This window comes from Haliotis rubra, unplaced genomic scaffold, assembly GCF_003918875.1.
Source record: "Haliotis rubra isolate DU_JTF1 unplaced genomic scaffold, ASM391887v1 Scf125, whole genome shotgun sequence".
In the NCBI taxonomy this organism is placed as follows: Eukaryota; Metazoa; Mollusca; class Gastropoda; order Lepetellida; family Haliotidae; genus Haliotis; species Haliotis rubra.
The window spans coordinates 1,745,693-1,817,781 of record NW_025765170.1 but is presented as its reverse complement, the minus strand read 5'-3'; the positions used below and the strand labels follow the sequence as shown (position 1 = coordinate 1,817,781).

Here is a 72,089-nt window from a genome sequence, read left to right as displayed (position 1 = left end):
CCACGCCCACATCAGCATCAGCATCAACACCCACGCCCACATCAGCATCAGCATCAACACCCACGCCCACACCCACATCAGCATCAGCACCAACACCCACGACCACACCCACGCCCACAGCCACATCAGCATCAGCATCAGCAACCACACCCACACCCACACCCACACCCACACCCACACTCACATCAGCATCAGCATCAGCATCAGCATCAACATCTACGCCCACATGAGCACCAACACCCACATCAGCATCAATATCAACAACCACGCCCACATCAGCATTAACACCCACACCCACATCAACATCAACAAACACGCCCACATCAGCATCAACACCCACACCCACATCAGCATCACCATCAACATCAACACCCACGCCAACATCAGCATCAATACCAACACCCACACCCACACCCACACCCACATCAGCATCAACACCAACACGCACATCGGCATCAGCATCAGCATCAACATCAGCATCAACACCCACACCCACACCCACATCAGCATCAGCATTAGCATCAACACCCACGCCCACATGAGCACCAACATCCACATCAGCATCAGCATCAACACCCACACCCACATCAGCATTAGCATCAACACCCACACCCACATCAGCATCAGCATCAGCATCAACACCCACGCCCACATGAGCACCAACACCCACATCAGCATCAGCATCAACACCCACACCCACATCAGCATTAGCATCAACACCCACACCCACATCAGCATCAACACCCACACCCACATCAGCATCAGCATCAGCATCAACACCCACACCCACATCAGCATCAACACCCACACCCACACCCACATCAGCATTAGCATCAACACCCACACCCACATCAGCATCAACACCCACACCCACACCCACACCCACATCAGCATCAGCATTAGCATCAATATCAACACCCACACCCACATCAGCATCAGCATCAGCATCAGCATCAGCATCAGCATCAGCATCAACATCAACATCAACACCCACACCCACACCCACACCCACACAAGCATCAGCATCAACATCAACACCCACGCCCACATCAGCATCAACACCCACATCCACATCAGCCTCAGCACCAGCATCAGCACCCACACCCACATCAGCATCAGCATCAACACCCACGCCCACATCAGCATCTATACCCACGCCCACATCCACACCCACATCAGCATCAGCATCAGCATCAACACCCACATCAGAATCAGCATCAGCATCAACACCCACACCCACATCAGCATCAACACCCACATCAGCATCAGCATCAGCATCAACACCCACATCAGCATCAGCATCAGCATCAACACCCACACCCACACGCACACCCACACCCAGCATCAGCATCAACACCCACGCCCACATCAACATCAACACCCACATCAGCATCAACATCAGCACCCACATCGGCATCAGCACACACACCCACGCCCACGTCCACGTCCACGCCCACGCCCACGACCACACCAGCATCAGCATCAACACCCACACCCACATCAGCATCAGCATCAGCACCCACACCCACATCAGCATCAGTATCAACACCCACACCCACATTAGCATCTATACCCACGCCCACACGCACACCCACACCCACATCAGCATCATCATCAGCATCAACACCCACATCAGCATCAGCATCAACACCCACACCCACACCCACACCCACACCCACACCCACACCCACATCAGCATTAGCATCAGCATCAACACCCACATGCACACGCACATCCACACCCACATCAGCATCAACATCAACACCCACGCCCACATCAGCATCAACACCCACATCAGCATCAGCATCAGCATCACCACCCACACCCACACCCACATCAGTATCAACACCCACACCCACATTAGCATCAGCATCAACACCCACATCACCATTAGCATCAGCATCAACACCCACACCCACACCCACATCAGCATCAACACCCACATCAGCATCAACATCAACACCCACACCCACATCAGCATCAACACCCACATCAGCATCAACATCAACACCCACGCCAGCATCACATCAGCATCAACACCCACATCAGCATCAGCATCAACACCCACACCCACACCCACATCAGCATCAGCATCAACACCCACACCCACGCCCACATCAGCATCAACACCCACATCAGCATCAACATCAACACCCATACCAACATCAGCATCAGCATCAGCATCAGCATCAGCATCACCACCCACGCCCACATCGGCATCAACACCCACATCAGCATCAGCATCAACACCCATACCAACATCAGCATCAGCATCACATCAACACTCACACACCCACACCCACACCCACATCACATCAACACCCACATCAGCATCAACATCAACACTCCACACCTATTATCAGTATCAATACCATATCAGTATCAACATCAACACGTCCACGCCTACATTATCAGCATCAATACCCACATCAGTATCAATATCAACAATTCACCATTATCAGTATCAACACCTACATCAGCATCAACATCAACACCTACACCCACATCAGTATCAACACCTAACATCAGCATCATCAATATCAACACCTATGCCCACATCAGCATCAACACCTTAGCACATCAGTATCAGTATCAACACTCCACATCAGCATCAGCATCAGTATCAACACCCACGCCCATTATCAGCATCAGCATCTACACAACATCCACACCCACATCAGCATCAACACCCACATCAGCATCAGCATCAACACCCACACCCACATCAGCATCAGCATCTACACCAACGCCCACATCAGCATCAGCATCTACACAACACCCGCGCCCACATCAGCATCAACACCCACATCAACATCAGCATCAGCATCAACACCCACACCCACATCCGCATCAGCATCTACACCCACACCCACATCAGCATCAGCATCTACACAACATACATGCCCACATCGGCATTTATATCCACGCCAACAAACCCACACCAGTATCAGCATCTACACCCACATACACACACACACACACACTCACCAAATGTTGGTGGTTCGTCATCAGCATCAGCATCAACACCCACACCCACACCCACACCCACACCCACACCCACATCAGCATCAACATCAACACCCACACCCACATCAGCATCAGCATCAGCATCAGCATCAACACCCACACGCACACCACCAACACCTACATCAGCATCAACATCAACACCCACACCCACATCAGCATCAGCATCAGCATCAACACCCACATCAGCATCAACACCCACATCAGCATCAACACCCACATCAGCATCAGCATCAACACCCACATCAGCATCAACACCCACATCAGCATCAACACCCACATCAGCATCAGCATCAACACCCACATCAGCATCAGCATCAACACCCACATCAGCATCAGCATCAACACCCACATCAGCATCAGCATCAACACCCACGCCCACATCAGCATCAACACCCACATCAGCATCAACATCAACACCCACACCCACATCAGCATCAACACCCACATCAGCATCAACATCAACACCCACGCCCACATCAGCATCAACACCCACATCACCCATCAGCATCAGCATCAACACCCACATCAGCATCAGCATCAGCATCACTCCACGCCCACATCAGCATCAGCATCTAGCACAACATCCACACCACATCAAGTATCAACATCACATCAGCATCAGCATCAACACCCACACCCACATCAGCATCAGCATCTACACCAACGCCCACATCAGCATCAGCATCTACACAACACCCGCGCCCACATCAGCATCAACACCCACATCAACATCAGCATCAGCATCAACACCCACACCCACATCAGCATCAGCATCTACACCCACACCCACATCAGCACATCAGCATCTACACAACATACATGCACCACATCGGCATCCACATCCACATCAACACCAGCACCAGTATCAGCATCTACACCCACATACACACACACACACACACACACTCAGCAAATGTTGGTGGTTCGTCATCAGCATCAGCATCAACATCCACACCCACACCCACACCACACCCACACCCACATCAGCATCAACATCAACATCCACACCCACATCAGCATCAGCATCAGCATCAGCATCAGCATCAGCATCAACACAACACACCCACACCCACACCTACATCAGCATCAACATCAACATCAACACCAACACCCAGCATCAGCATCAGCATCAGCATCAACATCAGCATCAGCATCACCCACATCAGCATCAACATCACACATCAGCATCAGCATCATCACATCAACACCCACATCAGCATCAAGCACCCATCAGCATCAGCATCCACATCAGCATCAGCATCACACCACACAGCCATCAGCATCAGCATCAACATCAACATCAGCATCAGCATCAACATCAGCATCAGCATCAGCATCAACACCCAGCATCAGCATCAACATCATCACATCAGCATCAGCATCAACACCCACATCAGCATCAGCCACATCAGCATCAGCATCAACACCCACGCCCACATCAGCATCAGCATCAACACCCACACCCACATCAGCATCAACACCCACGCCCACATCAGCATCAGCATCAACATCAACACCCACACCCACATCAGCATCAGCATCAACACCCAAGCCCACATCAGCATCAATACCCACATCAGCATCAACACCCACATCAGCATCAGCATCAACATCAACACCCACACCCACACCCACACCCACACCCACATCAGCATCTACACACACACACACACACACTCCACACACACACGCACACATCAGCATCTACACCCACATACACACACACACACACACTCACCAAATGTTGGTGGTTCGTCATCAGCATCAGCATCAACACCCACACCCACACCCACACCCACACCCACATCAGCATCAACATCAACATCAACACCCACACCCACACCCACACCCACATCCACATCAGCATCAACATCAACACCCACACCCACATCAGCATCAACATCAACACCCACACCCACATCAGCATCAACACCCACATCAGCATCAGCATCAACACCCACATCAGCATCAACACCCACATCAGCATCAGCATCAACACCCACATCAGCATCAGCATCAACACCCACGCCCCATCAGCATCCACGCCCACATCAGCATCAACACCCACATCAGCATCAACATCAGCATCAACATCAACACCAACACCCACACCCACACCCACACCCACATCAGCATCAGCATCAACACCCACATCCACACCCACATCAGCATCTACACGCACACACACACATCCACACACACACACAACACACACATCAGCATCAGCATCTACACACACACACACACATACACACCAAATATTGGTGGTTCGTCGTTCGTTAAGTAAGTACAAAAGCACAACGAAACAAGAATTAAAAAGCAGCACAAAACCAAACAAAAACCCACTTTGCTGTGTCAAACAAAGAGCCCGTTCAATCACTCAAACACTCATCATTGTGGTTTCAGTCCTTAATTGCATATAGAATGCGCTTAAACCATTATTGAATTTATGATACTACGTACTCATTTCGCGATTTGTATTTGTACCGTCCTAAACTGTTTTCCTCAAGCTCATCAGGCCATATTTCAGTTCGCCGCAGACAATGCGTTATTTCGGTTCTTGATTCACGGGTATCCTAACTGCAATTAGAGAGACCTTTACAGAGTCAAGCCTATTGAGACAGTTAATAAACTTTGGCAGTGATACAATCATATGATTTATGCCTTCAGTTATTGTTCTGGTAGTAGCTATATTTCATCGGTTATCTGTGTCGATGCTATCATGGAGCCGTCAGAAATGGTTCTTTGTGCATATGTAGCAGAGCACATCCACAGTGATGAATAATTTCTAAAGCACTGATTCACTCCCTACAGCAAGAATCACCTACAGAAATGAATCATGTTCTGAAGCAATACATATATATTTTACAACAATTAATCACTTTTCACGGATATGAATATTTTTTACTGCCCAGAATCATTTTCCACAGCAATGAATCATTTCCGAGGGGAACGAATCACTTTCTGAAGCGATAGATCATTTTCTACAGCAATGATTCGTTTTCTTCAACAAGAATCCTTTTACACAGCAGGAATCCCTTTCTATAGCAATGGAATATTTTCTACAGCCAGGAATCTATTTCTTAAAAAATTTATCACTTTCCGTAACAGCAGAAAGACTAACCTTTTCTACAGCAGTTAATCATTTTTCTACAGTAAGAATCCCCTTCTCCAGCAATGAATCATTTTCAACAGCTTGGAATCTTTTTCTACAACAATGAATCACTTTCCGTAACAGCGAAAAACGACCAAACAACAACATTTTCTACAGCCGAAAATCATTTTCGACAGCAATGAATAATATTTAGGGGAAAAGAACCACTTTCTACTGCGATGGATCTTTCTTACAGCAACGAATCACCTTCCACAGTAGTGAATCATTTTTCACCGAAATACTTCATTTTTCACAGAAATGAGACCCGTGAAGATCCGGGGTAGAATAGGTCTTCAGCAACCCATGTGCTTGCCTTAAAAGGCGACTATGCTTGTCGTAAGAGGCGACTAATGGGATCGGGTGGTCAGGCTCGCTGACTTGGTTGACACATGTCATCGGTTCCGAATTGCGCAGATCGATGCTCATGCTCTTGATCACTGGATTGTCTGGTCCAGACTCGATTATTTACAGACCGCCGCAATGTAGCTGGAATATTGCTGAGTGTGGCGTAAAACTAAGCTCACTCACTCACTCACTCACTCACTCACAGCAATGAATTACTTCCAGCTGGCCCTACTGACAAGTGTCTTCACTGCACGTGTCAAAGTCTATCGACGTAGGAAGCGTTTGTCCTTCTTAATGCCATCAGAAATATATCGATCTCAGATCAGTGTGCTGTCACTCCAAAACATATTTACACTCAGCTACATTTCATAGTGTCCGATAAGTTGATTGTTGGCACAAACTGCCATCCCTCTATGAGCTTCCGGGTTGGAATTGATCCTCAACAACCTGTATTTGTCGAACAGAGACTTGATGGTCAATCGTGTGGTCAGGCTAGTGTCTTGTTTGCAAGCATGTCCACAACATCGTCCTTGGTCTAGTCCCTGAACCATATTAAATATCTTACAACAGGCAACTGTGGCACCACTTGTCATCCCTTTAGGTCGTGACTATGACACTACGACGGACGAGGAACCGACAGGTCTCCCGGAATAGATTTTGAGATGTCCCCCGCCATGACTGGCTGTTCCGTTTCTGCGGTTTCAGCCCGCCGCGAAAGATAACAACTCTTGCGTTTTCAATGATGATAGTTTCTTAAACAACTTTTTTGGTGGAGTCCGGAAAATTTTCAAATATAAGAAAGCTGTTGAGTATTAGTAAATGATAAACATGTGTACTATTTATATTTATGTTGCAATTTTGTACAATGATAAAATTTGCAATTCATCGGTCCGTTTCTGACTCAAACGGACTGTAGGGGATAATGATGGACGTCCGATTTTAGGCGATTTCGGTCCATTTTGTTGAACAGACGACGACGTGGAAGCCACGCCAGTGAAACGCGCCACTTGACATGAACGGATGAAATCTTGTGATTCTGAGAAGGGCTCTGTCCTGCCTGGGAGGTAATTGATGTCATCAGTTTGCTGATGCTTTTCTGGCATATAGGCTGATAGTAGACAGATGACAACCAGCATCTCTTTCAATAGTCCTAAGAGACAAGCCAGGACTCCGCAAACCAGTAACTTTGCCACCTTTTACTTGTTGTCAGTTGAGGAGGCCCTATGGTTCAGAACGAAATCAATTGATTTTCCAAGTTATCGACCTGTAAAAACAGTCTATTACTTAAAGCCGGTACACGTAATGCACGTGATGCTCGCCTTTGATCGTAGCACGTGCATATATAAAATCAATGTATGGTAGGCCTATGTCTATGGTAGAACTAGACATACATATCATATGAACATAAAGGGTTATACGTGGTTAGAAATAATAGGTGTTGCGAAACTTTTATTTATGTGTATACTTTTAGACTCAGGCTCGCTATGCGTGATGTTCTGCAGAAACGATGATACAGACCGCCGTCATTTATTGAACACGAAGATGCACACACGCGCACGCGCACGCGCACACGTACGCACAGACAAACACACAACAAAGAAATAAACCTTTGGGGACCAGAGATGGAATTGGTCTCCAGCGCGTTATTGCTTATCGTCACAGACTACAACACCTGTACTTCCCATTGGGATACCCATGCAGTCACCGAAATTACGAGTGGATACAGAAAGCTTTGTCAAAAGGGTAGTTAGTGATTTAAACTATAATCTAACGACTCGTCACAGAACGAAAACGTTTTGTGGATCGGGCACAAAGGAATAATCCAGTTCTGTATAAACATAATTTTCTGCACACAATGTTCCATTAGAAGATCCTTCGTTTTGCCACCGTCCTTGGACGTTAAAAGAGTGGATTATATTGGGGAAACAAAATTAATCAATTCATGTCATAAAACACTGATGTTGACAATATACAAAACACTACCCAATATTGTTTACCTGTAGACACTGCATATCGTGTTCATTCATTTCTTTAACTCCCATACGTCCAGTTCCGTTTAGCAGTGAGCTCTGCAAATATTGGGTTGGTGAAATCAATCTCGTTGAAATCGGTTTCAGTAAGTGATCGATAAGCTAGGCATGCGTTTTGATGCTGTCTGTATGAAAAGGCAACTGGCAAATTGTGAAAAAGAGATTTTTGGATTATTTATCGATCTCATTGATTATGCTTCCGCATCTTGGTCTACTCGAAACCACGAGGACCAGTTTCCAGAGGAACGGACGTCAAGGATTTCATATGTGTGAAAAGAATGAAATGTGCTTCGCTCTTTGGACTATTCCACAAAAAATATGGCCTTTGAGGTGGAGCCATTGATCTCGCCTAACGAGGCATGTCACTGTTTGGAATGAATAAACTATATCATGACAGACTGTCCTGTGTGTTGTCAGACATCTGACAATTCATACAGATTCTCTTATCTTACATATTGATTCCATCTTCAAATTGCTGTGGACTGTTGGGTTGTACATAATCTTACATGCTACATGGGTGTACATATTCTTACAAACCCTCTGGGAGTACACCTACCTATAGCCAAGGTGTCCTACAGACTGTCAATGTGTATATATTCCTACAGAGGGCCTATCGGCCTATGCCTACAGACTGTTGTATCTGTCAATATTCCTACAGACTGTCTGTAGTCTGAAGTAAACATTCCTACAGACTGTCAAGGTGTACACATTACATCTGTCAGGTTCCATTCCTACAGACTGTCAAGGTGTACACATTCCTACAGACTGTCAAGGTGTACATTCCTACAGACTGTCATTCCTACTAGACTGTCAAGGTGTACACATTCCTACAGACTGTCAAGGTGTAGATTCTACATTCTGTCAATGTCATATTCCTACAGTCTGATCATTCTTTCAAGGTGTACATATTCCTACAGATAATTCTGTCAAGGTGTACATATATCCTACAGTCTGTCAAGGTGTACATATTCCTACAGTCTGTCAAGGTGTACATATTCCTATTCACTACAGTACATATTCTGTCACGGTGTGATCATTCACATATTCCTACAGACTGTCAAGGTAGATACATTCTACAGTTAGTCAAGGTGTACACATTCCTACAGACATTCTTTAAGGTGTACATATTCCTACAGACTGTCACTGTCAAGGTGTACATATTCCTACAGACTGTCACGGTGTAGATCATTCTTTAAGGTGTACATATTCCTACAGTCACTCATTCTTTCAAGGTGTACACATTCCTATTCTTTCAAGTACACATTCCTGTCAATTCTTTAAGGGTGTACATATTCTACATTCTGTCAAGGTGTACATATTCCTACAGACTGTCAAGGTGTACATCATTCCTACAGACTGTCAAGGTGTACATATTCCTACAGACTGTCACGGTGTAGATCATTCTTTAAGGTGTACATATTCCTACAGACTGTCACTAAAGGTGTACATATTCCTACAGACTGTCACGGTGTAGATCATTCTTTAAGGTGTACATATTCCTACAGACTGTCACGGTGTAGATCATTCTTTAAGGTGTACATATTCCTACAGACTGTCACGGTGTGTACAGGTGTACATATTCCTACAGACTGTCACGGTGTAGTACATATTCCTACAGACTGTCACGGTGTAGATCATTCAAGGTGTACATATTCCTACAGACTGTCACGGTGTAGATCATTCTTTAAGGTGTACATATTCCTACAGACTGTCACGGTGTAGATCATTCTTTAAGGTGTACATATTCCTACAGACTGTCACGGTGTAGATCATTCTTTAAGGTGTACATATTCCTACAGACTGTCACGGTGTAGATCATTCTTTAAGGTGTACATATTCCTACAGACTGTCACGTAGTCATTCTTTAAGATCATTCTTTAAGGTGTACATATTCCTACAGACTGTCACGGTGTAGATCATTCTTTAAGGTGTACATATTCCTACAGACTGTCACGGTGTAGATCATTCTTTAAGGTGTACATATTCCTACAGACTGTCACGGTGTAGATCATTCTTTAAGGTGTACATATTCCTACAGACTGTCACGGTGTAGATCATTCTTTAGGGGGGCGGTGGGGTAGCCTAGTGGTTAAAGCGTTGGCTCGTCACGCCGAAGACCCGGGTTCGAATCCCCACATGGGTACAATGTGTGAAGCCCATTTCTGGTGTTCCCCGGCACGATGTTGCTGGAATATTGCTAAAAGCGGCGTAAAACCAAACTCAGTCAGTCATTCTTTAAGGTGTACATATTCCTACAGACTGTCACGGTGTAGATCATTCTTTAAGGTTTACATATTCCTATAGAGCGTTTAGGCGTGCACACTCTTTCAGAGGGTGTATGGATCAACATATTTCTATAGACTATGTCTTCCTACGTATTCCTACAGACGACATCGATCTTACTTTTCCTTCACAACTGATCGATCTCCATATTCCTACAGACTGTTTTATCTTTATATTACTACAGATTATATCGATCATATCCCTGTATAGTGTCTAAGAATACCTACTGCTACAGACCGTTGCATTGGAAGATGTCCAGCAATAATTCCCATAATCCTATACAGTCACTGGCTCATTTATATTCTGACGTATTTCTGAAACTGCCTCACATCTCTTTAAAATAGAACGATAATTCCTATTCCAGCTGACTGAAATTCCGATAGGACATTCGCGCCAACATGATACTGTGATCTACATTGATCTGTGGTGTGTTAACAATGGGCGTTCCAGGTATAACTAAACGTTCAGGTGTGACAATAAATAAGTGATGAGCCTTATCACCGATGACGTTCGCGATGATAACCTAAGATCCATGGGAAATTTCCCAGGGGATTAATATTTTGTTCTTAAACCTCCAGTTAAAGTTCGTGCCGCTGCACACACCCGCTCCATCTGCCATGCTGGCTTCGGGTAACCACCCAGAAGGCTTTCCTTATAGGGTTTTGAATTATCTCACCCCGAAAATACAAACAAGCAAAAACCAACAAAACAATGGAACCAGAATACTTTCATCTTGCAGAAGACGAACCAACAACAAGCAATGTAATCATCCGTGTTTTATTTGATCCGTTTGAAAGTGTTTCAAATGTCTCGATGCTTTCATCTGGTAGCGAGTATCATTAATCTGTTCATCCAGGAAATGTTCTTTCCAGTTGTTTTTTGTCCGAAACCATAGTTTCAGGATGAGAAACCTTGGAGAATGAAATAACAATAATACAAGACCTGTGTTAAAGCTCTGGATACAGTAGGTCGCCTTGACAAAATGTAAATGGGATGTATTGTCGGGATGGGTAAATGTAAAGTATCCTTATTTGATATTCATAGAGGGAAAGGATCGGTATTAATTTCAGAAAATCCAGCACGTTCACCTTACCCATGGTGTAGAGGATGCAGTGTCTTCCAGGGCTGGTGGTTCGAACCCGGTCGCGTCATGAAAAATAGTTTGAACGATGATAAGAACTGTTACATTGCTCTGCTCGATTCATCCAGAGAGATAAAAAAGGCTGGTCGACACGGAGTCAGTATAAGTCTGAGTGGGGTATTCTTGTTTAACTGTTGGTGGTATCTTACTTTGCTAGCACCATAAAACTGCCAGACAGGTACAAGCAGATGCACACACGCACACTCGCACGCGCACGCGAACGCCCGTCGTTATGTAAGAGAAACTATTTTGAAAGACACTCTTGACCGCATTTCCAGTCACCACTTCTATGTCCGGCTAATATTTACTTTTTTCTTAAAACGAAAGGGTACTCCATTCTGAAAAAGAATTCGGCATGTGTTTGAACATTGGATGTCACCAGATTTATTGTCCTCTTTAGACAAATGAAGCAGCATCTCGCCAACTGTCCATTATTAAACATGAAAAATCATCGTCCAGTTGTCCTGTACTGACACATGATGCTTCATGGTGCCAATTGTCCTGTACTGACACATGATGCTTCATGATGCCAATTGTCCTGTAATGACACATGATGCTTCATGGTGCCAATTGTCCTGTACTGACACATGATGCTTCATGATGCCAATTGTCCTGTAATGACACATGATGGATCTTCTTGCCAATTCTCCTGTAATGACACATGATGGATCATCGTGCCAACTCTCCTGTAATGACACATGATGCATCCTCGCGCCAATTGTCCTGTAATGACACATGATGCATCATCGCGCCAATTGTCCTGTAATGACACATGATGCATCCTCGACCCAATTGTCCTGTAATGACACATGATGGATCATCGCGCCAATTGTCCTGTAATGACACATGATGCATCCTCGCGCCAATTATCATGTAATGACACATGATGCATCCTCGTGCCAAGTGTCCTGTAATGACACATGATGCATCCTCGCGCCAACTGTCCTGTAATGACACATGATGCATCCTCGCGCCAATTTGTCCTGTAATGACACATGATGCATCCTCGCGCCAATTGTCCTGTAATGACACATGATGGATCATCGCGCCAATTGTCCTGTACTGACACATGATGCATCCTCGACCCAATTGTCATGTAATGACACATGATAGATCATCGCGCCAATTGTCCTGTAATGACACATGATGGATCATCGCGCCAATTGTCATGTAATGACACATGATGCATCCTCGCGCCAATTGTCATGTAATGACACATGATGCTTCCTCGCGCCAATTGTCATGTAATGACACATGATGGATCATCGCGCCATCTGTCCTGTACTGACACATGATGGATCATCGCGCCAACTGTCCTGTACTGACACATGGTGCGTCATCTTGCCACCTGTCCTGTTTGGACACATGAAATGTCATCCCGCCAATTGCCCTTCTAGACACATGATGCACCATCATGCCAATTGTCCTTATGAAGCACCATTGAGTAAATTGTCCTTTTTAAAACACGAAGCATTATCGCGCCAGTTGTCTGATTAACTCATCTGGCTTCCGAAAACAAGGCCTAGTAGCACCAACTGAAATGCTTTAAAACGAAAGGTATTTTTTCAGCAAATATGTTTGAAAGAAAGATGGTGACCAGAAACCTCACAACGTCGATTGCCACCCGATTGACAAACATGCTCAATAGTGTTCGTATGTTTTTTCTGTCTCCGGCGAAATGAATCTCTGGCCGCATGATTGACAAACATACTCAACACTGTTCATACGTTTCCCAATGACCTCGGTGAGTAGAATCCCTGGTAGCCACGCTCGTATTGTTCATGGAGGGCGTGAATTCCTGATAAGTGTTACAATTCCTTTAATTATACAAGAGGGCAATTTCCGTCATCCGTTACATCGCCTAGATACATCAATATAGATTAAAGTTGATTGTGTTTGGTTGACTGCCGACCCGCGTGTTATCGATGTTGATAATGCTTCTTGGAGCTCCAACTTTTGTCTTTTGAGCATCTTACAAGTTTATAAAAGATGATAATTTCTTCTAAAGAAACAGAAGTTTCTAGAATCGGAAAAGACGACGAATACACGTAATCCGATATCCCATTCATTTAACGAATGTTTTTTAAATATTCACGCTGAATTGTAATACATGCTCCACGGCGTTTGAAAGAATGTTGAAATATTGCCTACTACAACCGAAGTCACCGCCAGCAGATTAAAAGCATATGTTTCTCTCTGGTACGACGTCTCTCGCTATGATGTAACGACACGTCTACAGGAGGTCGCGTCAAGTGAATTTTCAATCAAACAATCATTGTATTCAAAATCAGCAATTCTGATGTCATATTTGTTTCTCACAGACAAAATATAACAAGTTCCGAATGAAGAAATACAGGGGTGCCGTTATATCGCTATAGATAATTCTTATTGTTTCTCTGAATGCCGTTTTGTCTACACCTAAAGGGATATTATAGGAAGAATATAGACTTCTCTGTATGTTGTGATTACTTTCTACAGCTCGACATTTTTGTAATCGTGTTGGTTGGTTTGTTGTTTAACGCTGCACTCAGCAATATTCCAGCTATATGGCGGCGGTCTGTAAATAAATAAGAGAGTCTTACAAGACAATCCAGTGATCAACAGCATGAGCATCAATCAACGCACTTGGGATACGATGACATGTGTCAACCAAGTTAACGAGCCTGGCAAACCGATCCCGTTAGTCGCCTCTTACGACAAGCATGGGTTGCTGAAGACCAATTCTAACCCGGATCTTCACGGGAAACTGAAATGGAGATGTCATTATATCTTAACACAGATCGGTGCCTTCACGGAGTATAAAAAATTATTTATCAAAATTGCTGACCATCCGATTTCAATTTAAAGACATGGAATACTTTGGACTTATTCCCGGATTCACCACAGTTTTAGATCATGGGTAACATTTTAAATGTGTAAATGACAAGCAAGTATATTATATTTTTTATATGGCCACTATCTCAAGTATTAGCTGTTGGTCTGCCTGCCTGGGTTTGACCTCTTACCAGAACAGTCTGTTCATGGTCTAACTGAGGAGATCTCCAGTGGTACTGACACGAAACTTCCTGTGCCTGCTTCGGTATGACCTCTTACCGGATCTTTCTGTCCACGGTGTGATTAGATCCACGGTCTTAATGAGACGATCTTGGTCTTATATTACTTCTGATGTGCCTGCTTCGGTATGACGTCTTACGGGTTCGTTTTGTCCGCAGTCTATCTGAGGAGATCCCCCCGGTCTTACTAAGACGAACCTTTGTATTATACTATATCCGTCTGCTTGCTTCGGTATGACGTCTTACGGGTTCGTTCTGTCCATGGTGTAACTGAGGATATACCCGGTCTTAATGAGACGAACCTTGGTCATATATTACTGCCGGTGAGCCTGCTTCGGCATGACGTCTTACGGGCACGTCTTTTCCACGATCTACCAGAGGATATCCCCCCCAGTCTTACTTAGACGAAAGACGAACCTTGCTCATATATTACTGCCGTTCTGCCTGTTTCGGTATGACGTCATGCCGCTTCGTTCTGTCAGCGGTCTAATTAAGAATATTCTTCCCACTTCTTAATAACACGAACCTTGGTCTTATATTACTGTTGGTGTGCTTGCTTAGGTTTGACCAGTAACCTTAGTGGACATTAGATACCCAGTCTTACTAAGACGAACGAAAGATTCAGCTCTTACTGGATCAATCACCGATAGAGTCATCTCTTACCTGTACATTCTCCGACAGATAATCTCTTACGGGATGAAAAAATGCACTTCTACGACTGTAGAAATCCGATGTAGCTGAGCAACGCCCACGTCAATGTTAAAACTGAGGTGTCAAATTCTGGGAAACATTAACCCATGATTACATATGTTAGAACACGAAAGGTAAATGGTAAACAATGTGTTTACCTACAAAACACTCCTACCCTACAGAATGGTAATCAATTCATATCTATAGATATATATGCTTACATATGGTCCTTCTCGAATGAAAACGCTGAGTAATACGAGATAAATCTTAGAATATACCGTTTGAAGGCGTGCCAATGATAAAAGGGAAGGCTGCTTATACAGACAAGATGGAACACTTCTATGTACATTGTTTTCATAGGGATATCTATTACGAAGCGAGCACCTTGCCGTTTTAATGTGCGAGCGCGACAGCTGAAAACTGTAATCTATTGCTTGTTAATTGCATCGTGATCACATGAATTGCACTAGAGTGCTATCAACACGCCAGCATGAGTGATGTTAGCGATTACAGATCTATATCATCTGTCATTTTACTCCACTCTTGGTTATGTTATACGAATTTGTCTTCTACGAAGGTACCCATATGTTTTGGTGTGCTAAATGAAGTTGATGATTATGCAACAAACCTCCTTGTTTAGACAAAGCCACCAGTGACGATAATAGTGATGGTGGTGGTTCATATTGATCTTTGCTTTGTTTGTCCAAATGCCGGTCGAAAGTTCTATTTTCTCCGAGCACGTTTATGATAATTGTGGGTATACATGATTAGGAATATATTCAGATTCGGATAATTAGAAATAAATGTGTTCCTGAATATAAGGAGGCTTGCATAACTGTAAAAATATTGAAAATGAACATTGAAAATAATTGGAATTCTGTGGAGGGAAGGTTCGTTAAAACTAATGATGGTGTAATTAATTTACTGTTTGTTGTGCTTATGCTATTGTCAAATTGGTTAGATTTGGAGCGGGTGAGAGTTGGGTACTCAATGGGTTGAGAGTGGGGTTTGGAGCGGGTGAGAGTTGGGTACTCAATGGATTGAGTGTGGGGTTTGCAGCGGGTGAGAGTTGGGTTGAGCGTGGGGATTGGAGCGGGTGAGAGTTGGGTACTCATTGGGTTGAGCGTGGGGATTGGAGCGGGTGAGAGTTGGGTACTCATTGGGTTGAGTGTGGGGTTTGGAGCGGGTGAGAGTTGGGTACTCAATGGGTTGAGTGTGGGGTTTGGAGCGGGTGAGAGTTGGGTACTCCAATGGGTTGAGAGTGCAGGGTTTGGAGCAGGTGAGAGTTGGGTACTAAATGGGTTGAGTGTGGGATTTTGGAGCAGGTGAGAGTTGGGTACTCAATGGGTATGGATTTTGGAGCAGGTGAGAGTTGGGTACTCAATGGATTGAGTGTGGGGTTTGCAGCAGGTGAGAGTTGGGTACTCAATGGGTGTCATGGGGTTTGGAGCAGGTGAGAGTTGGAGTACTCAATGGATTTAGTGTGGGAGTTTGGAGCAGGTGAGAGTTGGGTACTCATTGGGTTGAGTGTGGGGATTGGAGCGGGTGAGAGTTGGGTACTCATTGGGTTGAGTGTGGGGTTTGGAGCGGGTGAGATTTGGGTACTCAATGGATTGAGTGTGGGGTTTGGAGCGGGTGAGATTTGGGTACTCAATGGATTGAGTGTGGGGTTTGGAGCGGGTGAGAGTTGGGTACTCAATGGGTTGAGTGCGGGGTTTGGGGCGGGTGAGAGTTGGGTACTAAATGGGTTGAGTGTGGATTTTGGAGCGGGTGAGTGTTGGGGACTCAATGGCTGAGTGTGGATTTTGGAGCGGGTGAGAGTTGAAAATACTCAATGGCTGAGTGTGGATTTTGGAGCGGGTGAGATTTGTGTACTCAATGGGTTGAGTGTGGATTTTGGAGAGGGTGAGAGTTGGGTGCTCAAGTGGTTGAGTGTGGATTTTGGAGCGGGTGAGAGTTGGATACTCAATGGGTGTGGATTTTGCAGCGGGTGAGAGTTGGGTACTCAATGGGTTGAGTGTGGATTTTGGAGCGGGTGAGATTTGTGTACTCAATGGGTTGAGTGTGGATTTTTTTGGAGCGGTGAGAGTTGGGTACTCAATGGGTTGAGTGTGGATTTTGGAGCAGGTGAGAGTTGGGACCCAATCAGTGGGTGTGGATTTTGGAGCGGGTGAGAGTTGGGTACTCAATGGGTTGAGTGTGGATTTTGGAGCGGGTGAGAGTTGGGTACTCAATGGGTTGAGAGTGGGGTTTGGAGCGGGTGAGAGTTGGGTACTCAATGGATTGAGTGTGGGGTTTGCAGCAGGTGAGAGTTGGAGTTGTGAGGGTTTGGAGCAGGTGAGAGTTGGGTACTCATTGGGTTGAGTGTGGGTTTTGGAGCGGGTGAGAGTTAGGGTACTCATTGGGTTGAGAGTGTAGGGTTTGGAGCTCAATGGGTTGAGTGCGGGTTTGGGGCGGGTGAGTTGGGTACTCAATGGGTTGAGTGTGGGGTTTGGAGCGGGTGAGAGTTGGGTACTCAATGGCTGAGTGTGGATTTTGGAGCAGGTGAGAGTTGGGTATTCAATGGCTGAGTGTGGATTTTGGAGCAGGTGAGATTTGTGTACTCAATGGGTTGAGTGTGGATTTTGGAGAGGGTGAGAGTTGGGTGCTCAAGTGGTTGAGTGTGGATTTTGGAGCGGGTGAGAGTTGGATACTCAATGGGTGTGGATTTTGCAGCGGGTGAGAGTTGGGTACTCAATGGGTTGAGTGTGGATTTTGGAGCGGGTGAGATTTGTGTACTCAATGGGTTGAGTGTGGATTTTGGAGCGTGTGAGAGTTGGGTACTCAATGGGTTGAGTGTGGATTTTGGAGCGGGTGAGAGTTGGATACTCAGTGGGTGTGGATTTTGCAGCGGGTGAGAGTTGGGTACTCAATGGGTTGAGTGTGGATTTTGGAGCGGCTGAGAGTTGGGTACTCGATGGGGTGAGTGTGGATTTTGAAGCGGTGAGAGTTGGGTACTAAATGGATTTAGTGTGGATTTTGGAGAGGGCTAAAGTTGGATTCTCCATTGTTTGAGATCGTCAGTTGTTTGAGAGTGGGATTTGAAACGGATGAGATTTGAGTTTGAAAGTGTGGTTTACATTGGGTGACATTCGGGTGCTCAATAGTTTTTAGAGTTGGGTTTGGAGCGTGTGAGAGTTGGGTACTCAGTTGTTTGAGAGTGTGGTTTACATTGGGTGACATTCGGGTGCTCAATAGTTTTTAGAGTTGGGTTTGGAGCGTGTGAGAGTTGGGTACTCAGTTGTTTGAGAGTGGGGTTAATATTGGGTGAGATTTGGGTACTTGATGGTTTGAGTGAGTGAGTGAGTGAGTTTAGTTTTACGCCGCACCCAGCAATATTCAAGCTATATGGCGGCGGCGTGTAAATAATCGATTCTGGACCAGACAATCCAGTGATCAACAGCATGGGCATCGATTTGTGCAATTGGGAACCGATGACATGTGTCAACCAAGCCAACGAGCCTGACCACCCGATCCCGTTGGTCGCCTCTTACGACAAGCATGGGTTGCTGAAGATCAATTATTACCCGGACCTTCACGGGTCTCGATGGTTTGAGAGTGGGATTCGAAACGGATGAGATTTGAGTTCTCAGTGGTTTGTGAGTTGGCTTGGAATCGGAAGAGGTTCCAGTACTCCATAGATATAAAGGGAGACAAGACAGATCATTCTCCTCAAATCATATAGTACCTCCATTATCAACGTATGACAAGATGACAACATTCGAAATCATGAATGTTAACATCAAGCTCTGTATGGTTCATGATTTATGTATTCTTACAACTGTAAATATTTCATCAATAAATCTAAATATGTTCTTAACGACCTCTACCGTTTTGAATTGATAATGACAGCTTAAATGTATAAGATAAGATCATTTATTCTGGTAAGCGATTGGTAAATATGAAACTTTGTTTTGACGGAGCCTGGCAACTAAATAAATAGTCAATGAAATACATCTAGACTGAAAGACAGTTGAACAGTTCAGGTGCAAGAGTTTCTCTCTTTACGTTGTTCAACGAACGGTTTACACTGATAAATCTTGGTTTTGTTCAGTGCTGGAACATTCGGTTAGGTATACTTTTTGTATAAGAAATAAGACAACCCCATTATATTGATGAATATAGCCTTTACAACAGAGTGGCGTGTTACCTCCCATTTCATTTACAAAATTGATCCATTAAAACCCTTGCCTATTTTAGCATCCAGTAGTGTATGTAGATTAAGTATTAAAGATAATCGGTTTTACGAAATCATTTCAATATAACTGTATTAAATATATTTTTTCATCCATATCCTCCACGTATTTTCAGTCGGATTCTAACGTTGTCTGACTAGTTCCTCATAAAACCAGTCCATTCGGCATCGATATTTTCGATCCAAATATTTTGAAAATTTAAATGAACACTGTAAGTAAATTAAAAGTTATCCTATCCCCTTACTTCTGAACCGTACCCACAAAAAGGTGTAACAATAGATTGAAAAAATGAAATAAAGTAATTTCGAGGTTGATCAATGTATCTTGCTCTACCCAGTAGACAAAACACAGTTTTCTAGGCATCAAAGACAATCGACGTAACTGTGCTAATCTAGATTCGATTTTCATGAAACGTTATGCCGAGATGAAAATTAGCTAAAATGAAGAGCAAACGTTACTAAACTAAAATGTTGACACATTTGGGATGAACCCCGTATCGTTTGAAGATAAAAAGGTTGAAAATCAATCGTCCAAACACTAAAATAATTTACTGGGTAAATCACGTGCTTAAGTGCCCAGGTCAGTGTAGTATGAGTTTGGAAAGTGGAAATGGTGTTGCGCGTGCAGCATACCAACCATCAAAGATACGGGTGTCAAAGTAAAGATGATGTGTTCGGTTACATTTGGACGGTGATAAGTGAGTGAGTATGCTTTACGCCGCCTTTAGCAATGATTCAACCGAAATCACGACGGGGGACTCCAGAAATAGGCTTCACGCATTGTACCCATGTGAGAAATCAAACCCGGATCTTCGAGTGACGAGCGAATGCCAAGGTTAACATTTAAACAGAGTGAACAAGCCGTCCTTATGATACGTCATTGAGAATCGCTTGACCTCGTAGCAATGGGTTTTGGCTGCAGCTGAAAGACAGTTACCAGGCTCATGGCCCCTTACAGGGAGACTGGGCAAACGGGGCACCTCCTATGGGTGGCAGACATCCTGCCACCAAAGGATCTCCTTAACCACTAGGCTACTCCACTGCGAAAGGAAATGCCAAGGCTAACATTACAACAGAGTGAACAAGCCGTTCTTATGATACGTCTTTGAGAATAGCTTGACCTCGTAGCAATGGGGTTTGGCTGCAACTGAATGACAGTCACCAGGCTCATGGCCCCTTACAGGGAGACTGGGCAGACGGGGCACCTCCTGTCACCACCCCTAGGAAGACTGCTACTTATATATTCTCCTTCTGAGGAATCGGTTTCCTAAGGTGACGTCATCAGAGCCGGCTGGCATTGGCAACCATTTCAGTCTTTGAACAGCGCCTAGAAGATTGCCTCGGTACATTTATCAGCGCTCACAGTGGACTGAGTGAGTATGGTTTTACGCCGCTTTTAGCAATATTCCAGCAATATCAAGGCGGGAGACATCAGAAATGGGCTTCACACATTGTACCCATGTGGGGAATGGTAGCCGGATTTTCGGCGTATCGAGTGAATGATTTAACCACTAGGCTGCCACAACGCTCTCAGCGCTTCCAGTTCACGATGAGGTGTAATGCTGACATCGTAATATCATCGTCAAAGACATCGACGAGCTTGGTCACTGCGAGACAGGTAGATCAGAAATAGGAATAGAGCCATTTTCAGACGACAGCAGATTTCAGTTTCTCAGAGCAGAGGGGGGAGTCTGTGTCTAACTCCAACGACTGTGCACGATGTTTGGACTTGGCGGTTTTACAGTTTGGATTAGCATTTATAGGCGCGTCTAGACAAATGTGCTGATTTTGACAAGAAATGTCACAGGACAGCATCACACCGAACGCTTTCTTTGTCTATTTGTCATACCATTCCTACAACAGACATCCCAAGACCCTGTTTCAGAAGGAAAAAGCAATACCTTTTGCAGCACGTCTTGTAATAGATTCCATGAAAACCAGTAACGTCTGGTTTTCGCGAGCAGCACCACCAGATTTGTCGTTGAACTTTGGTGGGATTCTTTTGATTTTCGAATTATATCACGACCAGTTTGTCCTTGTAACAGGATCAACAGATAAAATCGAGGTAACTGTGCTAATCTAGATTCTTTTTCCATGAAAAGTTATGCCGAGATGGAAATTAGCTAAACTGACGAGCGAAAAGTTTACTAAAATGAAATTGTGACACATTTTGGTTGAACCTCGTACAGTATGGAGGCAAGAAAGTTGACAATCAATCGCCCAAGCACAACTAAATCAATGTACTTGGTAAAGCACGTGCTTAAGTGCCCACGTCAGTGGAGTATGAGTTTGGAAAGTGGAAATGGTGTTGCACGTGCTGCACGCCAACCATCAAAGATACGGGTGTAATACGGATGTAAAGATGTAGTCATCGTTCATATCTTAGAACGTTGGACAGTGACATATGCGTGGAGTGAGAATGTTTCTACTCCGCCTTTAACAATTGTTCCAGCAAAATCACGACGAGAGACACGTGAAGACAAATGTAGAGATTTTGAAAGGAAATGTCAAAAGACATCACATCGACCAAGGCCCTGTTGTTCCACCATTCTTGAAGCAGACCCCCGGGCCCTGTTTCAGCAGGACATTGTTAGGTCTTTTGCAGCACGTCTTGTTAGAGGTACCATGGAAACCAGAAATGTTAACGTCTGGCTTTCGCTAGCACCATCACCAGACTTGCTCTTGAACTCTAGTGGTGGTAATCTTGATCGTAAAATATGATCACAGTTAGTTCGTCCATGTTGAAGGATCAGTTAGCAAACGATCTCCAAAAAGATATGGTGTCGAGTCTTGTTTCTTGTCATCTTTTCTCATCCCTTGCCCGTCGTCAAGTGAGGGTGTGTATTGATGCCTATAGCAGACATAAACACTATTGACTGGCAGGTATGACATTCTGAAGGGTTAAAGGGAGTTTGAGGTCCATGATTTCCTCCTTGATGGTTGATCGATTACTGAACAACTGACCCTATTCTCGAACCTGCTAACAAAACATTATCTTCTCATTCAGGATATAACTGAATTCATAGTTTTTACAGAACTGAGACAATCGTCCTTGGTATTGGCCCTGTCTTTTCAGTACAAATCCTGTGGGTTTCTTCTGCGCGTCAGTATATCTACTGTCTTAATGTGCCTCCCATCAAACTGAAACTGAGGCTTGAGGTAAGTCTTATAAGTACCGCTGCAAAATATATTTTGCTTTTGAAATGTCAAAGCAAAACATTTAACATAATGTTCATTTAGTGCAGTATCTTTCATACGCATTTTCTGTTCACCGGTTGGGTTATGCTACAATACAGGTGATAAACGCTTTCCATTGCTCTAAGTTGATATTTCATTTGATATGATAACAATTGATTTAATGCCGCTGTGCCGGCTTTTGTTAAAGAAAGAAATTTATCCCTGGGGCCAGTTTTCAAGAATTTGCGACAAAGATCTATTATCCACACTTTATCAAAAGCCTTGTGAAATCTATAAATGAACAATACATTTTTGTTTACTCTTCTTCAGCCGCTTCATCAACATATTGATGGTGATTGTTGTCTTTAGTGGTGTGAAAAACAGACTAAATTCATCTTGCGTGGGGGTACTGGATGTTGGTTGCGAAGCATTCACGGTTTTTTGAGAGAGAGGGTTTTCAGCAGGTGGGAGCCGGGTTGACAGGTTGCAGAATGCTGGTGGGGTTTTGGGTAGGGTAAGGAAGCGGGTTACAATACAACTGCATTCACGGTTTTGTGAGAGTGGGGGGTTCAGCAGGGGGAGCCTGTGAGAGCCGGGTTTGGATAATGCTGGTGGGGTGTTGGGTGCGCGAGGGATTTGCTAAGGAGTTCTTATGGAATAGTTTTGCTAGTGTACCTGATCGTTTTGAGGATGTTAGGGATCGCAATGCTTGTGATTAATCCTCGTTTGGATGGTGTCACATCACAGTTGGCACACCGTTTAGGTGTATTATGAACCATGAGTGAGTCAGTGAATGAACGAGTATGTTTTTACACCGCTGTTAGTAATATTCCAGCAATATGAGGGCGGGGTACACCAGAAATGGGCTTCACACATTGTACCCGTGCTCTCTAGTGTGTGTTTGGAATACGAACAAACGCACACACACACACGTAAACACATACACAAACGTGCGCCAGCATGGACATACACACGCTCACACACAAACATGTGATCTCCCCGCTCTCTCACTCTCACTCTCCTATCTCTGTTTTCTCTCCTCTCTCTCTCTCTCTCTCTCTCTCTCTCTCTCTCTCTCTCTCTCTCTCTCTCTCTCTCTCTCTCTCTCTCTCTCTCTCTCTCTCTCTCTCTCTCTCTCTCTCTCTCAAAATCTCTTCTCTCTCTCTCTCTCTCTCTCTCTCTCTCTCTCTCTCACATCTCTCTTCAGAGCAACCACAAACAATCCAAATGATTTATACACCAATCTCCGTCAGCTTGCTCACATAGTTTTCAGAGCAAACACATCCAGACGTGCGTGCTGCCTAAAGAACATACGCAGCAGCAACAGTGAATGAGCTGTGTCATACTGGCCACGTTCATAGAAGACAGGCCATAGAATATTCTATATCATTACATACACGATTGGTGATTGGACAACTGATGACAAACAGCTTAGTTTGGCTATCGATCCGCCGTTGACAGGCAGCAGGTTACAGATAGATCCCAACAGTTATCATAACCAGAAGCCCCGCACAACACGGATAATATTGAAGCGGTTTACCCAGTAGTGCTAGGTGAGTATACGAGGTTTTCACTTATACGTTGATCTGTCGGTTCGCCATAGGGTAACATTGGCGTAGATGCATAAATAGAAAGAATCTGAACTGCCTTTTATTTACTTTTCAGAATAATTTTAATGTAATAAGAAATTTGGAAAACAATCCTGGGGTTAATTTCACCACCCTTTCTTCGTGTTGTGAATTTAATTATAGTTATTTTAATACCAAGTCAATTGGTTGTTGTATTTTAAACAGCAGTTTCAACCTTTGGTGTCTGTTTCACCAACGTTGGGGATACAATCGAGTGAGCTGTTTCTGTGAAGATTTCAAAGAGCGTCATTCGACTCTTGCGCGAAGGTTGTTTTACCAGAATTTCAACATTTAAGGTTTTAATTAACCTTTCGAAGAGTTTTGTGGTAGACATTTCCAAATGTGTCGAATTAGCGACATAAATTATTGCCTATTTTGACTTGTACCATTTGTTTCAATGTTGTTTTTCAGAATCACTTTGAATTGACGATGTAATGGTACTGTCGACTGTGCTTTGAATACACATTTCTTAGGATTATAGAAACTTGTGGTTAGTCGCTAATATTCTAAAGGTTTGGGTGTCAATAATCATTTCAAACCTGTCCAAGCGATGGATAACGTTAACACGTAGTGCCACTTCTATTTCACATGAACAAGGTTTTGCGCAAACAAAGTTTACAGGTTCGTGAAATTGCATAAATTTAAACGACCTGGCTAACCTTAACATAAACGTACGGTTGCCAGCTTAATAAATTAGTGTACATGTGTCATAATACACGAATGCAGTGAAGGGATGCTCACAATATCAATCACTGGTTTGTTTCGTTACATGAATTTCGTCTAAAGTTACCACTGGTGTTCAGGAAAGACATGTCAAATATAACGCGATCTTTGTCTTGTGTTGTTGGGTTTGTTTGTTTGTTGTTGTTGTTTTTTGTTTTGTTTTTTTGGGGGGTGTTTATTTTTTTATTTTTTTTATTTTTTTGGGGGATTTGTTTTGTTTTTTTTTTTTTTATTTGTTTTGTTTTGTTGGGTTTGTTTTGTTTTGCTTTGATTTTATTTGTTGTTTTGTTTTATTTAATTTTACTATGTTTTGTTTTGTTTTGCTTGTTTATTTGTTTGTTTCGTTTTGGCTGGTTGTGTATGCTTAGATTTTAAATTTCAAATGAGGGCGTGTGAAGAGACGGGATGGTATGAGTAATTCATAGATCCAACTTAACTCCTCTTCTGTGCTGCCTTCAACTGTGGGACACCTGACCGATTTGTGGACAAAAGATTTACGACTCCATAGAAAATACAACGTTGGTGTTGATTAATACTTCACCACCGTCGCTTTACTGACACGCTGCGTCAAGGTAAACCAACAGCGAGCAGCGCTGTGGTCCAGTTTACGACATTAAACATGAAATGTAATCCCTGACGCGCGGTCTTCTATCAACCGTGTTGAAACACATTCACACATGGCTGAGTATACATAAAGGTCACGTAGGAGACCAACGCCCACTTGCAAGAAGCGGCCTTAGCTCTACGACTACCGTAAGTCCGTTGTGGTTACGGACTAAGTAGTACTAGGATTCCTTTTTTGGGACGGGAGTGCAATCGTTTCTGGAATTCAATTTCTTAGATTGCTGCTTTTGAAAACGAAGTGCAAAACTATTGCAGACATTTATTAAGCTATGAAAACTACATACCGCGCCCATTCTTTGTCCACTTTTCGGACGTCGTAGTGTTAATCAGTGTAACCAGTATGTACTAGAATGAACCTAAGATGAATATGAATACTTTCAATAATATATGATCATTAGACTACCAACAATAATGTCGATGACGATGAACGACGACGAGTATGATGATGATGATGATGATGATGATGATGATGATGATGATGAAAACGTTCCCTCTTAGACCATGTGTTAATTTTTGCCCCAATGCAAATACTTTAAGACACCCTCTTTAGAGCACCGACCTTGATTACAAAATACATATTCATATACACTCATATAACAAAATATCCCCTTGTTTCAAAATGGCGATCATGACAATAACGAAAAAGAAAATGGCGGATATCATTAATTTGTTGTTCATTGACCTTTTGGTCGCTGTTACTAATTAGGTTGGTAGGATCAGAGACCATATACCGATAAATAATCTCCGAAAATTCACGTGGCCTTTTACTCAACCACAACCGCAGATCCCATTGGACCACCATTCCCAGGAGTGTGATCAATGCTCTGATCGGCTGGGTGGACAAGAGATGTGAAGCAGTTCAGAGATTAGACACACCTTGGGATGACCTTAACCTTGGACCTGTGACCTTTCATTTCAAGGGCGGTGGGGTCGTCTAGTGGTTAAAGCGTTGGTTTTTCACGCCGAAGACCCGGGTTCGATTCCCCACATGGGTACAATGTGTGAAGCCCATTTCTGGTGTCCCCCGCCCTGATGTTGCTGGAATATTGCTAAAAAGCGGTGTAAAACTAGACTCACTCACTCGCTCGCTTTCATTTCAACAGCATTTATGGTAGTCCACTGTTGACTGCTATGCAAAATGTTGACATAATCTAACCTGGCGATCACTTACTAAATTCATCTGTTTGATATTATCAAATTGTGATGTTCATTTCTGTTTTTCATGGGAATACATGAATCCAGCTCTTCCGATTCCGGTAGAATATCAACGCATGGTGAAACTCATTAATCTGAACTGTTTGTTGACCGCATTCGGCAACAATTCAGCCATATTGAAGAATCAACTTTCCAAAATGATCAATTTGGTGTGATGACATAATAACTCAACAAAGTCAACGATTCGGTTGGTTGTTGGTTGTTGTTTAACGCCACACTCAGCATTATTCCTGCTATATGGCGGCGGTCTGTAAATAATCGAGTCTGGACCAGACAATCCAGTGATCAACAGCATGAGCATCTATCTACGCAATTGGGATACGATGACATGTGTCAACCAAGTCAGCGAGCCTGACCATCCGATCCCGTTAGTCGCTTCTTACGATATATTTGGTAGGGAAAGAACAAATTCATGAAGAGTTGGCACTAACGATGAGAAACACACGGTTATACATCCTGCAAAATGTTTGTAGTGTATTTCTTAAGGAAAGGTGCATGGTTGTATAAACATCATTCCGGCTCTAATCGTCTGTTACACGAAACCCTGTGACAAAAACTTACTTCACATTCAAAACTGGAAGTTGAAATTTTATGGTTTTCGCTCATTTCAAGTGGCGGCCGCGATGAACTGGAATGAGCTACCAGCTCACCTTAGAACAAGCCCAACAGTCACATGTTTCAAAGCAAACATAAAGACATATATTTTCTCTATGTTTTACAAGTGACAACTAAATTCTATCTTGTCTGCTCTATGAGCATGCTTTCGGTGTGGATTTAGCGCAATACAAATGGACTAATTATTATTATTATTATTATTATGTATTACAGATTAAAGATAATATGCAGCAGAGAGGGTTCGGGTGATCCTGGCACAGTCAGGCTGGTAAGGCTCATCATCAGCTCAGGGCCCTTGCCCCCTCTACACGCAGCCCAGACAGCGAATGGGACTTCTCCCAGGAAACGCTGCCTAGTCGAACCCACCAAGAACTTTCCGGAGAATATGAAGGCTCCCCAACACTGCAGCCTTCTGCATTACCCAGAGTGTCAGAAGGGCTGTACTCCCGGTGGAGAACCCGGGCACTCTCCTGATCTGCGCCAAAGAGATCAGGAGGTACCAAACCAAGGGCACCGGGAACAATGGGGAGCCTGACGACAGTGTACTTGGGATGCAAGCGAGACATTTCAAAGGCGAGGTCCGCATATTTATCATGCTACTTTATTAACATAAATTGTAATTAAAACTTTACCTGACGACATGAAAACACAATTACATGTAGTCATGGATGAACGATTGAACGTTGTGTGGAATATGTCCTGTTAGGTCACGGCTATGTTGCGGCTATGCTATGCTATGCTATGCTATGCTATGCTATGTTGCGGCTATGTTGCGGCTATGCTATGCTATGCTATGCTATGCTATGCTATGCTATTTCAAGGTAATGGTTAGGGTTAGGTTACTGTTGTCACGCCTATGTTGCAGTTGCGTTATGTTAGCTCGTAGTCTGTCTCACAGTCCCTGAACCACATTATTTTCCCTACTGCCGAGCCCCCTCTGCAGTCCTAAAGCCTTAAATAAAGCAAGTCCAGATTTCCTCAGGTTCTGAATCTCTGGTCTCCCTGGGGCTCCTTTTCAATTTAAATGGGCTTGTTTGTTACTATCAAAATTATATATATTCAGAGACTAAGCATTAGCCTAGTTAGCTCGTTATTGCTGTTATTTCAATGTAATGGTTATGTTAGTGTTAGGTCACGGTTGTCACGGCTATGTTGCGGTTACGTTAGGTTAGCTATGTTATGTTATGTTATTTCAATGTCAGAAAAGTGTATTCTAGTTAAATTACGGCGTGTTATTTTAACCATAGCTGAAAGCTTTTAGTGAATGCCATAGGGCAGGCAAATCTAGGTATATAATAGATTCGAACCAACTATCACAGATTTAAGTCAAGTCTGCGGGACGAAAACCGCAGGGCCACCCATGCACCGCTTAATGATGGAAATATTTGTTTCTTATTCAACACCCGCACTTAGCAATATCCCAGCTGTATGAGCCGTTGCTCATTGTGTGAGCCGTTGCTCATAATATTAACCTTTGGGTTTTCTGGTCCTGACTCGATTGTCCGACTATATGACATTATTAGAATGTTGTCGAATGCAGTATATGAAAAAGAAATATAGCACCTATGCAAATATAGCACATCAGCCTTCCGGTTGGAATTGGCCTTCTTCGTGTAATATGAGCGGCATAATTTTCTGGTCCAGACAAAACTAAGTACAGGATGCGGCCATATTTCTGGAGCACTGATGACTGTTAACTATGCATTTGACGAGAGAAAAATCACATGGGTTTTTTCTATCATTGACAAAAACAAAAGCAAGCTGAAATGTAGAATAACATCCAGTCACTGAAATGAACATGTTTTACAGAAAAAAACAGTTCGTGAATTACATGTATCATCATAACATATAATTGGTAAAATATAATAAAAATGGAGCCAAGAGACTTTCTCCTGAAACTGTGGAAATCTAGACTTGCCACATATTCTAGGACCCGTGAAGGTCCGGATTAGAATGAATCTTCAGTAACCCCTGCTTGTCGTAAGAGGCGACTAACGGGATCGGGTGGTCAGGCTTGCTGACCGGGTTGACACATGTCATCGGTTCCTAATTGTGCAGATCGATGCTCATGCTGTTGATCACTGGATTGTCTGGTCCAGACTTGATTATTTACAGACCGCCGCCATATAGCTGGAATATTGCTGAGTGCGGCTTAAAACTAAACTCACTCACTCACATATTCTAGACTTGCATGGGCTTTCTTGGATAAATTTGTTTCAGGGTCGGTGTGACAGACTGGCTGAAATGATGTGAACGCGCAAGCAAACGTCACGTTTTGCATAGATCTATCTGTCGATCTGTTTTAGTGGGGATTTTAGTCAGCATCATTAAATGGCAACAGCTTATTGGACGAAATTATTTCTCCCAGACTGGGATTTAAAATGTTTTTCATTAGTAATATGGATTATCACTTTTGAAAATGGGGATTGCGATTTACATTTTTAGGGGTGATTCTACTCACGTAAAGATGATTTATATAAAGTTGATTTCTTGAATATTTGAGTTGATTCAATTATCAGCCGTAGTCAATATGTTATAATTGCCTGGCAGCAAATGCGACATATAAATATTTTATCATTATTTCATTTCCACAATGTTCCTGTCAATCAATGGTGTTTTCCCATGAGTGTAAGGAGTTAACTCCTCTGTTAGAAATATTCCATAAATACAACGGCGGAGGACACAACAAAGAGCTTCACACATTGCACGCGTATGGGGAATCAAACCCCGGCTTCGGTGTGGCGAGAAAACGCTTGAATCACTACGCTACCCAACAAGCACCTGACGGATGCACCTACATTGATTGAAGGTTGCTTGTGTCCCGATGATATTATTCCCCGAAGCAGACAGTCAGTTAACAGATGTCTGCAGAATAATCAATACATTGGTCCAACTGTGCTGGCGTTTCAACTTGCATGACAGTATGTGTGTAATATTATAACCAAATGTAGAACACGGTGCTAAACGAATTATATGCTAATACAGTGACATGGATACCGGTTCGAGAGTGGTGAGTACAATTAATTATTCTTCTAGAAGTTCTTCAATCCTTTGTCTGTTTGCTGTTGGAGAGGTAGATCGGGGTATTATTTTGATTCTTGTTAGTTGTTGTTAGCTTCAGGATCGTTTACATCACATGAAATGTGTATTCACAAATGTGCCGCTTTCGTGGTCTTTTTAGGGGATAGAAGCGTGAGGGTACGTTTATGTGAGGCGGGTGGTTTTGTGGTGAGTGTAGTGTGCTGGTGAGCGTTGTGTGGTGTGGTGGTGAGAGTTGTGTGGTGTGGTATGGTGAGTGTGGTGTGGTCTGGTGAGTGTGGTGTGGTATGGTGAGTGTTGTGGTGTGGTGAGTGTGGTGTGGTGTGGTGTGTGGAGTGTTGTGTGGTGTGGTGTGGTGTGGTTAGTGTGGTATGGTGAGAGTGTGGTATGGTGCGGTGTGGTGTGGTGTGGTGTGGTGGTGTGGTGTGGTGTGGTTAGTGTGGTATGGTGAGTATTATGTGGTGTGGTATGGTGAGTGTTGTGTGGTGTGGTGAGTGTGATGTGGTGTGGTGAGTGTTGTGGAGTGTGGTGTGGTGTGGTGTGGTTAGTGTGGTATGGTGAGTGTTGTGTTGTGGTGTGTGGTGCGGTGTGGTGTGGTGTGGTATGGTGTGTGATGTTGTGTTGTGGTAGTTAGTGTGGTATGAGTAGAGTGTGTGTGGTGTGGTGTGCTCTTGTAGGTGTTGTCTTGTGTGGTGTGGCGTGGTGAGTGTTGTGTGGTGTAGTGTGGTGTAGTGTGGTGTGGGTGTGGCGGTGAGTGTAGGTGTTGTGTGAGTGTGGTGTGATGAGTGTGTGGTATGGCGTGGTGTGGTCAGTGTTGTGTGGTGTGGTGTGGTCGTTGTGTTAGTGTGTGTTGTCTTGTGGAGTGTGGTGTAGTGTGGTGAGTGTTGTGTGGTGTGGTGTGAATTAATGTGGTGTGTAGTGTAGTGGTGAGAGTGTTGTGTGGTGTGGTGTGAGTGTTGTGGTGAGTGTTTGTATGGCGTGGTGTAGTCAGTGTATTGTGTGTTGTTTGGTGTGGTGTGGTAGGTGTTGTATGGCGTGGTGTGGTCAGTGTTGTGTAAATGTGTGGTTAGTGTGGCGTGGTGTTGTTAGTGTGGTGTGGTCTTGTGGAGTGTGGTGTTGTGTGTGTTGTGTGTTGTGGCGGTGAGTGTTGTGTGTGTGTGTGTTGAAAGTGTGAGTGGTTGTGTAGTTAATGTGGTGTGGTGTGGTGTTGCGGTGAGTGTTGTGTAGTGAGTAGTGTGGTGTTATTAGTAGTGTGTGGTGTGTGTGTGTGTTGTGGTTGTGTGGTGTGGCAGTAGAGGTGTTGTGTGGTGGTGAGGTCTTGTGTTGTGTGGTGTGGCGCTGAGTGTTGTGTGGTGTGGAGGTCTTGTGTTGTGTGGTGTGGCGCTGAGTGTTAGCGGGTGTGGTGGTGAGTGTTGTGTGGTGTTAGTGTGGTGTGGTGTTGTATGGTGTGGCAGTGAAGCGTTGTGTGTAGTGTGTGTGAGTGTGGTGTGAAGCGTTGTGTGTGGTTAGTGGTGTAAGTGTGGTGTGGCGGTGTGTGGTTAGTGAGTGTTGTGTGGTGAGTATTGTGTGGTTAGTGTGGTGTGTGTGTATTGTGTGGTGTGGTTAGTAGGGTGTGATGTGGTGGTGAGTGTTGTGTGGCGGTGAGTGTGGTGTGTGGTGTGGTGTGGTTAGTGGTGGAGTGTAGTGTGTAGTGTGGTGCAGTCTTGTGAGGTGGTGTGAGTGTTGTGTGTGGTGAGTGGTGTGTGGTCAGCGTGGAGTGTGGTTAGTGTGGTGGAGCTGTGAGGTGTATGGTGTGGTGTTGTGTGTGGTTGTGTGGTAGTGTGGTGGAGTGTGGTAGTGTGTGGAGTTGTGTGAGTGTGGTGTTGTGGTGGTGGTGAGTGTTGTGTGGTCTTGTGGAGTGTGGTGGTTAGTGTGGTGAGTGTTGTTACGTGTGGTGGTGTGGTGAAGTGTTGTGTGGTGTGGTGTGGTGTAGTGTTGTGTGTTAGTGTGGTGTGGTGAGTGTTGTGGTTGGTGGTGTGTGGTGTTGTGTTGTGTGGTGTGGCGGTGAGTGTTGTGTGTGGTGCGGTGAGTGGTGTGGTGGTGTGGTGTGGTTGTGTGGTGTGGTGTTGTGTTGTATGGCGTGGTGTGGTGTGGTTAGTGTGGTGTGGTCTTGTGGAGTGTGGTTAGTATGGTGTGGTGTGGTGTGGCGTGGCGTGGCGTGTCTGTTACTATTTTGTTTATGCAAATTTGTTATGGAAGTAAGGTTTGTGCTGGGGACTTAATCCACTGATGAATTCTGCAGGTTCATGGGGGCGTTTATCTGACGAGTGTATTTTCATCTGGGACGCGCATTGCATAGCAGCTGTTTTTAACTGTATATGCATTTATCTATGTTTGAAATACGTGAGTCTTTCTCAGCGGGAACTTGTACCGCTGAGCCACCTTACGGGACGGGAGAGAATTACAAATGTGAGTTGTACGTGTTATGACCATATATTTTTAGAAAAAAACAATTTGAAGCTGCACAGTATTACATGATTATTACATATAATCATAATTGTGATAGCTGGCGTATATTATCTCCGTGCTATTCCCATTATATAATACTTGGAATATCTAATCGAGTTTTATTGCTTTCCTAAAAGGGAAATACATTTATGTGAACTGATGGCAAAAGTTACGATTACCTATCCGGGCACTGCAACTATATGTAACTAATAATGTAAATAAATTATAGTTTTAGATTAAAGCCTCACTACCGAACGCGTTCCCTTCCAAACATCATACTTCAAGTATTTATTATTAGGCCGGACCAATTTTATTTCTTGTTTTACGGATCCTCTGGTCGTATTTTTTTTTTTTTTAAATTATAAAAACTAATTTTCCCCGCTCAAAAAATAAAATCCTAATATTTTTATTGGCCAAAAAAGGAAACTTACAAAATATTTGGGGTTGTTTTTTGCCCCATATACACTTCATAAATTGGCAAAAGGAAAACACTTTTAGTATTTAAAAGGAATATTACTTTGACTGGTGATTTTTATTATTTCTTTTTTTTTCCTCCTGACTTTAGGTTTTCTGAGGACGAAAATCCGTAAAACAAGAAATAAAATTGATCTGGCCTTATTTTGAAATATATCATAGTATATATCCATTGTGCAGTGCCTTTAATATTTAATGTCATTGTTACGTCGTGCCTTTATGCACTTTTAATGCCTTTATGCCCCCTAAAACGGGGCGGTGGAATAGCCCAGCGGTTAAAGCGTTCGCTCGTCACGCTGAAGACCCGGGTTGGATTCTCCACATGGGTACGATGTGTGAAGCCCATTTCTGGTGTCCCCTACCATGATATTTCTGGACTATTGCTAAAACTATTACTCGCTTACTCACACAGTTTAAAAGTCAGTGTTTGTTAGAACACGCAATTACTCCATATTTTTGGTTAAAAAAAGACAAACAGATCATCTACAGTGAATACCAATAGTTAATTCTTTTAAAACCCCGCGGACGAGGGTAGCTGAATATGTATTACAAATATTACCCTGCTCGTTTCTCATTGTACTGATGTACGTCACGAATCAGTAGGGTTGGGTACTGCCAAAATTTTCATATTGCGATATATTGCGATATGTGTTGGCGTATTGCAGTATGTATTGCAATTTATTGTGAAAGTGTAACACATGGTTCAGGGTAATGAAATTACTGTTCTTTTCTTTTGAAACAATTCCAATGGCCACTTTCAGGACTCAGATGTGATTGTACAAGAGACCAATTGAAAATGTTTCCAAACAGATTTCCCTCTGAAACTTGGAACTCGAGAAAAAGCGGCTGCCTTCGGTACCAATCTATTTTTTTACATGGTTAAAAGTCATGCAAATACAGTTATATGACCAATAAACATTCTCAAAACTATTAATGCATAATAACAAATTAAAGTTATTGGTATTTTTTTTACTACATCACGAAAAATTAGCGATCATGGTCACGGAAATTGCCGATCGTATAACGTTAAGGTAAATGAATGAGAAGGTTCGCGAAAAGCGTACCGCAATATATCGTATTGTGATGTTCGAATTGCAATATACCGGTAAACCGGTGCTTATTATCGCCCACCCCTACGAATCAGTGTGACAAATTGTATCTGACCATGTACTATGTCGAGCACTTAAGGTAGGTTACAGCTATTCTGATTCAATTTCCATGTATCTAGATTTGTCAATGAGACTTTAAAATGGAACATACTCAACAAAATGTTGTCAAATACATAGAATATGCATCTCCAGGGACATGTGACAAAAAGCAATTGATTATGGTCTAAGTCATATTGGTGCTAGTTGATACCTTACGTCGAGCTCCGTATTTTTTATTTGGTTATAGTGGATAGTCATCGGGAGGGACCTAGTTATTGATTCCCAAATGAAGACAGTGAGAAAACAACTTGACAGTAATTAACATGTTTCGTTCTGAAAAGACTGGTCTGGTCAACAAGTGCATGTGTTATCCATTTAATTATCTCGTTTTCCATGATAGAATGAAAACTGAATTTATGAATTGCTAAAACTATTAGCCTGAAACGGTATAACCTATTTAGATTCATTGCCGCTACCTCTTTCATAAAAAACAAACAAATAGTCCTCCAGGATAATGCATTTAATTATCCTTCAAAGACTCTGACGTCATATTGCGGGAACAATCGAAACCCGTTTTAAATTAATTACATTGTGTTTTGGAAAGTAACCACAAACATCGGGTGTGTAGTTTCTTTCGTGCGTCAGTTTAGGTTCAGAGGCGAAACGTCGTACCGAGATTAAACATCACTGTTACAGACATAGATAATGTAATGTTTATAACAAAAAAACACCACTCTTAAACTTGTAAGGTTTTAATGACAGAGATTTACTGACACATTATCAATTATTTACAGATAGTTGTAAACAGTGATTACCAATTATCTTTGTTTTGTTTGTTTTTTGAGTGGTTAAAGCATCCGCCCGTTACGGCGGAAGAGTTCGTTCGTATAGGCCATTGGGTACAATTTATGACGAGTTTCTAGTGTCTCGCGCCGTGGTGTTGCTGGAATATCGCATATGCGGCGTAAAACTACGGTGGCTGATTAGGGCCATCGCTTTCCTCGTGCTATTTCTCGTCTCGCGCTATCGCTTTCTCGTCTCGTAGTATAGCTTCTTCTCGGCTCGTGTTATCGCTTTCTCGTCTCGTGATATCGCTTTCTCGCTTTCTCGTGGCCGAATGTTAAGGCGAGAAAGCGATGGCCCTAATCAGCCACCATATAAAACCATACTTGTTTACTTGTTTCAGTATTATTGGAGCGGCGGGTAGCCTAGTGGCTATAGCTCGTCCTACACTAGGCCTTTATTCGATTCTCCAAATGAATATAATTCGTGAAACCCATTTCTGTTGTCCTTGCCTTGATAGTGCTGGAACATTGTTCAAAACAGGGTAAAATTTGCTCACATATATGAGTATTTGTTTGAATGAATGGCATTGTATCAGCGGAAAATATATCATTTAATGACACTCGAACTCAAATCTACTTTGAAGAGTAATTAGCTCCATTTTCAAAGACGGTAAACCTTTTGGACCATCTTTAAACAAATGTTGTTGTTTGTTGTTTGTTGTTTCACGCCGCACTCAGCAATATTCCAGCTATATGGCGGCGGTCTGTAAATAATCGAGTCTGGACCAGACGACCCAGTGATCAACAGTATGAGTATCGATCTACGCAGTTGGGATACGATTACATTTGTCAACCAGGCCGGCGAGCCTGACCACCCGTTAGTTGCATTTTACGACAAGCATGGGTTGCTGAAGAAGTCAATCTTGTGTTCAACAGCATGAGCATCGATCTACGCAATAAATAAACGTTTAGTGAAAGGGCTCCATCCAGTGATCTGAATGAAGATCCCACGCTTCAGGACAGAACCTTAGGTCATTCGCTGTCTCTTTAAATGACTGCTACTCTCATGTTGGTTTTGTTCATCAAAATATTATTGTACCCAAAGTGCGAAATAGCCACTGGTCCGCTAGCCCGTAGCTAGTAAATTCCAATCGGGCCAGTAAATCTAAATCCGATTGGCTAGTGAATTTGCATGGGGTCATTCATCCACGATAATCTCCAGGGTATACGTTCCGATAAATCTCCACTAGTAGAGATTATGGAGGTTATACGTTCTGACAAATATCCACTAGTGGAGATTATCGAGGATGGGGGTCATTTTGTAAATATATCACTCTCTCTCCGACTTGTTATGTAATGCACTTTTATATCATGCAAGATTATGGCCTGAAATGTTCTTAATAGTAGCAGCTTAATGATGAAACCCGTGTCATGCCGACAATATCTTATTCTCAATCTTTTGCTTAGTTTCTACATTCAAATTTTAGTGAATAATTATTTTGTGAGCTAACCTTCAGGCATAGCTAGCCCGACTGGCTAGCAAAATCTGGAAACTATTCCGCACACTGATTGAGAGAGTGAAGAATGGCTTGTCAGGAAATACATAGTAATAACCCCCGAAGCAAATGCAGCTACTCTTACTTATCGTAGTTCTAAAAATGAAATAACTTTCATCAAAAAGTGTTATGTGTTCGTATCTTCCGTGTGTCCTGTCTGATACGTATGGTCAGGCATGCTTGGGATATAGTAGAAACTGGAACGTGTGCGGATCTGTAAAATAGTAATTCCTACGAAATTTAATAACAAACACCTTGACAGTATCTTTACTTTGATTGCACTGAGCAACAGATCCAAATGGGCTCCTGTTAATAAACTGAATTTCGTACAATAACCAGAAGTTGATTTGCAGCAATCTATTGTCAAAAACGGCTCTATGTAGCCCACCTCATACCAAGGCGCCATGAGTCGCCATCAGCAGACCCAATCAGCTCACATAGCTGGCATGGGATTGGCTAGGAGACACAAGAGACGAGCTGTGCTACCAATGGCGATAAACCATGCTACCCGATGAAGGTTTTTTACTCTGATTCACAGATGGCAGAAAACGTTGTTGCCGACGTAGCGTCGAGCCGTATGCCGGGGCAGAATTTGTTGATCATGATCAGTATCGGGGTTCAAGCGTTATTGTGATCTCACACATGACAGAAGAAGTGGTTTGGTTATTGTTAATGCGGAGATTTGATTATGTTTATGTTTATGTGTTTTAGAAATTCTAAATCCTGTCTAAATCGAATATATTATCAATGGGGCGGTGGGTTAGCCTAGTGGTTAAAGCATTCGCTTGTCACGCCGAAGATCCGGGTTCGGTTCCCGACATGGGTACAACGAGAGAAGTCCATTTCTTGTGTCCACCGCCGTGATATTGCTGGAATGTTGCTAAAAGGCGTAAAACCATACTCACTCACTCGAATTATCATAAGTGTTGAACTGCGGTTTAGTCCCGAATTTGACAGTCCCAGTTTTGACAGTGAAATTTCACACTTCTGTAATTGATCTAGTCAGTTGTCCCAATTTTGACGGTGAGCTTACCAGCACACAGATGTGACGCCATAACTCTGTCACATGTCATGTATTCCAAACCAAGTTGGTACAAAATTGCTGAAGCATTTTCAACACGACGTCTCTTCATCTGTTTCTGGCCACCTTGCAGCTGCACTCTGTTGGAATGGGTTTTTTTGTAAAGTAAAATAAGTTCATACACATTAAGGTGGTTCTTCAGGCTAGCTATTCTCGAAACGTTCGTACCCCTACGAACTTCTTAAGTCCATTCTTAACACATTGGCTACGATCAAAGTATAGAATTCTTAGGGCTACGAACGTTTCGTGAATAAGGGACCTGGGGCCTCGTTGACAATTTGCTGTTGTAACTTTCACAAGAGTTAGTACGTGATATCTCAGAAGTGATTCGAGGCGGTGGGGTAGCCTAGTGGTTAAAGCGTTCGCTCGTCACGCCGAAGACCCGGGTTTGAATCCCCACATGGGTACAATGTGTGAAGCCCATTATTTCTGGTGTCCCCCCGCCGTGATGTTGCTGGAATATTGGTAAAAGCGGCGTAAAACCAAAGTCAGTCAGTCAGTCAGAAGTGATTCCTGGACGTATTTATTTTTGACAGTGACCATTCTGTTAGTCCCAGTTTTAACAGCGAAACTTCACACCTTAACGGATCAGTGATCAACACGCTGGCTAAAGTGGGACACTACCTTGAACTGCAACCAAGTCCTGCCTGTCACCGACTTGCCCAACTCGGCTGACATGTCACCAACAGATCATCTGTGGGATTCGGGATTCTAACCCATGGATAAATGAATGGCGAGTTTATCACTAAGCAGATACAATAGACTTGATAAACATTAAGTTGACATCTACAGAATGGTTTAATGAAATTCAGGACGAGTTGATCAGCGATATCGTGGGGTGCTATAGAAGAATGATCAGCGACCTATTGATATGCATGGCAAGTTGATCAGTGACATAGTGAGATGCATGGCGAGTTGATCGGCGACCTAGTGAGATGCATGGCAAGTTGATGAGTGACATAGTGAGATGCATGGCGGAATGATCAGCGACCTATTGAAATGCATGGCGAGTTGATCGCTGACCTATTGAGATGCATGGCAAGTTGATCAGTGACCTAGCGAGATGCATGGCGGAATGAGCAGCGACCTACTGAAATACATGACAGGTTGGTCAGTGACCTAGTGAGATGCATGGCGAGTTGATCGGTGACCTATTGAAATACATGGCAAGTTGATCAGCGACATAGTGAGTTGTACCAGGAGTTGATCAGCGGCATGGTGGGATGCATGGCAAGTTTATCAGCGATCAGTGTAGTTGGTTTATGCAATATGGGGATGAATGTTTTCTGTTATATTTATGTATAGAGCTGTATAAAATGCCCACCTGGTTATCCAGTGTGTCCCATTGTAAGCCTGTAGTTAACTCGCATTGTAAACGCCGGTATTCAGCCACAAAAACGTTATCGATTACGGTCCCATAGCCGTTGTCATGAGTATTCTATTTTTTGAAGCGATTAAATGCTGCATAGGATTATTGAAGCTCAGCAAGTGTTGTTTTCCCTTCAGAAGCAATGCAACATGTTGTAACCATGGCAACTGTTGTGGCAATAGGCTGGGGATCGCTAAGACGTGCGAGTCCTTAATAAAGTCACGACTTAGGCAGTGAAAACATTATGCTTAGTAACATAATACAGCAGATGTTAACTTATGTTTTTCGAGAGGGCATCTTTTCCAACTTAATTATGTCATTGCTTCGTTGTGTAATAGTTGATGCTTATATACTGAGTCAAAAAAGAAACTTCACAAAATGTAATTTGAAAAATAATGAATAATTTTTCTCTGATGATACATCTATGTATCCGAAATGGGATCCCTATCTTTCAACTCTAGAAAAACGTTAGCAAAACCCCCTCAAACCCATCCATTCGTCATGCAAATGGCGTTAGTGCCAAATCAGGTTTTGCACGTGCAGTCGATCACGTGATCTTCGCATCGAAGTTTTCTTCATATGCACGTGTTTGCATTGGCCTCAAGAATTGAAAAAACACTTTTAAACCACAGTTCTAACGGTACTTGAAATGCCACGATTGTCAAATGTGCAACGTGAACGTGCTGTTGGCATGTTGCAAGCGGGAAGATCAGTTATTGACGTCGCAAGAGCAATGGGATGCAGCCGTCGTACTGTGTATGACTTGCGAGGTCGTCTACAACAAACTGGCACCACTTCTGATCGCCCAAGGTCGGGTCGTCCACGTGTGACGTCACGAGCAGAAGACCGTCAAATCGTCCTACGTCACCTACGTGACAGATTTCTGCCGGCTACACGAACCAGGGCTGAGATGTTTAGAGGTCGACTGTCCTCACAGACCATTCGAAATCGGTTGCGGGCTGCCAATCTCCATTCTCGACGTCCATATCGTGGGCCAATATTGACGCCGCTTCATCAACGTCAACGTCTGCTGTGGGCCCAACGTCACCTCCGATGGACCGAGAGAGATTGGAATCGAGTCGTCTTTAGCGATGAATCCAGGTTTACCCTCAGATTCGTGGACGGCAGGCATAGAGTCTGGAGACGACGTCGTGAACGGTATGCCCAATGTTGTGTAGAGGAAGTCGACAGATTCGGGGGCGGAAGTTGCATGGTGTGGGGGGCTTTCTGTGGGAACAACCGTTCCCGACTTCTGGTCATCCGTGGAAACCTCACAGCTGCTGCCTACCGCGACCAGGTGCTCACCCCTGAACTCGTTCCTTTCATGGCGGCTCATGGCCCAGGTCTACAGTTCCAGCATGATAATGCTCGGCCGCATACCGCGATGTTGACACGAAATTTCCTTCAAAACGCTGGAATCAACGTCATGGACTGGCCATCGAGGTCCCCTGACCTTAATCCAATAGAGCACGTTTGGGATGCACTTGGGAGAAGGCTTCGTGGTCTTAGGAACCAACCTCAGAATTTGCAGGAACTTGGCGCTGCCTTGCAAGAGCAATGGCGCAGAATCCCCAACCACGTGTTCACAAGCATCAGGCAGTCGATGAGGAGACGGTGTTTGGCAGTGGTGAATGCGCGGGGCGGCCATACACGATATTGAACTGAGAAATTTCGCATTTTTATTCTTGTGACTTGACATTCTGTATACCCATGTTTTGGAACGGCGGTGTAGCCTAATGGAACTGATTATGGCACTGTCAGTGTATCGAGTACATCACACAGATCTCAGCAATGAAATAATAACAATTTAACCATCTTACCATCTCTTGTTCTTTTATAGTGCCCTGAAGAAAGAATGTGAAGTTTCTTTTTTGACTCAGTATAGTTGGATGGAGGAAATGGACTCGGTGCTCATGGGTCGTTGGTAAATGGACTCGGTGCTCGTGGGTCGTTAGTCAATGGACTCGGGGACACGCGGTTTGACTGGCGACAGTGACTCGGGTACACGTGGCTTGAAAGTTATGCGTAGCATTTTACAGTTACATGGACTCGGGTTACGTAACGGTTAAATGGACTCGGGTGGACATGGTGTAACGGTTACACATGGTTTGATTGTCGGTGTAACGGTCGACATGGACTCTCATGGGTAACACATACTTGAACATGGTGTAACGGTTACATGGACACGGGTGAACATGGTGTAATGGTTACATGGACTCGGGTGAACATGGTGTAACGGTTACATGGACTCGGGTGAACATGGTGTAACGGTTACATGGACTCGGGTGAACATGGTGTAACGGTTACATGGACTCGGTGGAACATGGTGTAACGGTTACATGGACTCGATGAACATGGTGTAACGGTTACATGGACTCGGGTGAACATGGTGTAACGGTTACATGGACTCGGGTGAACATGGTGTAACAGTTACATGGACTCGGGTGAACATGGTGTAACAGTTACATGGACTCGGGTGAACATGGTGTAACGGTTACATGGACTCGGGTGAACATGGTGTAACGGTTACATGGACTCGGGTGAACATGGTGGTGAACATGGTGAACATAACAGTTACATGGACTCGGGTGGACATGGTGTAACGGTTACATGGACTCGGGTGAACATGGTGTAACGGTTACATGGACTCGGGTGAACATGGTGTAACGGTTACATGGACTCGGGTGAACATGGTGTAACGGTTACATGGACTCGGGTGAACATGGTGTAACGGTTACATGGACTCGGGTGAACATGGTGTAACAGTTACATGGACTCGGGTGAACATGGTGTAACGGTTACATGGACTCGGGTGAACATGGTGTAACAGTTACATGGACTCGGGTGAACATGGTGTAACGGTTACATGGACTCGGGTGAACATGGTAACGGTTACATGGACTCGGGTGAACATGGTGTAACGGTTACATGGACTCGGGTGAACATGGTGTAACGGTTACATGGACTCGGGTGAACATGGTGTAACGGTTACATGGACTCGGGTGAACATGGTGTAACGGTTACATGGACTCGGGTGAACATGGTGTAACGGTTACATGGACTCGGGTGAACATGGTGTAACGGTTACATGGACTCGGGTGAACATGGTGTAACGGTTACATGGACTCGGGTGAACATGGTGTAACGGTTACATGGACTCGGGTGAACATGGTGTAACGGTTACATGGACTGGGTGAACATGGTGTAACGGTTACATGGACTCGGTGAACATGGTGTAACGGTTACATGGACTCGGGTGAACATGGTGTAACGGTTACATGGACTCGGTGGTGAACATGGTGTAACGGTTACATGGACTCGGGGTGAACATGGTGTAACGGTTACATGGACTCATGGGTGAACATGGTGTAACGGTTACATGGACTCGGGTGAACATGGTGTAACAGGTGAGCATTAACATGGACTCGGCGAACATGGTGTAACGGTTACATGGACTCGGGTGAACATGGTGTAACGGTTACATGGACTCGGGTGAACATGGTGTAACGGTTACATGGACTCGTGTAACATGGTGTAACGGTTACATGGACTCAGGTGAACATGGTGTAACGGTTACATGGACTCGGGTGAACATGGTGTAACAGTTACATGGACTCGGGTGAACATGGTGTAACGGTTACATGGACTCGGGTGAACATGGTGTAACAGTTACATGGACTCGGGTACACATGGTTTGGCAGTTATATGGACTCAGGGTACATGGTGTAACGGTTTACATGGACTCGGGTGTTACGTGGTGTACACGTGGTTTTACATGGAGTCGGGTACACGTGGTTTAGCAGTTACATGGACTCGGGTACACGTGGTTTGGCAGTTGCATGGAATCGGGTACACATGGTTTGACAGTTGGCAGTTACGGACTCGGGTACACATGGTTTGGCAGTTACATGGACTCGGGTACACATGGTTTGACAGTTACATGGACTCGGGTACACGTGGTTTGACACATGGTCAGGACACATGGATTTGACAGTTACATGGATTCGGGCACACGTGGTATGATAGTCGACAGTGACTAGGATCACTGTGATTTGACAGTCGATGTACACACGGGCACACGTGGTATGATAGTCGACAGTGACTAGGATCACTGTGATTTGACAGTCGATGTACACACGGGACACGTGGTATGATAGTCGACAGTGTAGGATCACTGTGATTTGACAGTCGATGTACACACGGGCACACGTGGTATGATAGTCGACAGTGACTAGGATCACTGTGATTTGACAGTCGATGTACAGTTAGATGGACAGTGACAGCGACTAGGATCACTGTGATTTGACAGTCGATGTACACACGGGTACACGTGGTATGATAGTCGACAGTGACTAGGATCACTGTGATTTGACAGTCGATGTACACACGGGTATTCGTGGTATGATAGTCGACAGTGACTAGGATCACTGTGATTTGACAGTCGATGTACACACGGGCATTCGTGGTATGATAGTCGACAGTGACTAGGATCACTGTGATTTGACAGTCGATGTACACATGGGTATTCGTGGTGTGATAGTCGACAGTGACCAGGATCACTGTGATGTGACAGTCGATGATGTACACACGGGCACACGTGGTATGATAGTCGACAGTGACTAGGATCACTGTGATTTGACAGTCGATGTACACACGGGTATTCGTGGTGTGATAGTCGACAGTGACTAGGATCACTGTGATTTGACAGTCGATGTACACACGGGTATTCGTGGTGTGATAGTCGACAGTGACTAGGATCACTGTGATTTGACAGTCGATGTACACACGGGTATTCGTGGTGTGATAGTCGACAGTGACTAGGATCACTGTGATTTGACAGTCGATGTACACACGGGTATTCGGGTACGTGCGTGGATTTGACAGTCGATGATAGTCGACAGTGACTAGGATCACTGTGGATTTGACAGTCGATGTACACACGGGTACACGTGGTGTGATAGTCGACAGTGACTAGGATCACTGTGATTTGACAGTCGATGTACACACGGGTATTCGTGGTGTGATAGTCGACAGTGACTAGGATCACTGTGATGTGACAGTCGATGTACACACGGGTATTCGTGGTGTGATAGTCGACAGTGACTAGGATCACTGTGATTTGACAGTCGATGTACACACGGGTATTCGTGGTATGATAGTCGACAGTGACTAGGATCACTGTGATTTGACAGTCGATGTACACACGGGTATTCGTGGTATGATAGTCGACAGTGACTAGGATCACTGTGATTTGACAGTCGATGTACACACGGGTACACGTGGTGTGATAGTCGACAGTGACTAGGATCACTGTGATTTGACAGTCGATGTACACACGGGTATTCATGGTGTGATAGTCGACAGTGACAAGGATCACTGTGATTTGACAGTCGATGTACACACGGGTACACGTTTTACGATAGTCGACAGTGACTAGGATCACTGTGATTTGACAGTCGATGTACACACGGGTATTCGTGGTGTGATAGTCGACAGTGACTAGGATCACTGTGATTTGACAGTCGATGTACACACGGGTATTCGTGGTGTGATAGTCGACAGTGACTAGGATCACTGTGATTTGACAGTCGATGTACACACGGGTATTCGTGGTATGATAGTCGACAGTGACTAGGATCACTGTGATTTGACAGTCGATGTACACACGGGTATTCGTGGTGTGATAGTCGACAGTGACTAGGATCACTGTGATGTGACAGTCGATGTACACAAGGGTATTCGTGGTTTGATAGTCGACAGTGACTAGGATCACTGTGATGTGACGGTCGATGTACACACAGGTACACGTGGTATGATAGTCGACAGTGACTAGGATCACTGTGATGTGACAGTCGATGTACACACGGGTATTCGTGGTGTGATAGTCGACAGTGACTAGGATCACTGTGATGTGACAGTCGATGTACACACGGGTATTCGTGGTGTATTCCCGGACACTAGTGAGTGAGTGACTGAGTTCAGTTTTACGCCGCTGTTAGCAATATTCCAGCAATATGACAGCAGGGGACAATAGAAATGGGCTTCACACATTGTACCCATGTGGGGAATCGAACCCGGGTTTTAGGTGCTGCCAACGTATGCTTTATCCACTAGGCTAGCCTCACCGTCCCGGGCTATAACGGTTTGATAGTATACATTGGCTCCTCCTGATGTGATAGTCGAGACAAACTCAGGTATTCGTCGTGTGTTGACTCGTGTTGACCAAACAGTTGACACCGACTCAGAAACAAAACACGTTTTAATTGGAGTAAACTTCCGAGTCTGTGGAAGGAAAACATAATATATCTAGACTTATCACGTAAGTCAAATATGTTTAAATCAGGAGCTGCATGTTTATTTGTGCTGTAGTAACATTTTAATGTCAGAACATTACCAGTTAGAGTGCCATATAAATATCGTTTATTCTTGTTCATGTTGTCACGAGAGGCATGTTGTGGTTATTTGGAACTTCTTGTGTCCGAAATACCGTATGGATACTGTTACATGTCCTAAGGTAATTAGTGACTGAGTGAGTGAGTATGGTTTTACGCCGCGCTTAGCAATATTCCACAATATCACGGCGGGAGACACCAGAATGAGGAAATGAAGTATGACTGGCGTGTACACTTGTATGGGGAATATAGGCAACAAAAGACATATATTGTTCTCTAGATTTCTTTGGTTTATAAGCTATCTGTCGTTGAAAGAGGGGCAATGGAGTAGCCTAGTGGTTAAAGCGTTCGCCCTTCACACCGAAGATCTGGGTTCGATTCCCCACATTTGTACAATGTGTAAAGCCAATTTCTGGTATCCCTCGCCGTGATATTGCTGGAATATTGAATTTTGCTAAAAACGGCATAAAACCATACTCACTCACTCACTCGTTGAAGGAGGGCGTTTCATCGCGGGAATAGTTCTGACGAGTTTCGTGTCAAAATGAATGATAATGGTGCACTTCGTCGAATACAGTGACGGCCAAATAAATGCTACCTTAGTTTCGAATCAACCTAGCTTAAGCACAAATATAGATGAGCATGTACTGAAAAGGTCAAAATCTCAACGGGCATCTAAAAGCATTTAGTTCAATAACACGTCACATTAAATAGCATACATGACCACCTCTACTACAAAACAATCGGCAAATCCATCACCTCCCCTTTATGCTATCGTGACAGTGGTCAACGAGCCAGTTCGGTGCATGGTAAAGAAATAGGCCTGTTTACTGGAAAACTATAATATAAACAAACAGCAATATCAATTAACTATAACCAGCATATCGACATGCAATAAACGGCAATATCAATAAACAACAAATTCATGTCAGAAACAATTAACAACGAACGATATAAAGCGTATCAATAAATAACAAAATGCAATAAACATAAACAATAAACGTACATGTAATATCAATGAAATATATAGGTCAAATAAACAGCCAATCAGTAAAATATAACAACATGGGCATATCATAAACAACTTGAAAAAAACACAAAAATAACATATCAATAAACAATAAATTGCTTGTCAGTAAACAGCTTGTCCGTAAATATCCGGCATACCATTAAACAATAAACATCCTATCAATTTACAATATTATATGTAAATATTACAAAGCATAACAATAAATATACAGAAATAATATACATCATATCAATAAACAAATCAAAGTCTATAAATAGACACCATATCAATATTAATATTATTAAACAGTTTATTAACGAAAACAGCGTATCAATAAACAGCTATCATCATGTGAGTATCAACGGACATGATACCAGTAAACAAATACAGCGAGTCACTAAAGTGCGCAAGACCAGTCGTGACTAGTATTGTTCGAGGCAGAATATTCAGGTCATTCAAGATAAATCTTCTCTGCACATCCTGAAAGCAGGTCCAAGTTTTTCAGGAAATCCCGGCTTTGAAATCATTTTTTCCGGAGTCAAAACAATAATTTGCTATAATAATCTATGTTATAATCCCAGAGGACAACCGTTTAGGCTAACTCAATGCGAAGTGCCTACAAAACTGGTTCAAACGGTACAAATAATCCTTAAGTCCGATGTTTTTCAGTACTTACTTATATTTTTAGTCCTAAGCCTCTCATCACTCCCCTAGTCGTTCATTAATACTAAGCACTAATAGGTTTGTCCCGCAAGAGACACCTTCTAATCCTCCTGGCCGCTGTATATGGAATCACAGAAGGGCCATTTTGGCCATTTGTCGCGTTGTCGCACTTTGGTTCATTTTAGCACCTTCTGCTTGTTTTGGTAAGGGCGATACTGCGACAATGCGACAACACGACAATTGTCATTTCTAGGTTTCCACCACTACAGTTATCCATCATAGCAGTATCATTGTATTTCGGTTATTTTCTTTGTGGCAATCATCCTTGTATTCTTTTTTCTATCAAATCGCGGCGCCAATGCCCCATGGGAACCATTATTCGCATTTACATGATTGAAGGTTTTTACAGTTTCACAACAAGTGAGAATCGATCCGTACGGTGTCAGTTCATAATGTAAACAATAAAGTAAATGCATCCATAACGATACGCGTCTTGTTTCATTTCCCGTATTGAACACCAATGCAGTATATTTGAATATTGTTTAATAGGCGATTGTTGGGTTTAATGACTTTTTGATAATTTTGCTGTCCATAGAAACATTATTCCTTTGATGTTCACACCAATAGTGAAGACTATTCAGTTGAATTTAGTGAATAAGGATGATTTCAGAACTATTTCAACAATATCGGGACTGGTTACAGCGGAAATGGTCTTCACACATTTTCACCATGTTGGGAATCAAAACGGAACCTCTCCTTTAAGAGGGAATAAATTAACCACTGCCCAACGACCTTTCAACTGCCTTTTCTACCTATGATGATAAAGTGATCATGCTTAAAGCTATTCAAGATGTATGTGGTAGTAATTCTGTGATTACATTATCTGTTATTTTAAACGGCATTTCAGATCTGACAAATCATAAAATTGAAATTATATTACAAAATGTACATCAATATATATGCAAATCTAAACGATTCCAGTAGTCTTCTCTCTATACACCTTTTGTATTATAGCATTTCCCCTGTTATCTTTCAGTCTTTCTCTGTCTCTGTTTCTAATAATTGCTTGTGATGTAATTAGTTATTGTAAATATCTTCGGAGAGGGGTTTAATAAGTTGAAAGAACTTGTCCCCGATCCTTTTCACATTGTAAATAAAATATGTTTAAACTAAACTAAGTGATGATTATGATGTGACGAACACAAAGTATATCCTCCCTGGTCTGACGGTAGGAAACTACCCCCATCCCAAGACACCCCTCCGTCAAAGGAAATCTGGACTTAAAAATTGCATTTGACCGAAATGTTACAAATATTATGAAAACGTTTCTAGATCGAGAAAATTCTCTAAAACGTTACCAAAACACAATCATTTCAAATAATCACCTTTGCATAATTTAACCCGTTTTGGTTTGTTTCCTTTTAGCAACCATCAAAACATTGGTAGATAGTTCCCGGTAGTATAATTACAAAAATTGAAAATTCTAGACCCTCAGCGTGTGGTCCATCAGTTTTATGTTCCGCTGGGCTAGAAAGATTCAAGCAATAACACAGTGGGGTCCACGCGAAATGAGCTGTACACATTGTACCCATATGGGAATCGAACCCGGGCTTTTGACGTGAACCCGCCAGTCCTTAAGTGTGACGAGCGAGCGCTTTAAACACCAGGCTACAGCACTAAAGGTGGAAACTAAGTAAAACTGAGACCGCAAAAAAGAGGAAAAAACAACAAACAAAAACAAACCACCTCTGTAAGTTGTGGTTTTGGTGTAATTAGTTTTAAAATAACCATCCACCATTAACCCGAGTATATATTACAGTAAATATGTATAATCATACCATAATTATGTATATGTACTGATTCCGTCTGGGATTATGTATAAATAGTGAAATTTTCAGGAAATATACATATTTACTTAAATCTGTACCATACCAATATGATCGACCCGCTGCCATTGCTTCGTTTTGAGCCATTGGAATAGTCCGATACGAACATAACAATCCTATCAAATGCCCACGAGCGAGAGAAATCCTGTGTTAAGTGAGTGAGTGAGTGAGTGTGTAAGGTTTTACGCCGCTTTTAGCAATATTCCAGCATTATCACGACGGGGGACACCAGAAATGGGCTTCACACATTGTACCCATGTGTGGAATCGAACCCAGGTCTTCGGCGTTACGAGCGAACGCCGTAACCACTAGGCTACGCCACCGCCCTGTCGGCTATTATGCATATTCCGCTGGAACACACGTGACCTTTCCGCTCGTGACGTCATATGTGACAAGCGTCCGCCGTATTGCCAAAGAGCAAGCGCTACAGTATTACAAATCGTGTTGTTTCTGCCGTTTTTGTAAATGGTACGGTGGTGTATTCCGTTGCCTGGGGATGCACAGAATCATCGAACAATGGAAAGAGCCACCATTTCTTCCGTTTTCCAAGTAAAGAGACAGATTTAGGCAGGAGAAATGCTCCGATCATTCCGAGTCGGACGCATATGATAGGGACATGTATACTTGAGGTATGAAAATCCCAAAGTTAGGCTAAAGAAGGAAGAAGTACCCACGAGATTCATTTATACTCCATCATTCCCTGTTACAACTTACTGTCAGTGGTATTTTTAACACAAATTAGATTTAAGTCTGATTGCTAGTCGAATTGCCCCCGCTACAAATGCCCTAGCAAATTTAGTCAAATTGCCTCGAAGTTTTGATCAAATTACCCAAGTTATTTAAAATGATTAAATATAGGCCATAAATGCATAGTTTTGTCAACTTTGATATTATGTTCTTCATATAAAAGTATATACATAGTTATGAGTTTACTATGGAACATTTATCAGAAATATTACTTCCTAATAGCTTTTACATGAAGAACATAATATCAAAGTTGACAAAAACTATGCATTTACGGCATATATTTAATCATTTTAAATAAATTTGACCAAATTAGAATGAATGATTAAATTTGTTGGGGCATTTTGTAGCTGGGGCAGTTCGACTGGTACCCATGAGATACATAAGCGATTTCACATAAGCTTGAAAATGTTTCGCTATAACGTTCTTTTCGGTTTGGAGCCCTAACTGCTGCAGTCTACCTGAAACATTGCCGAATACAATGTGATTGTCGGTAGTGTGTGCCGTGAAAGTTGTTCCGTATACTCATTGGCTGATAAGATTTATTTTGACCTCAAGCAGTGCCTCCGTTTCGCTTGATTCTCCTTTTTCATCTTCACTGGAAGATTGTCTTGCAAGATGTAAAACCGGATCGTATTGATACGGTCTAACATCCATTTCAGAAATGACATCAGGAACATCTTTTACTGCTTCAGAATCCATGGACACTGTTAAGTTGTGAGGTAAAATCAAAGAGGAAGCCATCAGCAACAGGCACATATGACGTCATGTCACGTGATACCCCCTCTGCTCATTAACTGTCGGGCGGAAATACGAGTACGTTTTTGGTGTTTTTATTGCTATTTTACAAATTTTTTGCTCAATTTTAATCACGGAAGGTGACTTTGAGAATATCCTTTACAACATCAAAAGTTTTGTTTTCGTTCGTATTCCCCTTTAAGTAAGGCATGGGCGACGTGGTGATGTCACTTCCGGCAGTTGGAATGGTGATGTCACTTCTGTCTGATTAGATGAATCCAACTTGGGCGGTGGGATAGCCTCCTGGTTAAAGTGTTCGCTCGTCACGCCGAAGGCCCGGGTTCGACTCCCCGCATGAGTACAATGTGTGAAGACAATTTCTGGTGTCATCCGCCTTGCTGGAATATTGCTATAAGCAGAGTAAAACCCATGTCACTCTCTCACTAAGGCATGTTTTTGTGGGTAATACACTTTGATATTCGGATCACAGGTTTGTCAACGCCAAACAAACATGCAAAGAAATTATTATGGTACGGGGGCAGTCAGTTGGTCAATGGTTAAAGCATTTGCTCGTCACGCCTGAGGCCTGGGTTCGATTCCGCTCATGGGTGCAATATGTGAGCACCATTTCTGGTGTCACCCACCGCGGTATTGTTGAAATATTTTAAAAGCGGCGTAAAACTCAACTCACTCACTGTGATGGTGGGTTCGAACCCTAGAACCACACGGTTGCGTTTCATGCTAAAAGCACCAGACCCGTGTTTGTTTCACCAAAGTGGCGTCAATTCGGCCTCCCTCATTCATCAAGTTAAACCACTGTGCTATCACTACAAGTCGGTATTAAACCCATTTCACAATCTCAGTCACAAACCATCGTAAGATTATCGGGAAACCATCTGATATTCCCATCCCCATACATATCCTCAATCCAGGAACCATAATAATCGTTGGTTTGTGTATACAATTTCATATTTCTTGATAATACATTAAAATATACGATCCCCGACTGATATACCCTGGGGTATATGTATGTTTTTTAGACTCTTTGAAAGGGCTGTTAGATGCCTAGTATTGATGCCTGTCCATTATATCGATGAAGGAAAACTGATTTCTATGGATAGTCAACTTCTTTATTGTAATGAGTGCACTCATTGCAATAAAGAAGTTGACTATCCATAGAAATAAGTTTTCCTTCATCTTCACAACTTCTAAAATGCCTCTCAAAGAAAGCATTATATCGATGATATTTATAGGCTCATTGCGTCGGACCATTGTTGACACAGTCATAATGACTCTGGTCTGAACCTGACGATACTGTAATCAGATCATTGAGGATGCCATATATTCAATTCGCCGTTAACTTCTGGGTGTTTACTCGGATTTATTATAAACAGCATATTTTACTCGGGTGTTTACTCGGATTTATTATAAACAGCATATTTTACCGACAGCGCCAGAGTATTGATCCGTGTTATTTGTCATCATCATCGAAGTGTTTTAAAGATGACCTCAGATGTGTGGAGTTGTAGCATATAGGTTATACAACACAATGTTTTCCCATAGACTTCTATAGTAACGTTAATTTTTTTTAAATCATCCAGGCTGCCAACAGCCATTCCATGTACATGGGTACAGTCTGGCCTTTAACTACAACAAAAACACAAATTCCGGCTAACTTATCGTGCCAATTTTTCGAGCACAGGAAGCTGAAAACATCAACCCCAGTTCGCACCAAATGTCACCTACTGGAAAATATCTGCACACAATAAGCAGAAGTCGTGGTGATAAAAATGACAGCACTATATTACTTAAAATTGTGGTCAGTTTTAATTACTGGATGGGTGTGCTTTCAAAAACATAAAAATCTTACACTATTTCATCCAATCACAGCTGTCACATGTCTCCATCTCTTCAGATGTTTCCATACGCTACTCGCTCAGGAAGCATGCGATTCTGATGTGAAGCCCATTTCTGATATCCCCTGTCGTGATATTGCTAGAATATTGCTAAAAGCGGCGTAAAACCCAACTCACTCACTAACTTGTTCCAACTCTTCCATACAACTCAACCTGGTAAAGCTGAAATACTGTTTAAAGGGTCAACGAACCTTACTAACTCACTTTTATCTCGATGGCCGCTAAGAACTCCTGTATGATTAAGTGACTTGACGTGACTTGTGACTTGACGTGACTGGACTTGACTAATTTGAAGCATCCGTGACAAACATAATACCCGATGCAGTACGTATACCCTATTTTGATAAATACCACAAATTAGGAGGCAAACCACTGAGTAACCTTTGTGTCAGTGACAGAAGCCGCTAGCCTAGTGGTCAAAGCGTTCGCTCGTCACGCTGAAGACCCGGGTTCGATTCCCCACATGGGTACAATGTGTGAAGCCCATTTCTGGTATCCCCCGCCGTGATATTGCTGGAATATTGCTAAAAGCGGCGTAAAATTAAACTCACTCACTCACACATGCCGCCAGTTGGTCAGGATACCTTTTTCGACCAGGATACCTATTTCTCTCAATAATACTATCAGCTATTATATGAGAAGGTTCCATATGATTTATTCCAAACAAAATTTCGTATTTAGATTACAATATCAAATTAATAAGATCGAAGAAATTAATGCAACGTTGCATTAAATCGACTCTCGTGCCCTCTACCGGCCGAACAACAATTCAAGCGAACCCCATAGAGTTATGTCCCTTGGAGCGCTCTTTACGAATATCCCATAACTCAACTTGTGATTGAAACCAGTTCGGCAAACGCCGACAACACCGCGTGCGACAGTTTTCGATGTATGGAGCAATTGTTTCATTCCACATATGGCAAGTGTCCTCTGTTTGGAAGCTGTTCGCCTCGAAGTTTCAATTATCGATTTCAGGCCAGTCGTAAGGGATAATAAGTCTTTTATTGCATCAATAGGAAGCTAAAGTGAGTGCATATGCCCCAATATATATAATATAGGCCAAAATATTGTCGAAAATGTGTGACATTGTGCCAATAAACATAAGAGCTATTTTGGCTACAGAAAGCGTTTTATCGCTCTTGCGTGACTATTTGCATGGTCACGAATGAAAACACTCCCAAGACAAGGGATTGTCAGGTATGTTTCATTCACATATAAACTTTCCAGAGAAGCACTCAACTGATTGTGACGTCCCCAACTTTCAGGGTCATTTGTCAATGCCGCAGAAAGGTTTCAAGGTCGTTTGGTACACATATGGAGGCCATTCATAGACTTGACGTATAAGCGAAAGACAAAAATGTCTGATGCAGTTCGTGTGTTTCGTGCGGAAGCCCAACTACCCAGCTACCACAAAACGTCTCGCAGTGATGTGGGAAGGTTGTAGACTGGTAAAGACATGACACAATGTTGTCACGATGTTAGTAATTACGTCATTTTATAACTTGGTGTCAAGATAGAGTTTTCTGTAAAACCTTTCACTTTGAGATTCATTGAGAAATTCCTGCTTTGTTTCTAATGTGTACTGTTCAGTACCTTTAACATTGTGACGACGTGAAAACAACGCTGTGACAATGTAAGGGCAGCATTTGTGTTTCTAATCACCCGACCGACCCTTCTAATTTTATTGCCGACTGTTTTCTGATGAGGTAATAACGGTAGAGAATAGACTATTGATTTTGTGTTGCATTATTATATTGAGCAATGTCCTTGACATCAACATCAAAATTATATTGTGCTTTATGTATGAACAAGTAGTCTCTGAAGTCATCATTTAGTACCGCCATGAATACTTCGTGTTTAGCCGCATAAAAAAAATATTGAACCAGTTCTGAAATGGCCACCATCAAGGCTTCGATCATGAGTAGTTCTTGTGTTTAATTTAAAGCAACCCGTCTTGAATATTCTTTACATAATTGGAAAAAGATGAAGCTGGTGAATTATTAATTTCTAAGGGATCGCGACGCTAGTTCTGTTTGGTTTTGACGACACCAGCAGGTCAATACTGTCTAAATTGATATCTGGTGTCAGTAATCTTGTTGTCTCAAGCAACGGTTCCTTCAGAAAGAAAATCGCTATGTTTGTCTAGGTGTTCTTTCTGCGCCTTCAACGATTGTACGTTTAAGTCACAGGCATTGATCCTCTGTCCATGAGACGTCGTACACAGCGGTGGGGTTTATGACGTAAATATTTGTCCCTCAGAACGGCCGTGATGAACAAACGGATGTTTTGTAGTGATAGGGAGATTTGAGTTGTTTGTTTACTGCAGCTCGTGCATGTTGGGTTATCACTGCTATAGACGCAACCACTACGTACGTGCACTATCGCCGAATCTGCGCTGCGATCTTAGTTACGCTTCGACGCAGTGCTTACGTGTTCTATCAATATGGTTCCGTTACACAAAGCGACCTTAGCGCTCGTAACTCCAACATTTCAGCAGAGATTTTGGTGATTTTCGCTAGCGATCGCACTATTGCAAAGGTACGTTGAATACATACATTGTGGTGGTGTGTGGTCCCAACAGCTCAGGTCACAAATCAGTTGAAGTCAAGCAACGTTGGTCACGGAGAGTCTTTGGATGGGTGACCGTGTTTGGCAGTTTGACTCCTGAGAGTTTCTAGGACTTCAGTCCTGTCCCACAACGAATCACATGTCATACATGTGGTCTCACTTTAGGCAAGTGAGTTTGTTCACCCAGCAGAAAATGGGTAGCCGGTGGGATAAGTCATGTGACTATAACCTTCTAGCGCCTAACAGGCAGCTCGGGTTATCCGGGAAAATAATATGTTAGCGCTTTGAGCATGAGCAAGTGTGTGGAAACAGGCGCTTTAGCCCCGCTGCAAATTCCCTTCTCAGAAAAGTCCCTGAAAGCGATGTATTCAAACCTATTTGTGACAATGTTAACGGATTTTTTCCCAGTTTGGCGTGAGATTTATCAGTTATATCTGAGCGTGGACTGCGTGACAAAGCGTGACTCTGAAGCCAAATGCGTTAGAGTTGGCGGGTAGTGAGTGAGTGAGTTTAGTTTTACGCCGCACACAGCAATATTCCAGCTATATGGCTGCGGTCTGTAATAATCGAGTCTGGACCAAACAATCCAGTGATCAACAGCATGAGCATCGATCCACGCAGTTGGATACGATGACATGTGTCAACCAAGTCAGCGACAAGCATGGGTTACTGAACAACAATTCTAACCTGGATCTTCACGGGTAGTTGGCGGATATGTCATGCAGACAGAACACTCAGATATATTCATCCGACCCGTGTCATCTTCCCGAGAAAACAGCGTTCTATAGCCTGTACCAAAGCCTAGTTCTCGATCGTTGCGCCACCTCGTGTCAGTAGTTGTCTCCCTTGTGATGAAACAGCGATAGTCAGCCAGTACAAAGATGACTGATTCCTCATCGATCCTGATAGTGAAAAGATGTGAGAGTTAATCACTGACAGACAAACAAACTGATGCATTATAACACAAAAGATGATTATTGTTGATGGATTTCGCTCTCACATTAAAAGACTCATACAGACTTCTCAGTGAATACACATTGTCATTTAGAAAGTGCTTACGTACTTTGGTACCCATATGATAAGTGTAAACTGACACGGCTCCCAAGGCCGATAGCTATGAATACACAATGTCATTTAGAAGGTGATCAAATATGTAATATTTGGAATTTCATGTCATTTTCTCAGGTTCCAGTTTACAATTGTTAGAGGGTACACAAAATACGTGATCTGAGGGGGTTAGATGGCTGACTTTGTGTGCTAGCGATGAGGTGCCTGGCTCTGAGAGTGTGAGTTCGAATCCCGGATGGGACTCAACCTAACAAAAGTGCTAGAATCGGCGATATAATTAGTACGTGATCTTGACTACGAGTCATCCGACTTTCATTTTGTGGAAGGCGGTGGCTGAGTGGGTTAGATAACTGACTTTGTGTGCTGGCGATTAGGTGCCTGAGTCTTAGAGCGTGGGTTCGAATCCCGGATGGGACAAAAGTACAAGACTCGGTACATTACTGGAAAAGTGTAATCCCAAATATAGCATATGCTACACACAGCACTGTATCAAATGCACTGCATGTCACGGTAACAGAAAACGCTAGGCATGGGTCGTCTAAAAACAGAACTGTATCTCAGTCACTGCGAACGGGTTCTGTCTCTCAAACAACGATGTTTGCGTTCAACATACATAAAGTAGTTTGACGAGTTTACTGAAAACTTTGAAACACTTCGACAATATTTGTCTCAGCTTGTTTTTTAGGGTAATTTCAGCGCCATTTCGACAGGCAATGATTGTGACCGTAGCAGCGAACGGATGTTCATTTTTTTTTAAATGTTCACTGCCTGAATCATCGATATATCGATGTGTATTAGAGTCCTCTCATATCTCAGCACATGTAGGGTTGAAATGACATGGGTGAAAACCACTCACGATTGTAGAGTTGAAGAAACGCTTTCATCGCGAAAGTGGGCAGCGGAGGGTGTTCTTAATGCTTGAGCACTGGTTCCGTTCTGGAGTCGAGTTGATGTTTTGTCATTTAATGATGTTTGTTTAATTTTAAGAGCCACATTCGGACCTGACCGCGTGTGACAAGCACGAGATAATTATGCTCATTTCTAACCCGGAATCTTGTTTGTTTGTTGTATAACGCCGCACTCTGCAATATTCCAACTATAGGGCGGCGGTTTGAATGTCATCGAGTCTGGATTAGACAACTGGAATCGACACCGAGTTTGAAACCTGTCTTCGTAGCTCATGAAATATAGGTGCTAGTTTAAAAAATCATCATAGATGGGATTTAAAAATTGTCACACAGATTCAATTTTAAGTATCAACTTATACGTAAACGTACAATTCATAATATCACAATATATTATAAAACGTCACCGACCGTACAATTCTGACAACCAATATACTACTGATCTACTTTGATCAACATAAATACAATTTTAAATATCAGCATAGATCCAGTTATTGATAAAAATGACACGATATTGACTTTGAACAAAAAGTTCTTTTTATCATCATCATCATCATCATCGAGGAATTGTCATTAAAACTGTTTCTTTTGCATTTCATTTCAATCTTGACATACCATCACAGATTTTTACTTTCTAGAAGCTGGTCTGAAACCATTTTTTATTTTTCCTTTTTAATCATCCTCCAGGTTTCTTCTTTAAATGGCATTTAGAAGCTGGTACAAGGAAGAGAAACCATTTTTATGGATTGTCAAATTCTTTATTGCAATAGATTTGACGTTTCGGTGGAGATGCTAAGTTTTCTAGTAGCAGTTTTCTTAGAGTTTCTAGGACTTCAGTCGTGCCCCACAACGAAGCACACACAACACATGTGGTCTCCCCACAGTGAGTTTGTTCAATATTGTCTCTGTTCACCCAGCAGTAAATGGGTACACGGTGGGATAAGAATTTCATATGGTTGTTGACCTTCTTGCCTCTCACAGGCAGCTTGAATAATAATGTATAATTTGTCCCTAGCGCCACTGAACACCTTTGATTTGTATATTAGGTACCCGTGAAGATCTGGGTTCGAATTGGTCTTCAACTACCCATGCTTGCCTTAAGAGGCGACTAACGGGATCGGGTGGTCAGGCTCGCTGACTCGGTTGACACATGTCATCGTATCCCAATTGCGTAGATAGATGCTCATGTTGTTGATCACTGGATTGTCAGGTCCAGACTCGATTATTTACAGACCGCCGCCATATAGCTGGAATATTGCTGAGTACCGCGTAAAACAACAAACAAACCAAACCGACCTATATTAAGCGCTCTACAAATGAATCATGTATATTACCCGGGTATGACCAACCGTTGCCTGTGAGCGACTCGTCAACACGCCAATCAACAACTATGAGAGTAACGTGACATATTCCCTAGAGTCCTGTAAGAAGAAGTGGAGATTCGCACCATCTGTAGTTGTTGAGAGCTGAGTGATGGATGCATTGACTTAAACGAGTGGCCTGTAAGGATGTTGTATACAGACAATAAACGATGCAGGAGAGTCATAAACTGGACATTAACGGCCCGTTCCTTCCTTTCATCTTCCCATAAGTAAATACTTCATTGGCTTCCGTATCGACTTTTCAAAATGGAAAGTGATGGAGCAAACAGACTTGTCTACTCAAGTGTCCACTCAGTGTGGTTTGTTTTCTGTTGTACCTGGTATTAACACAGTAATAGAAGAAATGAAAAGACGGGAAAAGTTGAAGAGACAGTTTCTTTAGCTCGACGTGACATATGAAATCCTTCGACGAGGAATGACTTTGATATTTCTGATACGCTTTACACTAAACAAATACATAACACGTGTCGGTAATAACTGCCAGATTGTGTATGTGTACTTCGGTAAGAGATGTTGATAATCAAGCGCTTTTCCTGCTGGGAATGTTTGCGGCATTTAAAAGTGAGATTATTCTTATTGAAACAAACATATGATGGGGGACCTTTCCAACTCATCAGTGAAAACAACGATGTCCGATGCTGTTCTCCATTTGGGATTGTTTCAGTGTTTTGTTTCGCTTTGAACGTGAATAATTGGATAGCCTTTGCATGTATTTGTGTCGGGTGTCGCGGCGGGGCGAGATCCCATTTTCACGTGGAAACCCCCCCATCGACACTGGTAATGCTGATTCATAAACTGACGGATATATTCAGAATCGTACAAAGGCTTCAGCTTTTAGCAGGGAAAGCTTATGATCATGGAAATACTTTTTATACTTTTACGGTATGAGAGGAATCATTCAAAAACCCATTTTTCTTTCTTAGTAATGTACTTTATACCTTTTTAATACATTTTTTATGCCTTGATTACATGTACCTGTAATACTTTATTATTATAGTTATGTTTTCCTATTTCGACATTTTCCGTGAAGATCCGGGTTAGAATTGGTCTTCCGTAACCCATGCTTGTCGTAAGAGGCGACTAACGGGAGCGGGTGGTCAGGTTCGCTGACTTGGTTGACACATGTCATCGTATCCCAAAGGCGTAGATGGATGCTCATGCTGTTGATCACTGGATTATCTGGTCCAGACTCGATTATTTACAAACCGCCGCCATATATCTGGATTATTGCTGAGTGCGGCGTAAAACTAAACTCATTAACTCACTCACTATTTCGTCATTATTTTCCAATTTACTCTTTCCCAGCGTGCATTTATCAATTATACTGAGTAAACTAAACATTTTGGGGCGAAACATTAAACTACACACACTGTTGTGCACATATTACTTAAGCGTTATTTTTCTTTTCTTGATGTGGTATTCATTGAATTAGTAATATCAACACAGTCTAGCATTATACCGTAATTACTGTGATTCCTTCATAGGTTCAGAATCAGAAATACTGTTTAATATTCAAAGTGGGAAATGATATATTTACACTCAATGAATACAAATTGGCAGTGTTTTTATCATCAAGTACTTCATAGGTTTGTCTAAACGATCATTTATGCAATTCCATAATATGACATACAGCTGGTTTGTTGTGTACTTGACAAACTGAAAGTACTGGTGCCCTTTTTATGAAATTGGAGTGAGTGAGTGAGTTAAGTTTTACGCCGCACTCAGCAATATTCCAGCCATATGGCGGCGGTCTGTAAATAATCGAGGTTGGACCAGACAATCCAGTGATCAACAGCATGAGCATAGATCTGCGTAACTGGGAACCGATGATACATGTCAACCAAGTCAGCGAGTCTGGCCACCCGATCCCGTTAGTCGCCTCTTACGACAAGCATGGGTTACTGAAGATCAATTCTAGCCCGGATCTTCACGGGTATTATGAAACTGGAAATTGACTGTACCGTTAGTAAATCTGATTGTTTCAATTAACCTCCACTCATTCCTGCAAGAATCTGTATCATTTAGGGTGTTATTGGATGTAAAGTAAATGTAGAGTAAAATATATATTTGTAAACACATAAAATGTTGCAAAAATGTGCCAAAAAAGAGAAAAAAGTTGTCAGCCACCCATCAGCACTTGTCTGTTAGGTGAAACCATTGGTTTAATTCTTTAATTTATTACCTTAATTTTTAGAACACCCAGTCTCCTTTGGTGTTAAGTGTTAACTGTTTTCAATTACAAATCAAACGTATGATGGAATCAACCGAGAGGTGTCGTTTCTTTTCCTTCTCAGTATATAATGCTCCAGCATCAAGATTATCACTTATCTTCCGAACCCTGTTTAAAGCGGGCTAAGCTTCCGTTTGATTGAAATCCGTTTAGTTGACATAAAAACACAGAACGTTTGTATGTAAATAAGATTCCCCAAATCAAAAGGAAAAGCATTCTAAATTAAGACTAATATAAACCACTGTTCATTGATTTTTATTTTAAATGCAAATGTTAAAACATAATATTATTTTAGTATTAATAGGTATGTGTCGAGGTTTCGTACCTTCATGCTTCTAGCAACCAACATCTTTACCATTAACACGTTAATTAATGGTAATTATTCCAGTAACCCCGGTTACATGTGTTTACATGCGTGCATTCTTTTACATATCATTAACACGCTTTTGTCTGACCAGAAAGAGTTCTTTCTTTACTCAATCAATGTTCCGGTGCCATCGAAGTACGACGATATCGTGTTTGTAGTTTTACATAAATATTTAACAGCCAATTTAAACTTTTGTCACATCTGTTCATGCCCAAGCTTAACACACCTCGGCGATGATATTTACTATCTTACGTCATATTGGGTTAAAATTATGCAATTTCTGATTCTGACATTTAACTTCGGTTGTTTGCTTGGTAACAGGCATGAAGTTGTTTCACGACGCTGGGGTTATTACATAAGCATTTATCGATTGAAGGGCGTGTTTCGTGATTGATGTGATAATGTACAACGAAACGTCAATTAGTAGAAAACTATGTATGTTTATGGCTTGTCTGAGAATATGGAAACTTTTGAATTGACGAACTGCTTATGGAACGTGAGTAGTATTTTTGACTGGGCTGTTTTAATGACGTTATTACTGCGCAGACCTGAAGTGACGTTTGTAGTGGAGTTGATGAGTTTTGGTTTCCAAAATAGCGCACACGACCTCGCAGACACAGGGGCATGCATGCATGCACACACATTAGAAACACACGCAGACACAGACACGTGGTCTCTCTCTCTCTCTCTCTCTCTCTCTCTCTCTCTCTCTCTCTCTCTCTCTCTCTCTCTCTCTCTCTCTCTCTCTCTCTCTCTCTCTCTCTCTCTCTGTGCATCCTGTGTGACACAGTAAAGAGTCATTTCTTCGTAATATCAGGTTTTGGTTACTATTGATTGTCATCGAACTCTTACTATCTCATATTTTTCAGACTTTCAGACTACCAATGTGCATTGAAGGGTAATCAGGAGCGAGAGCCCACAAGGGGATATTCTTTAATGGTTCGCCCTGAGGAGAAGAAAAGGTCACGGAAATCATGAAAGACAGTACAAACTTATAGATGTATGGCTCAGTGGGATACAACACAGACGTAACTGAAGATGTATGTGGAAATGTGACACAACAAAGTGATATTTTATACCATAAGAGTTAGACCTTTACATCATGTGGTATCTCACGGTGAGGAAAGGCGGTGTTTTGAACTACGAACCAGTTACCATAGAGACATGCTAAATATGAATCCCTTCGACAAAGGGAAATTCAACATTTTAATCATTTTACGACAATGAAATCATGAAGACAAGATGATAATGACGGAATTCATAAGCGAGATTTATCTGTGTTGTGTGCACAGGAACGGTCGGTGACAAATCAACATCTAAATGTGAAATCCGGTTCGAGTTCAATTTACGACAATGAGCAGACGATTCAGTGGCGCCATTTTGCAAATCTTCATTTTGACATTCGTCCCGTTCTGCGAAGGGACGGTTCAGCTTCGAGGGGCAGGGGCTAGTTTTCCTGAACAGGTGTACAAAAGCTGGACAACATCGTACAAACTGTACCGTCAGCAGCGTAGTAGCGACGTCAACGCAACCTACAAGTCGATCGGAAGTGGGAGTGGGCGGAAACGTATTATAAGCAACGATGGAAATCTAGAATTCGCAGGGTCAGACTCCATCATGTCGGCAGAAGAAAGAAAACAAGCTCCCGATCTCGTGATGTTTCCGACGTTAGCAGGGTAAGTTAAAGAGTGAGTTAGCTGGGTTTAATGCTGTGTTGTCACAGCCAGTAACTTCAGCTAAAGGTGAACGCCCAAACAATTTGCACTAACCAAAACCGCCACGTGTACATACCCTGTTAGTTTCCCATGTCTTCGGAATTCGCGACGATGTTGAATGGTGTATCATTGGCATGCCATAAATCTACGATCGTGGGTTCGAATCCCCGACTGGCCTAGGTTTTGTCAGAAAGTGTTTCGTTTCACGAAAGGGACTGAGTTTAGTTTTGCGCCGCACTCAGAACTATTCCAGCTGTATGGCAGCGGTCTGTAGATAATCTAGTCAGGACCAGATAATCCAGTGATCAGCAGCATGAGCATCGATTTACGCAAATGGGATACGATGACGTTGTATGGACTCCCTTCGTGATATTGCTTGAATGCTACTAAACATGGCGCAGCCATACTCATTCGCCCACTCGCTTAGTTTCGTTTCTGCTGAAATATTGAACAGGATTCTGAGAGGGACCTTACATCAAAGATCAATTGAATATACTCCTTTGTGCTTTCATACAAACTTCACCTCAAGTATCATCGCTTGATAAAAAGGCTTCGCACGATATATCAGATGGCTTATTGGAACATCGTGTAGAAAATGCGTAGATAGAATTTTATGCTGTCAACCATTTGTTAGGCCTACGATAGGGACACCTGTACAATGTGCTATGCCTATGATAGGGGTTCCCATACCATTTATTTGGTCTATATATGATAGTGTCCTCCGTATCATTTCTTAGGCCAATTATAGGGACCACTATACTATCCATTATGCCTGTGATAGGGGCCTCCATGCCATTTGTTCTGGCTATGATACCATTTGTTAGGCCCATGATAGGGACCTCCATTCCATTTCTGAGGCCAGTTATAGGGACCACTATACTATTTATTATTGATTTAATAGGGGCCACCACACTATTTGATAGGCCTATAATATGGTCCACCATACCATTGTTTCGGCCTATGACTGGCGCCACCATACCTTTTATGAGGCCTCTTGTAAAGGTCACTGCACCATTTGTAAGGCATTTGACAGGGGCCTCCACACTATCTGTTTGGCATAATATGATAGAGGCCACCACGAAGACCAAGAGCCCATATACATTGTTATAAAACATATTGATGTTTGTTTTAAAATATCTAAATGCACAGTGCAACAGTAAATCATATCTTCAATATATGGAGTTAAAATAGTTACCCATGTTTACTATATTCTTATGCTTGTCGTAAGAGACGACTAACGGGATCGGGTAGTCAGGTTCACTAACTTGGTTGACCCATGTCATTGTATCCCAGTTGCCTAGATAGATGCTCATGCTGTTGATCACTGGATTGTCTGGTCCGGATTTGGTTATTTACAGACCGCCGCCATATAGCTGGAATATTGCTGAGGGCTAAACTCACTCACTCACTTATGTCAATGAACAATATAGGATCGGCAAAACAACCAATCAGTAAAATATAACAGCAACAATAACAGACCGTCGCCATATAGCTGGAATATTAAGCTCGCACTCTCTACTTTAATCTGAATATGTTCTTGTTGATGTTTAGCAGTAACCATGCCTATCACCATCTTTTCTCAGGGGAACAGTTGTGGGCTACAATGTACCCGAGTGTGACACAAATTTAAACCTCACTCGTGACCACGTGGTTGGCATCTTCAACGGGACTTTCCGGTCCTGGAATGACTCAAGCATTGCTGAAACAAATCCATTTTGTAATTTACCCAACGCAACTATCAGGGTGATAGCAAGGGCAGACAAGTCCGGAACAACAAGCATGTTCACCGCAGCGTTGAGCAGTTTCAGCAAGGAATGGAATGATACCTTTGGCGTGTTCGACCAGGGGTTCAATACAGAGACAAACAAACCTTACAAATGGAACCAGAGCGTCATCGATACATTTGGTCAAAAAAGCGTAGGTGTGTCCGGACTGCTGCTGTCAATAAAATACACCATAGGCTACATCTCCGTCGCTGGAACTAGTGAGCATGGCATAAAGTATGCTACCCTGCAGAACAGGAAAGGCAGGTTTGTGAGATCAACTACCACAGCCATACAAGGAGCCATGGATAGATGGTCCCAGACTGCTGGGGATTCGCTAACCGGAACACTATCAGACCAGGACCACGACAACGCATATCCTATAGCAGGCTTCACATACATGATTGTGTATCAAACGAAAATGACTAATTGTGATTCGGCCAAAGAGTTGGTGCGCTATGTGGACTGGTTCATGCACAGCCAGGAAGCTAAGGATGCATGTACGACAGTGCACCTTGTGCCTTTGTCGCAAATCCTCGTGGACAAGAATGTGGCCCAAGTCTTGAAGAAGATAACATGTAAAGGCCAGTCAGTGTGGGATATGGTTCAAGCAGACATAGCGGAAGAGAATCGTGTTGAAAATACCTGGCTGGTGCCTGTTGCAGTATCAGTGCCTCTTATTCTCTTGCTGCTCTCAGTACTGATTGGTTACATTGCATACCAGAGATGGAAACTGAATAAAATGATAGATAATGATGAATGGGACATCCCAATTGAGGATATAATCTTCTATCTGGATGATAAGGTTCTGTCGGGAGGCAGGTCCAAGTTGGGCACTATGAAGTCAATAAAGTCCTTACAAAATATTGAGGATATTCCTGAAGGATCCGAGCTTCTTGATCAGATTCTTCAGTGGCCAGGAAAATGGAAAGGGCATGTTATCGGAATTCGACTATTAGAGATTAAAGAAATGGCAACCATAAATAGAGAGATGAAAAGACTGCTATTGTGGATGAGGGACTCCATAGTCCATACAAACGTGATAAGGTTCTTTGGTCTCACTAACCTTGATAATGAAAAATATGCCATTGGTGAATATTGTGGAAAAGGACCTATGACTGATATTCTTCAAAATGAAAAGTATAACCTTACGAACGACTTCAAGTTTTCCTTATCTACAGATATCGCTAGTGGAATGAATTTCCTCCACAACCATGGTGTAGTACACGGAAGCCTCAGCTCTTCATGTTGTCTCATTGACTCAAGGTGGATGGTTAAAGTGGGGGACTGGGAGTATTGTAGGCTGTTTAAACAGCTGTACAGGAAAAAGAACCCTCTTCAGTTTGTTCGCAAGGATCCACACTACCTTAGTAAATACGCTGCTGCATTCCGAGACTTCTGGGTTGCTCCAGAGATTCTTCGAGGCGACTTTGAGCTGCCGCCGTCTACTCAGAGCGATATGTACAGTTTTGCAATAATTACGCAAGAGATTTTCACACGTGAGGATCCTTATGCAGAACATGCAGATGCTCTTAGCCCAGATGAGGTTCTGAAAGCTGTTGTTAACAATAATCTCCGCCCTCAGCCTAATGACGACACACCTTTGAACGTGAGGCAGGTAATGGAGATTGCTTGGTCGGACAATGCAGCTACGAGGCCAACTTTTGAACAGATATTGAAGATGTTGAGACAATCACGGTCAAGTCGAAAGTCCGTCCTTGATTCCATGATGGAAGCAATGGAGGAGTATACAGCCCATTTAGAGGAACGTGTTGAGGAGAGAACTTCAGAGCTTACTGTTGCCAAAGCAGAATATGGAGACTATGATGAATGATATCATCCCAAATCATTTAGTGAAGAGGATCACTAACGGACAGTCTGTTGAGACAAAAGTGTGTTCTTCTCTGGGAATAATCATGGCGGATGTTATGAACATTAAATATATCACTGAGATTGCAACTGCTAAAGATATTGTTCAGTACTTGAATGACATACATACTGAAATTGAAACAGCTTTACAAAACAAGGACACGTACCGTACGAATCTACAGGGCGATTCTTTTGCTGTTGCTGTTGGATTACAGGATGATAAACCTACAGTTGACAAGTGTGTTGAGACAGTAGCTAATATTGCTCTAGACATCATCTCACAAGCCAGTAAAGCAGCCTGCCCTTCTTCCATATCCAAACCATTTGAGTTACGTCTTGGGGCACATATTGGCAGCGTTGCTACTGGTATTGTTGGTCATACTGCGCCCAAGTTTGTCATCATGGGTGACCCCATTGACGTCACGAAGAGTCTTCTTTCTCAGTCGACTTCCTCCAAAGTTCGAATCTCAACCATCATGTACAAACATATCTGTAAGAAAACATACTTCTTTGTGGAACCAGCGGAGCAAATTGAACACAGGGTAAGATGCGTGATGTGTTATCAGGATGAGTGAATGAGATGGGCAGGTGTCGTTGTAAACTGTATTTCGGTTGTATTGTGGCTTGTTAGCATTTTGTGAGAGACTTTTAAAGGTCAGAGACTAGCTCAGTTAGGTCAGAGACTAGCTCATATATAGATTTCCATTTGACGTTTAGCAGCACTCATGTATTTTATTGTGTCCTAAACTTGCAAGTGTGAAGGAAATGAAAACTTTGACATATTTGTACACTTCTGATTATCTCCATGCCAATGCCACAACTTTCAAATTTGATTTGATTTAAACATATTTTATTCAGTGAAGAAAGGGATTAGGAACAAGTTCAAATTTGATATTGCGGGTTGGATGAAAATGACAGTCATCCTTCATCGTTCTTTAGATTCAAACCGACGACCTTCTGTTCCTAGTAAGATTATGGGGTACAACTCCTCGTGGTAGAGTTGCAGAATAAGTTGACAATTTGCTCAATCTGCTTGGATTTCCTTGAACAATATGGAAATACAATCATACCAGTTAGTATTGATTATTTTTCTTAAAAGCAAACCGGTATTTTGTTTGCAGGCATTATGCCTGTAGACTTTGTACTTCTGCTGGTCGTATGTTTAGTAACAAACATCTTTTATTGCTTTCACTGCATTCATCTTTGTTACTTCTATTGGCAATACTTACTCTTAATATACAGAATTCAAGTATGTGTTACTACAACTTCGCAGACACCTCTACCAAGTTAATGTATCGAAACATTTACTATCTCAATTTAGTCACATATATTTGGAATTTGTAACTATTTCTTCTTCACCATCATCATCATCATCATCCCTGTTTTCTATATACATGTAGCAAGTCAGTATCAAGACGATGATCATGATGGTGAAGTGCATCTATATTATCTTTTCTTACAGGGCATGAAGATGGACTCCTATTGGTTGAAGGGAAGAGACTGCCTCGTTGTGGACATTCCATCGGACATATCAGTGGATTCTGGTGTAGATACCGAGAAATCTCGGAGTGAGTCACGTGCCTCGAAATCCTCAGACAAATCACGTGGTTCTATTAAGTCAAATAATGGTTCGGCAAGTGGTATTGAAGACAAGGATGCCAATTCGGACATCATGCCTTCTGAAAGTATTTCATCTTGGGGTTTGAACCCGCTGGTGACTGTGAAGCCACCTAAAGGTAAACCTCCCAAAAACAAAGTACACCCTGTGGAACAGGTATAGTGCCTGTCGTTTGAAGGAGGATGCTACCTCAGTTTGTCCAAAGGATTTGGAGTTGACATCTCTATGGCAACAAAGAAAGCATTTCGAGGAACAGGACGAGGAAGAGACAGCAAAGGGTTGTGTTCAGATAATACTTTTTTGTTATTTTAAATCCGTCATCCCATTTTTACTCTATCACATGATCCTATTGCTGTATCTCCTGATCTGACTTCATCCATTCTGATGTATCCTGGCCATACTTTCCATGTCAGATTTCATCAGGATAAATTTATCTTGGACAGACATCCAGATCGTGGCAAGACTTCATCCAGATCGATATACCATGGTTTAATCCCGGTTTATATGTGTACCAGATATAGGACACCGATTGCTCACTAGAATGTCTTCGTTAATCATATTTAGCTGTTATTTCTTATATTATTACATTCAACTCCCTTGTTCCTATATGTCTTCACAACTTTTCAGTATATCAATATCATGCCAAGATATTTTTCAATTATTAATCTTCTTATAATCCAGACATGCTTGCTTGTGGCCATTTTCGTCTGTTTATAAATTTAGCTTTACATATACTAACCGAAGGAAATGAATAACTATTCGATTCCCTCGTATTGCTTGAGGTATCTTGTCATGACATGAAAGGTTGATTACATGTATATGAAAGAACCGAGTGGTTGTGCAAGACCGATTAACTATGGTAATATGAAAGAACTGAGTGATCCTTTACTTCTTTTGAGCAGTATGTAAACGTCCGCTGATGACGTATTGTTGAGTTTCTTCAAAAGATTTAAGTGGTAATCTCGCGTCTTTCATAGTCATGATTGTCAGCAAGTACGTTGTTTTATTTAAAATTTGGTTTCAACAATATTCCACGGCGGGGAACACCAAACTTGGTCTTCACATAGTGTGGGGAATCGAACCCAGGCGTTCAGTGCGACAAGTGACCGCTTTAACCACAAGGGTATCCCACCGGCCCATGAAAGTCTTGGTCACGTGTTTGGTTTGTTAAACATTACAATAAACAGTTGCTGAAATGCATGTCTTAAACCTTCGTATTAATAACACGGTATTGGTTCGATCAGCGTCATCGTTTTTGTTCGATTGCGAAGTGGACATTCAGACTTGTATCTTTATTGAAATGAGGACTTGTTTTGGCAGAACGTTAAGAGATTTATGTGTGTCCTGTGTCATTCAATATGTCTCAGAATATGACATTTCACTTTACAAACAGAGGTCGTGTCAAATTTTGTTTTGTTTGTTGATAAACGCCGTACCCAGCAATATTCTAGCTATTTGGTGCGAATGATAAATAAATATTGTTTGTATAATAATACTCCGAAGCACAATCAAGTGACTGACTTCACAAAAATCTATCAACGTAATTTGGATACACTGACATGTATCTAAGACCACCGATATTGTTAAGATAAGCATAGGTGGTAGTAGATGACTTCTTAGCAGGATCTTCAAGCATGGCTTGTTGAAGACCAATTCTAAGCAGGATCTTAGCATGGGTTCTTGAAGACCGATTCTGTGCAGGATTATCAAGCATGGGTTTGTGAAGACCAATTCTAACCAGGATCGTCCATCATGGGTTGTTGAAGACCGATTCTAACCAGGACTGTGAAAGCTTTGGTCGTTTCAAGAACGAGACGAGACAACACCAGTAATCCATTTATTTACATGTATTGAGGAAGCCAGGGCAATGCCGTGAAGCTTTATAAGTATATGTTAAGCAATATATGAAAAAGCTGTTTGATAGCATTGATGACAATGCCGTGAAGCTTCATTAATATATGTTAAAGAATATATGAAAAAACGGTTTGATAGCATTCATAACATTGATGACATTGATTTTCATATTGCTCGGCTAATCTCCTCCTAAAGGTGGTGCTTTCAAATATTTTACATAGCGTACTGGGAGTAAAGACAAAAAGCGACAATTATTTGAATAGATCACTGAAAGTCGGTGAAAACTCCTGGTTTCATTCAAAATATTCATGTGCTAAAGGCTCAGCTTGACGTGCGATTCGTGCCTCGTTTATTCGACTTGGTTCCTTCTTGTGTAAGCAGCTAATTAGAAGGACATAGTCAATCGTTGCGCCACATTCGCGATAGCTTCTTGCATGTTCCGGAAAGAAAGGGGCGGTGATGGACGCCATTTTGAATCGTCACCACTCGCCCCTTTCCGTACCCGTTCGGCTTTTCACGAACAGACACGAGTGGTAGAAACTCAATAGTAGACTGCACATATAGCACTGCCAGTAAACTACCATCTACGAGCCCAAGTCTTTCATTTATCTTAGAGTTGTAGTTGTTTAAATATGCTGCCTTCGACCTGCTTTTAGGCCTGTGTTTTCAAGATGAAATTGTTTGTGAGAGAATATTGTTGTTTTTCCGCTAAAGCTATGCGCAACATTTTTGTATGACTGAAATTTAGAAAAATGTTCTAATTCGCATATTATGCATACTAATGACCCGTGCCTATTTTCTTGAAATTTTTTAAACCAAAAAAAATTATATTGAAGTAATATATCCATATTGGCAGGAGAGGATCAGTTCAACATTACATAAAAGTGAATTATTATTTATCTTATGAGTCTGCATAAAATCTTATTATTGTTCTTGTGCTAGTTCCATTTCGGACCAGACAAACCAATGATCAATATCATGAGCGTCCTACATCGATATGATGAAGAAACAAACAGGCAGGTCACACAGACCATGATGCATACTAAATACTGCCGATGTAATCCGAATGCTCAGACAGCTCGTTGGTCACATGAAACCAGACCGTTGACCGATTCGTTGGCGAAAAAAGACTACATATATTGTATGTATTGACGGGAGAACGGGGTGTATTGAGGAACGTAGACTACACAAAACAGGTGATGTATTGATTAAGTAGATCAAAGTTGATCAAAGTATATTTGAAACGTGACATTAACATGATTATAGTTCTGTCTCTGTGTAGTTTTAAATAACCCGACCTGTCTTATCACAATATGTTCACATCAATATGCCATGTTACAATAACATTTAAAACCAGAACATTTCACGTAACGTACCCACTTTACGAGAAAAATACTGTTATCCAAACTATTACGAGTGGTGCGTTTGGGTGTGGAACTTGAAGAACTTGTGCACGTGCTGGAGGATATTTACCTGTGTCGTAACCGCTTGTTATATAACCTTTATACAAACATAAAACATATA

General features: G+C 42.5%; 1 protein-coding gene across 1 annotated transcript; it reads left to right on the top strand.

Moving 5' to 3' along the window:
* Nucleotides 1-24,463: 24,463 nt before the first annotated feature.
* On the top strand, nucleotides 24,464-71,373 carry LOC124266364 (atrial natriuretic peptide receptor 2-like). The gene is given in 5 exon segments (XM_046701178.1): nucleotides 24,464-24,687; nucleotides 62,616-63,422; nucleotides 65,045-67,037; nucleotides 67,039-67,635; nucleotides 68,556-71,373. Coding segments are annotated over 4 exon segments (3,231 nt in total). The 5' UTR covers nucleotides 24,464-24,687; nucleotides 62,616-63,099; the 3' UTR covers nucleotides 68,874-71,373.
* Nucleotides 71,374-72,089: the final 716 nt, after the last annotated feature.